Consider the following 55,675-nt stretch of genomic DNA (forward strand, 5'->3'; position numbering starts at 1 on the left):
TAAGATTATTTTATATTTGTTTCAGAATGGTTCATTCAGTTCTCTTAATTTTTTAGAAGGTTATGGGCTTTTGACAGTCCATGATCACAGCTTTTTTGTCATGTCCATAGAAAATCAATAGGGAACAAGATGCTAATTTCCGAGTATGAAAATGGCCATAACATTTTTATTACTTGAGATATGAATGAATTAGGTGTCAAATTAAACTTCTTTTTATGCTTTATCTGATGGGATAAATTGCAGACTTGATTTTTTAAATCTCAAAATTTTGTAACATTGCTAATGTAAGGCCCTGCTCCGGGTCCCAATGTTGGAGCCCCCGGCGGGCGCTAGCATGTCCGCGGCCATTTGAAGCCGCGCCGGGCGATGTAAGGCCCCGCTCCAGGTCACTTTCAACCCCGCAATTCGAGCAGGAGAAGTCGCCTCATAGCTCTCTTGGGGCCGTATGAATATTGACCTCTCTAACCTCAAGCAACCCCTTTGCCCTTGTTTCCATCAATGCAAGCAAAGAATGTTGCTGTGCCCAGTCATAGAAGCATAGAACATAGAAAATATGTGCAGGAGGAGGCCATTCCACCCTTCGAGCCAGCACCGCCATTCGTTGTGATCATGGCTGATCGTCTCCAATCAATAATCCGTGCCTGCCTTCTCCCCATATCCCAGTCACATGTGACAATAAAGTATTCTTATTCCTATTCCTTTCCCCCTCTCCCCATCCCGACCCTTCGGTAGCTGTCCGACTTGTCTTAGACGTAAAAATCTGGAGTAACTCAGCGGGACAGGCAGCATCTCTGGAGAGAAGGAATGGGTGATGTTTCAGGTCGAGATCCTTCAGACTGTCCTCGTTTACATTTGGCTTTGTTGTAACCATCTCCCAGCTAACAATGATCTATGCTACATTGTCCTTGATCCTCATCCCCTTTATCTCGTTTTCACGCCTTACACTTCCTTATCTCTGTATCTCCCTCTCCCCTGACAAAGGGTCTCGACCCGAAACGTCACCAATTCCTCTGTGCCGCTGAGTTACTCCAGCATTGTGTGTCTATCTACAATGTAGAACAGAGGTTCCCAACTTTTTTCGACCCGTTTACCCCTGGCAACTTTAATAGCATATAACAATGTTATTTCACTTACTTATGAACAACTAATGATGAACAGATACTGGTACACCAGAACCAAACACAGTCAGTCAATGTGAAAAAATATGTACAAATCCAGAATCAATAAATTTACCCCTTGGGTAGGTGAAATGTACCCTCGGGTAAATTTATCCCAGGTTGGGAACCCTTGATGTAGAAGAACCTGGTTAACAAAATAAGACACAAAATGCTGGAGTAACTCAAAATATAACTTACAAAATAAGACAAAGTGCTGGAATAATAGATGCTGGTTTACAAAATAAGACAAAAAGTGCAGGAGTAACTCAGATGCTGACTTACAAAACAAAACACAAAGTGCTGGAGTAACTCAGAAGAAGGATCACGCTCCGAAGCAAATGCTATCATGTCATGTTATTGAAAGCTTAAAAAAAATCAATTTAAATAGATCTACACTATGTATTATTCTCACTAACAGTGAATCTCAACCTAAATCTGAAGAAGGGTCCCAATGTTAAACGTCACCTATGGATGTTCTCCAGATATGCTGCCTGACCCCCTGAGTTGCTCCAGAATGTTATGTATTTTTTCGAGTCTTCACAACTCCTTTCATTATTCCCTTTTCATAAATATTTCCCGCCCAAGATGTTTCAACTGGTCACTCAAATGTTTGATAATGATTAAAATAAAAATACACCATTGAGACTGGTTCAAGGTACGGGCAGAGGTTAAAGTTGTGCACAAATCTTTCAAGAACCTGTAGATTATGAAATCTTAGGTTAAAAAAACCCACAAAGTGCTGCAGTAACTCAGTAGATCTGGCAGCATCTCTGGAAGACATGCATAGGTGACATTTCGGGTCTGAAGAAGGATTCTGACCGGAAACGTCACCTGTCCACATTCTCCAGAGATGTTGCCTGACCTATATTTAAGAGGGAGTTAGATGTGGCCCTTGTGGCTAAGGAGATCAGAGGGTATGGAGAGAAGGCAGGTTCGGGATACTGAGTTGGATGATCAGCCATGGTCATATTGAATGGCGGTGCAGGCTCGAAGGGCCGAATGGCCTACTCCTGCACCTAATTTCTATGTTTCTATGACCCGCAGAGTTACTCCAACACTTTGTATATCTTTTTTGTAATAATTTGATTCTTTAACATTTTTCCATGATCAAATGTAGCATTGACAAACTACTCTTGGGGCTTCGAGCTTTTGTTTGCACTGATGTTTTTTTTGTTTGCTACACTTTTTCTTGTTTGTTTGTATTATGCTATCTATTGAGAACTATGTTTATCGACATAGATATGTTATGCTGCTGCGATTACGAATTTCATTGATCCGTTTCCGGACATATGACAATTATACAATCTGGACCTTTTTCAAAACGTCAACTACAAAAACAGCAACCCCGCACAGCGATCACTGTTAGATTTCTGTGATTCTATTATCAGCTGTCCAGGTTAAATGCTACAAAATTCAGCTAAAGCTAAGGAGAGTCCAGGCTATGAGCTGACATCTATGAAGAATGATAGACGTCGGCGCAGAATTATTTAGGGCAGGGTAAGTTAGAATTATTTAGCACAGCTGGGTTAGGTAAATCCGCCTAAAGGGTTTATGTTTTAATTTCATGCAATTGAGAGATTCGTGTGAAATCTAATTATGCCATTTCAAGAACAAATTATTTGCATTTATGTCATTGATGAAATAAAAATTGCTGGGGGCACTCAGCTGCAACAACTGGTTTCCCGGTGTTTTTCTGCCCACTATGTTCCAAGTACGCGTTATCAAAACGGTTCTCAGAAATTGACACAAGTCCCTAACACAAATAGGCTTTCTCGCAATATCACAAGGTTATTATGCACGGCATGTACCCAGTTATACCGGCGGACTCATAACTTTCATAATGTTCCTACTCGGGTTTCTCCAGTTACGTGCGTTGAACATAAAGCAATTTGGGTTGCCAAAGCTGTTTATCCAAAATATTCTGTGAAGATCAAGCTACCGAATACATCGCGGCGTAGCAGGGTTAGGTAAATCCGCCTAAAGCGTTTATGTTTTAATTTCAAGCAATTGAGAGATTCGTGTGAAATCTAACGATTGTGTCTGCTTGATAAAGTGATTGGCGATAGACACAAAATGCTGGAGTAACTCAGTGGGACAGGCAGCATCTCTGGAGAGAAGGAATCTATCTGACCCTGCTGCGTTACTCCAGCATTTTGCGTCTATCTTCGGTGTAAACCAGTATCTGCAGTTCCTTCCTACACGAACAGGTGATGGGTTATGCTTGGCTCTGAGATGTAGTTGTGGTTTGACCAAGAAGGGTCTCGACCCCAAACGTCACTTGTTCATTTTCTCGAGAGATGTTGTCCGACCCGCCGAGTTACTCCAGCACTTTGTGTCTGTCTCTTGTGGTTTATTAAGTGGGTTAAGGTGGCTTCCCCTGTGAGCAGGGCTGAGTCGACCTGACAAAAAAATATGTAGGAAGGATCTGCAGATGCTGGTTTACATCGAAGATAGACACAAAATACTGGAGAAGCTCAGCGGGTCAGGCATCATCTCTGGAGAAAAGGAATGGGTGTACATTCCCTGCAGAGATGCTGCATGCCCGCTGAATTACGCCAGCGTTTTGTGTCTATCTTGAGCTGAACTAGCTTTGGTTGGGCTGGAGTGAGCTGAACTGATCTGGGATGAGTTGAGCTGGGCTGAGTTAAACTGGACTGGTCTGGGATGAGTTAAACTGGATGAGTTAAACTGGACTGGTCTGGGATGAGTTGAGCTGGGTTGAGTTAAACTGAACTGGTCTGGGGTGAGTTGAGCTGGGCTGAGTTAAACTGGACTGGTTGAGTTGAGCTGGGCTGAGTTAAACTGAACTGGTCTGGGATAAGTTAAACTGAACTAATCTGGATGAGTTGAGTTGAGCTGGGCTGAGTTAAACTGGTCTAGTCTGGGATGAGTTGAGCTGGGCTGAGTTAAACTGGTCTGGGATGTTGAGCTGGGCTGAGTTAAACTGAGCTGGTCTGGGATGAGTTGAGCTGGGTTGAGTTAAACTGAACTGATCTGGATGAGTTGAGCTGGGCTGAGTTAAACTGGTCTGGTCTGGGATGAGTTGAGCTGGGCTGAGTTAAACTGGACTGGTCTGGGATGAGTTGAGCTGAGGCTGGGCTGAGGGAGACGTGGCAGCCGCGCCAGGGGGGAAGTGTGAAGGGGTTGCACCGGGCGGAAGTGAAGCGGCCGCCATTGTGGTGTCGTGGCGGTGACGGCGAGTCCAGGCGGCGATTGTCGGATCAGGTGCCCGCGCCGAGCCGAGCCCCGGCCTCCCCCCCGCTCACGCTGTCCGGGTGAGTGCAGTCCGGGAGGCGGGGTGGTCTTGTGGGATCTTCACCCCCCCTCTCCCTCCCTCCGCCCGGCCCGGCCCGGCTTCTTTCCCCGGTCCCCTCCCTCCCTCACTCCCTCCACCCGCGGCCTATTCCCGGCGCCGGCCATCGGTCCATCCAGGTCCCGGCCCTTCCCCAGTCCCGCTTCCCGTCCGGTTTCACCTCCGTGGCCCCTGCTTTACCCTCCCGCCACCCTGACCCCCCACTCCCTGGCCTCTTCCCTCCTCCCTCCTTCGCCGGCATTTCCCTCTACATCCACCTCGCCCCCAACCCTGACTTCCCTCCCTCCCTCCCTCCCTCCCCCACCCCCCAATTCCCGGCCTCCCTCTCCACCCATCCCCTGGGCTCTCCCTCAGCCCCATTTCTTCTCTTTCCCCCAACCTTTACACTTTTACTCTGCCCGGCTTCAACCTCTCCACATCTGATCTCCCAGATCCGTGCCCCCCATCTGCAGGTTCCCTGCCCCCTTCCCTTCCTGGTTGTGCCGGTGCCACTACTCGAGTCCCGTGTCAAACCACCTCTGCTCTCGGTTTAATGGAAGGGTCTGACATTGAGATTGTTTTAACCCGGTTTATTCCATCCGCCTTTCACCGAATCTGCAGTCTCATCGCAGATTAACAATAACACGACCTAGGCCGTCCTTTCAAAGATAAACTATCCGTGTTCGCAGCAATTTAACAAATTTAACAGCTTTGTGTAATAAGTACAGTAAAATCCACAGGCAATTTGTCTTGACATTTTAATTTTGTATTTGTGTACAGTGTCGTCTTATCTGCCAATGTTTTTGATTATTCAAAGTAGTTCAATACCAAGGCAGGTTTTTCAGCTTTTAAATTCTCCTGCTGAGGTCGGAAAGGGTTTTCAGAGTAGGGTACAATTACAAGGAAATCATTACAATTAAGCCAGAACCTGTTCCATAAATGCAGTCTGACTTCCAGCATTTTATGTTTTGGTTATTGCAGGTGAAATTTTTTGGATGATAGTGATAAACACTGGAACTGAAACAGTGACCTACATGTTTTGCCTCCACAGATGCTGCTTGACCTAAGTTCATAGAGTGTTCTGTTTGTTCCATATTCCAGTGGGTGCTGTCTCTTTTGTCTTCAATTAATTCTAGTGGTTTACTCTGGGGGGCTGGTGGTGGTGCCAACAAGGGACGGATATAGAACACGGTCTCTTTAAAACTGTAGTGTGGTGTTGTTTGCTGGAAGGATGATGTGTACAGGTATTAAGATTTGGAGAGAATGCAAATGGATTGAAAATTAGTTATTCCAGTTCTTTTGTAACTGTCTTTGAAACCCAGTTTAATAAATAATCTGCATTGTTTTCTCCCAGGGATGCAGGGAAAAGCATCAGTTGACACAGGCAGTGAGTTAAACAAACTCAGGGAAAAAGGGTATTTGTATTTTTACAGAGTTAACAGTTTGCTGTCAATTGTCAGCTGGCTATTTGATTGTATGGTTTCAGCATGTTCTGAATGAAAAGATGCTGGTTTACACCAAAGAGAGGAAATGGTTTACTCTGGAGAGAAGGAATGGGTGACAGAAGAAGGGTCTTAACCCAAAACGTCACGCATTCGTCTCCAGTCATACTGCTTGTCCCACTTAGTTACTCCAGCATTTTGTGTCTTTCCTCAGATGAAAGGGGTAATTTTGTTCATGCCTTATCCCATCTTTTTCTAGTCTCTGATTTATTGCAGTTAGGGTGTTGAAATTAATTTCATCTTTTTGTTAATAGGAAAGGTCATTTAGTGTTCCTGTTAGAATTATTCAACTGTAGATTTAATTATAACTAGAGGAGCAGCACCTCGTATTCTTCTAGGGTAGCTTACAACTCACCAGTTTGAACATTGAATTCTCCAATTTTAGGTGACCTACAATCCCCCCACTTTGTCCCCCACACCCCCCTTCCTTTCCTCCCCTGTGCACCACCTAGCCACCCACCTATTTCATTCACCCTCCCCTGCTGCTACTTTCCTCCAGCTTCACAGTTTGTCTCACACATTCTGTTTTTATCTCTTCTCCGGTAATGCTGTCTGACTCGTTGAGTTACTCCAGTACCTTGCGTCCTTTTGTGTGTTAACCAGCATCTGCAGTTCTTGTTTCAACATAATTATTCAAGACTTTGTTGCAAGTCTGCTAGTTTGGATTCAGCTGTGATTCTTCTCGAGTTTGATTAACTCACCAAAAGGCTCATGTACATAGTTGCAGTCCTGAGTGTGGTTCTAGGCCTATGGTTTAGTTTTAGTTTCGAGATTATAGCAGTTCCTTAGGCCCACCAAGTCTGTGCCGATCAATGATCCCCTTACACTATCCTGCACACTAGGGAGAATTTAAAATTTTTGCCGAAACCAATTACCCTGAAAATCTTTGCCGTTTTGGAATGCGGGAGGAAACCAAAGTTCCCAGGAATAAACTACGTGGTCACGGGAAGATAGCACAAACTCCGTACAGACAACACCCATAGTCAGGATCGAACTCGGCTCTCTGTCGTTATAAGGCAGCAACTCTACCGCTGTGCCGCCCCTTAGTTCATCGGAATTTGTTTGTTTTCGTGACTATCTGCAGTTCCATCCCAGAGCAGTCATTTTACTATTTATTTTGTATATTTTTAAAAAGCAAACCTAAGAGTTTCTTCATGATCAGCGAGAGGTCGAGTATTAGACAAATCACGTGGAAGCAGATAAGGGATGGTGGATATACAAACTTAAATGTACATCTTCTGTGCAATTCTGTGCTCTAGCTTGGCATCTTGTCAAATTACACTCTGTTCTGGCATCAGAAGCCAGATTGTAGTCACCAAGTAATTGAAGCTCGCTGTGAGATCCATCCATCTTGGGTCACAGTTATCATCTTTTTCAGGACTAGCTGTTCCTTGAGTGTAGTTAAACCATACTCATTGCACATCACTGTGTAGCAATGTTAAAGTATATCAGATTAATTCGGGTTAATGTGCAGAGTCCAAGAATTTTTTTCAGAGGCATGTGTGATCTACCGGGTGTGCATACTGCTGACCTTATGGGTTTTCCCCGCATGCAATCAACATCTATTCTGAGTTGAGTAACTTTTTAAGTTTTACTACCCAATCATTTTATAAGGATTGGATTATTTTTTGTTAATGTAGTTTGGGTTCTGAGTCTTGAGCTTTTAGATTGATCAGCTTTGTTTCGGCAAGAAATTGGCATCCAAACCTCAATTCTACAATAGATTTATTTGTTATGCAGAGATTCTTTAGATCACAGGAGGCCATTCAGCCCATCAAGTCTGTGCCATCTGCTTGAAGCCTGATTAATTCACTCCCATTCTCCCCTCTTTCTCTGTAGCTCAAAAAATTAGCCCTCTTCTGGTCCCTATCCAAATGCACTTTTAATTTCTGTACCTTGCTCTTTGCATCAAACATTCTTGGGAATTTTATTTTTACTTTCTCTCCTTAAACCTGTAATCTTGTGGACACTTTTTGGTAAGAATCTACACTTCTCAGTGTATTTTGCTCAGAGAATTACCCCATCTCCTGTAAACCATGTAGCTAAACATCCATCACTTCTTCAACCTTTTCAGTAAATATCTTTGTAAAGTGTGGTAAACAGAATTGTCATTCGTCGAGGCTATTATTTTTTAAATGTTCAACGTGACTTTACTTTTGTTTTTGGTGATGTAAAATGTAACTTGGAATTCTATTTTTTTTAAAAAGCCAGGGCAGAGCGTTGCACATGAAGTAGATCTAAATAATAGCAGCTTGCATTTAATTTGTGTTGTTGACATAGGAAAAGCTCCCAAGGTGCCTCACAAGAGGGAAAAAAATAAAAGTAAGTGGTAAGTGGAAGTATTGGGAGTCGTGGCTGAAAAAAGGATTAAAGAGGAAGATGCTAAAGATAGACACAAAAAGCTGTAGTAACTCAGCGGGTCAAACAGCATCTCTGGAGTAAAGAGCCTATCCCACTTGGGCGTCATTTGCGCGTCATTTACGTAACATCCTAAAATTGTTTGGCGCATCGTGACGCGTGCGTGGTGAGACGTGGTGGTGTATGCAGCAACGTGCGGTGCTCCAGGATTTTGGAATGCTCAAAATCCTCGCGCGCCGCCTGCGGGACGTACTGATGGCGTACGCTGACATACTGACAGCGTACGTGTAACGCGTGGTTACGCACGGTGATGCACGAACCTTGCCTATGCTAATTTATCGTGCATCAACGTCCTTAACCATGCGGCGCCCGTACGTCGTCGGCGCGCCATTTGAGCACCGCCTCACGTGACCACCTGGGTATAAAGCGCCGTAGTTTTGAAAAATTGGGAAAAATCCTTGCCACGGAGTTCAGCGAACGACATCGCAAATGGCTCCCAAAAGAAGCAGGGCACTCAAGAGCACTTGACGCGCGACTGTTGTACTGCTGGACGATTTTCGCACGACTGTCACGTGTCAGTCATTACCGGCCTGTCGCGTGGGACAGGCCCTTAAACGTGACGTGTTGGGTTGAAACCCCTCTTCAGAAAAAGGCGTCGACCCAATACATCACCTATTCCTTTTCTCCAGAGATGGTGTCTGACCCGCTGAGTTACACCAGCTCTTTGTGTCTATCTTTAGTTTAAATCAGAATCTGCAGTTTCTTCCTACACAAGATTTTACAGAGGTTGATGGAAAGAGCTGCTGAGGTTTGGGATAGGAATTTGAATCCAGAGTGCACTTGAGGGAAGCCCGGAAATACGGCTGAGTTGTGTGCCTCATTATTTGAATCCTTATTTCTTTTCTGCCGTGGAATCTATTCGCTTATCTGTATGTGGCAATCATTGTGTTCAACTTTACAGTGATCGCATTTGAATATGAAAGCTGCTGGTGTTTTGCAGTAGAACTGAATGAAGTTGATGCCGACTGTTCTTGATTCAAGTGTTAATTCTAAGTTTGGAGCCCAGTGCTTGGTAGTTGGAGGTGATGAACTCTGGAGTATTAACATGAAAATCATAGGACAAGCGTTGTGGCTCCTTAACCAGCTGAGAACATTTACAAAAGAAGCGCTGCATATGTGTGGACGTGAGTGATTCAAATCAAGCACTTTCTGTTATCTGATTTCAATTCGTGCGTTGGTATATTGGCCTCAGCTCCTTGGTAGTGATGCCTCGCAATGTTCTGTGTGGGTTTTTAGTCTAACTAGATATTAAAGGTTGTTCTGTCAAGTCAGAAGTCCTAGCACATTCTGAATGGGAACTGGAGAAATTGGCATTGTGGCGCAATAGTCTCCAAATGTTAACTTCCAAGAGTGTTTTATTGTCATGTCCCAGATAGAACAATGACATTCTTACTTGCAGAAAGCAGCAAGTATAATAGAGTAAATAGTAAGTAAGTACATTTTATTTATATAGCACGTTTAAATCAACTCGCGTTGAAATCAAAGTGCTTTACATAAAATAAATTAATTAATTTTCCATACATCCATAGAAAAAATTTACAATAAGGAAAAAATGACACAACACATTATAGAATTCAACATGAACGTCCCCCCACAACAGAATCAAAATTTTCCACTGTGGGGAAAGGCATCAAAAAGTTAAGTCCTCTTCCTCTGTGAATCACCCGAGGTCGGGGCCTATTTGTGGCCTCCGCAGCCAGTCCGATGTTTTCAGGCCCTCTTGCCGGAAAGCTGGAACTCCGACGTCGGGTGAACATTCCTCGGCGGCTTGGAAATGTCTGGAGCGGCCGCTCTTGACCCATTCACAGGGCTCAAGGGACTGAGATATAGGGAGAAGTTGAGCAGGCGAGGGGTTTAATCTTTGGAATGTAGGAGGATTAGGAGTAATCTTATGGAGATGTATAAAATCAAGAGAGGAATAGATCGGGTAAACGCACAGTCTTTTGGCCAGAGCAGGAGAACCAGAGGACATTGGTTTAAGCCCTTGTCCTCACCTTCCACCTCATCAGCTGTCGCATACAACATATAATCCTCCAACATTTTCGCCACCTCCAAAGGGATCCCAGTACTGACAATATAACCGTATAACAATTACAGCACGGAAACAGGCCATCTTGGACCTTCTATCTTCCTATCTCCACCCTTTCCTGCTTTCCGCAGAGACCGTTCCCTCCGTAACTCCCTGGTCAACACGTTCCTTCCTACCCAAACCGCCCCCTCTCCAGGTACTTTCCCCTGCATCCGCAGGCGATGCAACACCTGTCACTTTACCTCCCCCCTCGACTCCATCCAAGGACCCAAACTGTTTTTCCAGGTGAGGCGGAGGTTCATTTGTATCTCCTCCAACCTCATCTACTGCATCCGCTATTCCAGGTGTCAACCTCCACATCGGTGAGACCAAGCGCAGGCCCGGCGATCGTTGTGCTAAACACCTCCGCCCAGTCCGTCTTAACCAAGTTGATCTCCCGGTGGCTCAGCACTTCAACTGCCCTCCTATTCCCAATCTGCCTTTCTGTCCTGGGCTTCCTCCATTGTCAGGGTGAGGCACAGTACAAATTGGAGGAACAGCACCTCATATTTCGCTTGGGTAGTTTACACCTCAGTGGTATGAATGTTGACTTCTCTAACTTCAGGTAGTTCTTGCTCTCTCTCTCGCTCTCTCTCTCCTTCCCCTCCCCCTCCCCCTTCCCAGTCCTCCCCACTAGTCCCACTGTTTCTGCCCATTTTCATTCTTTGTCCTACCCCCTCCCCTGACATCAGTCTGAAGAAGGGTCTCAACCCGAAACGTCGCCAATTCCTTCTCTTCATAAATGCTGCCTCACCCGCTGAGTTTCTCCAACATTTTGTGTCTACCTTCGATTTTACCAGCGTCTGCAGTTCTTTATTTCTTTCTTAAACACATTAGGAAGATCTGCAGGTGCTGGTTTACACCAAAAATAGGCACAAAAAGACAGAAGAAGGCATATATTTACTGCAAGTAGTGACTTGGTTACATTCGTAGCTGCCTATGTAACAGAGCATGGCATCTCATGCTCAGATATACTGTTGGCATTTAGAAGGCATACAACACGTGCTTTTTGCTCAATTAAATGAAGAAATGTAAAATCAATTGATTTACTAACGTAATGCAGGATTTAGTTTCTGAGGTCTTAGGGAGATTATCGTAATGGAAATATAACCAGTTTTGACTTGTCATATATGACCAGCTGAGTGATAATGAAAATATTAATGCAGTTTTGAAGCTTTCTTCAAAAGTGGAATTTGCAAGATTGAATATACCAATATATTATATTTGTTAGCATTTAAAATTGAAATTCTACAAAGCATGATTCTGAAATTCTACTTTTTGTTCGGGAATAATCTGTAATTGTGGACACAAGGACCTGTAAACACTGGAATCTTGAGCTAAACACAACGTGCTGGAGTAACTGGGTCGGGTAGCATCTCTGGAGAACATTGGTAGGTAATGTTTCAGGTTGGGAGCTATTTTTAGACTGATTGGAATTGGCTTTTGGTACATTGTGCTTCATCAGTCAGAGCATTGAGCATAGAAGTTGGGAGGTTATGTTGCAACTGTATAAGATGTTGGTGAGACTGCATTTAGGGTATTGTGTTCAGTTCTGATCACGATGTTATAGGAAAGATGGTCTCAGCTATAGGGAGTGGTTTAGGCTGGGACTCTATTTCTTGGAGCACAGGAGGATGAGGGGTGATCTTATAGAAGTGTATAAAATCATGATAGGAATAGATCCGGTAGATGCACAGAGTCTCTTGCCCAGAGTAGGGGAATTGGGGACATGGGTTTAAGCTGAAGGGGGGAGAAGATGTAATAGGAATCTGGTGGGGTAACATTTTCACACAATGGGTGGTGGGTGTATGGAACAAGCTGTCAGTGGAGGTAGTTGAGGCTGGGACTATCCCAATGTTTAAGTAACAGACAGATACATGGATAGGACAGGTTTAGAGAGATAAGGACCAAACGCAGGCAGTTGGGAGTAATGTAGTTGGGACATGTTGTCCGGCAATGGTTAGTTGGGCCGAAGGGCCTGTTTCCAGGCTGTATAACTCTAAAGGTCCCGATGCATATCATCATTAGCCCATTCTGTCAGCAGATCCAGCCATTCCCACTGAGTTTCTCCAGCAGTTTTTGCTCGAGGTTCCAACATCCATAGTCTCTTGCGTCTCTGTTTGCCTCGTATCTCCACACCCTTCCAGAAAAACCATGAGCAAGTATCGGAGGTGGAGACTAAACAGTTTCACACAGCCTTGGGGCACCTACTTCCATTGGGATTCTGAGGTGACCGATGAGGCCAATATGAGAATGCGGCACTCTTCTTTCAACAGTTGAGTCTGGGGGTTTATGATGGGAAGGGTAGCATGGTAGTTTATGATGTGTTGCAATCCTTCCACCATTCATGCTCTGCCTCTCACTGCACCCAGGACATGGGTGTGATGTTTCAAGCCAACCGTCTCCACTTAGAATAGTCATGGGGCAGAGATCCCAAGAGCCAGTAGTTATTGGACACCTTCAGCGAGGCTTTAATCTTTTCTTACAACTGGCAATCATTTCCCACTTCAGAGTTCAGGCCAGAGTGTAAAATATCCAGAGTTTGTGTCAACATACCTATTTTTAGATCGCTGAAGTATACAAAGCCATGCACATTGAGTACCAGATTCATCTACATTTTCCTATTGCCTAAGCACAAGGCCAGGTGGACTGTGAGGCCAGAAGGGGTTTGATGTGCAGTGGCATTGACCAAAAAGCAAACGAGCCTTGATCAGTAAAAAGAAACAGTGGTCAGAATGGATTCCTACATTTAGTAGACAATGCAGTAAGGAGGGAGACCCAGCATCGATCCTGACTATGGGCGCTGTCTATACAAATTTTGCACCTTCTCCCTGTCACCATGTGGGTTTTCTCTTGATGCTCTGATTTCCTCCCACATTCCAGAGATTTGTAGGTTAATTGGTCTCTGTAAATTCTTGCTAGCGTGTAGGACAGAACTCGTGTACAGGTGATCGTTGGTTGGCGTGGGCTGAAGGGCCTGTTTCCACATTATTTCTCTAACATAACCTAAACCATAAACCCATGATTCTGCCCTTACATAGAAACATAGAAAATAGGTGCAGTAGTAGGCCATTCGGCCCTTCGAGCCTGCACCGCATTCAATATGATCACGGCTGATCATCCAACTCGGTATCCTGTACCTGCTTTCTCAGATTCAATTTTAATTGTCATTGTCAGTGTACAGTACAGAGACAACGAAATGCATTAGACAACGAAATGCATTCTTTCCATACACCCTGATCCCTTTAGCCACAAGGGCCACATCTAACTCCCTCTTAAATATAGCCAATGAACTGGCCTCAACTACATTCTGTGCTAGAGAATTTCAGAGATTCACCACTCTCTGTGTAAAAAATGTTTTTCTCATCTCAGTCCTAAAAGATTTCCCCTTTATCCTTAAACCGTGACCCTTGTTCTGGACTTCCCCAACATCGGGAACAATATTCCTGCATCTAGCCTGTCCAACCCCTTAAGAATTTTGTAAGTTTCGAAAAGATCCCCCCTCAATCTTCTAAATTCTAGCGAGTACAAGCCGAGTCTATCCAGTCTTTCTTCATATGAAAGTCCTGACATCCCAGGAATCAGTCTGGTGAACCTTCTCTGTACTCCCTCTACAGCAAGAATGTCTTTCCTCAGATTAGGCTCTTGCCTAATTTCAACTAAATTTTTTTTTATTACACCACCCCACATTTGCTGATCTCTTTCCATGATTTTGAATGTGCCTCATTTTCATATTTTCTGGTCTGAGGTAAATTACCCTTTGTTTTACATATTTATGATGTTAAATAATGTAGGGAGATAAAGTGCTGAAGTAATTCAGCAGGTCAGGCAGCATCACTGGAGGTCATGAACAGGTGATGTTTTGGGTTCCTAAACGTTAACTATTCATGTCCTCCAGAGATGCTGCCTTACTCGAGCACAATGTGTTTTGTGCAAGATTGTCGCATCTGCAGTTCCTTGTGCCTAAATAATGAAAGATTTTGTTCTATGTGCAATAATATTGCTTTGGAAAGGATGCAGAGGAGGTTTAGTAGAATGATGCCTGGATTAAGGGGTATTAGTTATAAGGAGAGGTTGGTAAGACTAGGATTGTTTTCTCTGGAATTCTGGAGGTTGTGGGAAAACCTGAGAGCTGTATTGAATTGTGAGGGTCATAGATATGGTTGACAGTCAAAACCTTTATTCCCAGTATAGAAAAATCTAATACTCGTGTGCATAGCTTTAAGGTGAGAGGAGCAAAGTTTAAGGGAGATGTGTGGGGAAAGTTTTTCTTTACACAGAGGGTGACGAGTGCCTGGAACCCACTGCTGGGATTGGTGGTTGAGGCAGATACAACAGGCGTTTAAGAGACTTTCAGATAGGTATATGGATATGCAGGGAATGGAAGTTGAAGAGTTGGGTCTTGTCATCATTTTAGGCATAGACATTGTAGACCTGTTCTTGTGCTTGACTTTTCTGTGTTAGTCATCGAGTGATACAGTGTGGGAACAGGCCCTTCGGCCCAACTTGTCCACAATGGGCATCATGTCCCAGCTACACTAGTCCCAGTTGCCTCCGTTTGGTCCATTTCCCTCCAAACCTGTCATCATCATTATCATCATTGAAGGGAGACAAAAATGCTGGAGAAACTCAGCGGGTGAGGCAGCATCTATGGAGTGAAGGAATAGGTGACGTTTCGGGTCGAGACCTTTCTTCAGACTGATGGGGGGGGGGGGGGGGGGGGGGACAAGAAGAAGAAACGTAGAGGCGGAGACAGTAGGCTGGGGAGAGCTGTGAAGGGGAGGGGAAGGAGGGAGAAAGCAAGGACTACCTGAAATTGGAGAATGTTCATACTGCTGGGGTGTAACTGCTCAAGCAAAATATAAGGTGCTGCTCCTCCAATTTGCGGTGGGACTCACTCTGGCCATGGAGGAGGCCTGGGATAGAAAGGTGGGATTCGGAATGGGATCCGCCGAGCTGCCTACTGCCGCCGATCCCTGCAAAGCCACCGGGAGATCAGGTTGGTTATTGCGGACTGAGCGGAGGTGTTAATCATCATCGTTGAAGACATCAATGGGAACGGTGCCTTGCAATGCTGTGTACAACAGTGATCGCATTGTAAAATATTGTAACAAATATTTGTTGCACACAGAGGTCATCTGTATTTAATCCAGTATTACAGGTGACTCCTGTATAACAGCTGTTTAGATAATCAAAATTCACCCATACAGGATTCGCAAATCACTACCCAAAAATTTGCAATGCAGAATAAAATTGTGGAAAGCATGTTGAAAAAGAAGTAAATAAACATTTTTTTTTCTCCCCACTTGAGGTACATGAGTTCACATTACAGAAAATTGTTATTTGTTTTCTAGGAAGACCCCCCTCCACTCCCATTTGTCTTGTCTTCTGTAATGATAAATGATGCAAGCATTCAATAGATCTGGCTGTTTCGATGCAGAGAGGAACGGAGCAAATCTTTATGTCTGACTTGCAGCTTAAAATGTATTTGATTTCTAATTTTTCCTATTGCTGATCACCAACCTGAAACACTGACCGTGTGTTTCTGCCTCCATAGAAGCTGCCTGACCCAGTGAACACTTGGAGCATTTTCGGTTTATATTTCTCCTTCTCAGCATCAGCAGTCTGTTTTCCAGCTGTGGTTTTGTAACTTTAGTTACCTCCAGTTCTGTTGTGTAATGTATGTGAAAGCATTAATGCCTAATATTGTGGTTGAGGTACCAAATGGTGAAATGAATGGTTATTTAGGGCTGATGTCAGAATTAGGACGTACCTAATCTAATTTAGAAAGGAGATGAGGAATTTCTTTAGCCAGACGGTGGTGAATTTGTGAAATTCATTACCACAGGCGGCTGAGGAGGCCGTCTTTGAATATTTTTAAAGCTGTGATTGACAGGTTCTTGATTAGTAATGCCCCTGTCCCACTTAGAAAACCTGAGCGGAAACCTCTGGAGACTTTGCGCCCCACCCAAGGTTTCCGTGAGGTTCCCGGAGGTTTTTGTCAGTCTCCCTATCTGCTTCCACTACCTGCAACCTCCGGCAACCACCTGCAACCGGGAACCGCACGGAAACCTTGGGTGGGGCGCAAAGTCTCCAGAGGTTTCCGTTCAGGTTTCCTAATTGGGACAGGGGCATAAGGGTGTTAAATGTTATGGGGAGAAGCCAGGAGAATGGGGAAAGATAGATCAGCCAGGATTGAATGGCGGAGTAGACTCGATGGGCCGAATGGCCTAATTCTGCTCATGACTTATGAACATATGAGTTTTCACTCATTTCTAATGGGACACAGAAAAAACTCCTTTATTTTTAAGACATAGCTTGATACATTTGGATCCTCTGGGCTACTTAAACGTGATTCAGAGCGTAAATGGCAATCTGCGTGTTGGAAGAGATGAGTTTGATTGGCCAAGTGTCTTCCCACGTACTTCTAATGAACTAAGCGAGGTTTCAAAAGCATTAGAGTATACTATTTGATTTTTTTTACCACGGCGGAATACTTGTGGTTTAATATATTAAAGACTGATGACAATCTGTGGTGCTACACTGTCAATTTGGAGCTTAGCAGTAGGGAAATGATAACAGTGAGGAAATGTGTAGGAAGGAACTGCAGATGCTGGTTTAAACTGAAGGTGGACACAAAATGCTGGAGTAACTCAGCGGGACAGGCAGCAGCATCCCTGGAGAGAAGGAATTGGTGACGTTTCAGGTCGAGACCCTGCTTCAGACTGATGTCAGGGGAGAGGGAGATGGAAATGTTTTACAAAATAGAAAATGTGTCTAGGTATTCAGCACATGCAGTCAGGTTGCACTTAATTAGAAATGGGAATGATTCCACGGTATATAACCGAGAGGGCTGAAAACAAAAGGAAATAAAAAAGATTTCTCTTCGTTTTAGGACCAGTCTCCATACAAAACCATTTAAAATACTCTAGTTCACTATTGGAAATCGGGAATAATGTTTGATTCCCCGGCGAAGGTTCAATATGTTGCATCCCACACTGCTTTCTGAAACAATTTTTGTATTTCTTTGTTTTTCAGATTTTTTTTAAGACCCGGATATGACCTCCTTTTTTGAATGGATTTATAGTGGTTTCACTAATAGTTTTTCTAGTGCGCTTCAGTTTCTAGGTAAGTTTTACTCTTTTTATCTCGGCTTTGATACGGACAAATTGACAAGTTAAATATTATATTCATTGTGTATGATTTTTAATTTTATTTGTTAATTGGCCAATTATCCCCATTGATGTATTTTGTTTTCCTCTGACCTTATCATTTCAGAAAAAAACATTCTCCATGTTGCCAAGTTCTCGGTGTTCCATTGGCCTTTAATGTTTTGTTTATATTTGAATATTATCAAAAATTGGCCCCAAAAATGCAGGTGGAACTGAAACATTAACACTGTCTACATTCGGAAGAGGCATAAGAAACTGCAGACGCTGTAATTTTGAGCAAAACAAAGTGCTGGAGGAACTCAGAGGGTTAGGCAGCGTCTGTGGAGGAAATGGACAGGCAACGTTTCTGCGAGACGCGTGGGAGGGGGGATTAAGCTAGAAAAGAGGGGTTGGACGTGGGACAAAGCCAATTGATGGGTGAATACAGGTGAAAAGGGGTTGATCGGCAGATGGGTGGAGGAGGAGAGAAGGGGGTGAAATCTAAACTGGAGGGATATAGGTGGAAGGGGATGGGGAAAGGAGGATAAAAAGGAAAGTTAAAGAATCGGAAATCAATGTACAAAGAAGGGGATGAGCAGGAGAAGGTTCATAGAGATGGTTGGAGAAATGGGAACACATGGGTGGGGAGCATGGGGAAGAGGCTGGGTGCTACTTGAAATCTGCTGGGCTTTGGTCAAAATCAAAGTACGAAAGTTACCAAAGCCCAAAAGATGCTGCCAGACCTGAGTGTATTTCCAGCATTTTCATTTCAGATTTCCAGCATGTTTCACTTTTGGATCTGTTCTATATAATTGTCTGTAATATTGTTCTTAATATGGGATGAATGTCTTTATTTTTCCAATCGCCTTGCATATAGGAAGCTGGATATTTTGTGTTCTGGGATTTCTCTAGATTCTCGGAATAAACTGCCTTATAGGGACAGTGAGAACTTACTGAAAAGTAATATGAAAACAGCAAAGTTATTTGCCACTTTTGCTGCCTCTGTTGTTTGCAATTTTTATTTCTTCTGTGAGCTGAGTATTTTTGCTAGACGTCTTTAGACTTTAGAGATACAGTGCAGAAACAGGCCCTGCAGCCCACCGAGTCTACGCTGACTGGTGATTTCCCCTACACTAGCACTATCCCACACACTTGGGACAATTTGCAATTTTACTAAAGCCAATTAGCCTACAGACTTGTACGTCATTGGAGTGTGGGAGGAAACCGGAGCACCCAGACAAAATTCATGCGATCACAAGGAGAACGTACAGACAGCACCTGTAGTCGAGATCGAACCCGGGTATCTGGCGCTGTAAGGCAGCAACTCTACCACTGCGCCACCGTGTGCGTTGATGCCCATTATCAGAGAGCATCTAAAGGAACTAGATTTGGGGATATCCACTTGCACATACAAAATATTGTATATTTACACCAAGCAAGCATCAAGGTTCCTTTAATAGCACTCTACTGAATCAAAGAACAGTCCAAATATAGAACTGTACAGCATAGAAGCAGGCCCATCAGCCCACAATTTCTGTGCCGAATGTGATGCCAATACCGACACTTATCTCCCTGAACGTAAGCCATATCCTTCCATTCCCAGCTTATCCACATGCCAATGCAAAAACTTCTTAAACGCCACTATCCTATCTGCCTTCACTCCACCCTTGGCAGCGCATTCCACGAACCCACTGCCCTCTATGTAAACAAAACTTGCACTGTGCATCACTTTTAAACTTTGCCCTTATTACCTTAAAGCTAAGGAAGATAGAGGTGAGATCGCCAATTTCCTGTAACTGGAGAAAAGATTATCCTTTTTATTACAGGGTATATATTCAGAGATATGGAAGTGTGATTTGTGTAGGGAAGAACTGCAAATCGAAGGTTCGATACAAAATGCTGGAGTAACTGAGCGGGATGGGAAGCATCTCTGGAGTGAAGGAATGGGTGACGTTTCATCTCACTCTCAGTCAGAAGAAGGGTCTCGACCCGAAACGTCACCCATTCCTTCGCTCCAGAGATGCTGCCTGTCCCGCTGAGTTACTCCAGCGTTTTGTGACGACCTTGGAAGTATGATTTGTTTACCAATTATTCCTAATTGTGTTTTATTATGCTTAAATGATTTATAGAGTTGCTCGCCTAAAGGAGTTCGTACGGATGCTGATATAACACCATGGGAAGAGCAGCTATTTATAAATCATTCATACCACATTACTATAACGAGTAGCAGTGCAGAGTTTATTAATAAACATGTTTTATAATATATGGAAGTGTATTCTACAAAGGGGTAGAATTGCAAGAACTCGGGAGATGGTGTATTTTCCCTCAGCAGATAAGAAGCTTCCATTTTCTGTCCTTTCAGCATTTATTGTAATTTTTTCTATTAATACAATTAGTTGCATTAAGATTTATTAAATAGTTTTTCCCAACATTGGTGCTATGACCCTGTTAGGTTTCTTTGACAGAATGTTTCCTGGAAGTTTGATATTTTGAAATCTGCTTCCAGCATCTGCAGTCTTTTGTGTTTTCACTTGAAACCCAATTCACTTCAGATTCACATTAGTTTATTGTCACATACTCCAGAGTGTCATAAAATTTCTTGTTTGCATAAAGCATAGAGTAAACTATGCATCCATAATGATAATTACAACGACAAATACCAGTCAGCAGATGGTGCATAGATTGCATCCAAAAGCAATGCGGAACTATCTGAAGCATGGCCATCAAATGGAAGATTTTGTCAGAAATTTTCGAATAATAATTCACGGAGTGTCCGGAGATAATTAATTGAGTGTGCGGGTTTTATTTTTTTCGTGGAGTGGCTATCACTGATAATGCCAGCATTTTTTGTACACTGCTATTTGCTGTGAAATGAAGAAACAGTAAAGCACTGGGTTTAGACTCGCATTGTAGACCAAACTGCGACAGGATGGCAAACTTCCTTCTTTGAAGTGCATTAGTGATCTAGATGAGCTTCAGACTTGAGAGAAACAGCGGGGAAACGGGCCCTTCGCCCATCGAGCCTGTGCCGACCTGAGATCCCGTACACTAGCACTATTCAAAACACTAAGTACAATTCTCAATTTTACCAAAGCCAATTAACTGCCTCTGTAACTTGTCCCTAGTGTGTAGGGCAGGGGTCAGCAACCTACGGCCCCCGGGCCGAATCCGGCCCGTAACCCAAAATCATCCGGCCCGCAGGCATATATATATATTTTTTTTTCCTCAATCATCCGGCCTGCAGACTTCCGTGATCTCCGCTACCTGGAACGTTTAGGAAAGAACTGCAGATGCTGGAAAAATCGATGGTAGAAAAAAATGCTGGAGCTAGTTTCTCCAGCATTTTGTTTCTACCTCCGGTGCCTGGAAGGTGATTTGGCTGTACCGCATCCTGCGCACGGCCCCGCACCTTCTGTGTTTGGGCCTCACTGTCGGGATCGGGATTGTCAGTATGGCAGGGACGAGTGAGTATGATATTTGCGCTCAGTGCTCTGGGTGCCGTGCTGGAAGGGGCGGGGTCTATGTAATCACGTGATTAGATGCCTGCCATCCAGGGCGGGATCCATGTGTACACATGATAGATGTGGCCCGCCATCCGCTCACAGATATATGTCCTGGCCCCTTGGCAGAAAATGTTGCCAGCCCCTGGTGCAGGGCATGGATGTGAAAGTGGCATAACATAGTCATGCAAACGGCGGATCGATGGTCAGCATGGACTCAATGGTTGGCATGGACTCGACGGGGCAATGGGCCTGTTGCCATGCTCTGTCTTTCAATCAATAAATTTCAAAGCACTATGAATTGATACTTGGAACACCATGAAATGCTGTTCAAATATTCCTGACAAAATCTTTCATTTGATCTCAACACTTGAGGTCCTTTAGAGCATGATTCCCAACCTGGGGCCATAGGTCATGGCAAATTTCAGGGGGGGTGCACAGAAAAAATTTCTGGGGATTTAGGGGGCCACAGGTTCAATGAAGGGGGCCACATTTTTTCCGCTAATAATGTCAGGGGAGGCCACAGAAAAATTAAAAATCCCAAGGGGGCCATGAACTAAAAATGGCTGTGAACCACTGCTTTAGAGAATCTATTTATCTGATGTCAGGAATACTAACATTGTAATTTCAAGATGCCACTTCATATCGGCACCCTTATTGTGGGCTATTATTTCTTCCAAATAAGAAATAAGATCTCCAAATGTCTCCAGTTTGAAGCTCAAATTTGGAAGATTGGCACATATCACCAGAGCAAACAAAAATGTTTGCAGAGCTATCATTGCACAATTTTCCATTGCAGTGGGCTGTTTTGTGAAAAGTATCTTTGGCACATCCCGGAATAAAATCATTTGTTTGCAAACATTCGAGTGGTTCAGTGACCTGTGCAAAAGGGTGCTGTCATGCTGACTCATCTTGTTCTAGTACATATACATTCAAGGTTTTGTTTGGCGTTGTTTTGAAATCAGTCAGTGTGTATGTGGGAGAATGAGAGGCGTGCGTTACTGCGTTTCTCACTCCCAGCATGTGTGTGCGTTCTTTTAATATGCTGAGATACTTGTTTTTCTTGTTCCAGGACTATACAAGAAATCAGGAAAGTTAGTATTTCTAGGACTGGACAATGCTGGAAAGACTACGTTGTTGCACATGCTCAAAGATGATAGACTGGCACAGCATGTGCCAACACTACATCCAAGTAAGATGACTGACTTTTGTGGTGTTATCATTGCAAGAAATCGTTGATTTTTTTGTAATCTTTTGAAGCGTTTTATCCTATCTAAACGTCATATAGAAGATGATAAGATGAAGACCTCAATGAAAGGGGAAGATGTAAAGATCATAAACGGAAAAGAGTTGCTAGAAAACATGTCTACGCTTAAGTAAACTCCTCTAATTCGCAGTGGCACGCATTCTAGTTTCTTTGGGACGTGAAATGGAAGCTATAGAAGGAAGGAGTTCCTATAACCCTTTAATTCCCAGATAAGGGAGAGCTGCCAGAGGTCGGGAAAATAATAACCCCCTTCTTCCTCCCCCTCCTTCATGAGAAAGATGCGTAAAATGACGTGAAGTTTTGTTTATTTTTTAGTTTAGAGATACAGCGCGGAGACAGACACTTCAGCCCACTGAGACCAGCGATCCCCGCACACAAGCACCATCCTACACACACTAGGGACAATTTTACATTCATACCAAGCCAATTGACCTACAAACTTGTGCGTCTAGAGTGTGGGAGGAAACCGAAGATCTCGGAGAAAACCCTTGTGATCACAGGGAGAACGTACAAACTGTGTACTGATGGCACCCATAGTTGGGATCAAACCGGGTCTCCAGCGCTCTAAGGCAGCAACTCTACCGCTGCACCACTGTGCTGCCCTCAATGGTAAAGGATGCTGTTGTAGATTTGATAAAGGCTGGTTCTGGCTGACCAGATTGAATTTTTGAATTAATAGCGATAATTGATGAAGGAATTGACTTAGATTTTATTGCTTGGTTAGCAAGATTGTGGACTATAGAACTCGTGAACCTCCAATGGCAGGAAATTGGTGAGTGGTTATTTCTCAGATTGGAGGATGGGCAGAGATCATCCATGAATAAATGTGAGGAGCAAGTTTGTTTTGGCTGCTGATGATTTGGGCATGGGTGCGCAGGGTGATGTTTCCTAATTTGTAGATGACGCAGTGCATAAATATGGTAAACAAAGTGGAGAATGGTAATAGTCGACTGGATGACAGTCCAACTGAATTTGCTGACAAGTTGGGGATGAAATTTAATATAGAAACCTAGAAAATAGGTGCAGGAGAAGGCCAGCACCGCCATTCATTGTGATCATGGTTGATCATCCACAATCAGTAACCCGTGCCTGCCTTCACCCCATATCCCTTGATTCTGCTAGCCCCTAGAGCTCTAATTAACTCTCTCCTAAATTCATCCAGTGAATCGGCCTCCACTACCCTCTGTGGCAGGGAATTCCACAATTTCACAGCTCTTTGGGTGAAATTATTATTATTTTTTTTCTCATCTCGGTTTTAAAGCTTTATTCTTATACCGTGGCCCCTTGTTCTGGACTCCCCCAACATTGGGGTCATTTTTCCTGCATCTAGCTTGTCCAGTCCTTTTATAATTTTATATATTCCTATAAAATCCCCTCTCAACCTTCAAAAAAAAAAGTGGGAAATCAAGTACTTTGGCATGTGAGTAAGAAGGGGCAATGTAGATTAAAGGACTCCTCTTAAAGGTATAAGGATTGTATATGTGTGCATGAATTCTTGAAAGTAAAAGTGCTTAATAATGAATCCTGAGAACCTGGAATTCAAAAACTGAAGACTCAAAAAAAAAAAAAAAAATTGACCTTATTCCAAACAGCAATTTGGTCATCCAGTGCCAGGTCGGATACATTAGAGAGAATTTAATATCCAAGAGAGAATGCAGAAAAGTTGTACAAAATTGATTCTGAGGAAATGGGATTTCAACTGCAAAAGTTCTAAGGAGAAATTAGAGTGGCTCTTCTTGGACCAAAGAAAGTTTAGCCATGAATAAAATGAAATATGTTAGTGTATTATTTTTATAGCATTTCAGCGCCCAATATGATGGTCACAAGGAGTACTCGGTGATTTGAAATCATAACTTACTATTTTGTGTATCTTAATGTACAGGTGGTATCCTGTGTTTTAAATGGATAATGCAGTTACATAATTTTTCACTAAGTGCGAGAAAATAATCAGTGTTTTGTTTGTACCGTAGCCTCGGAAGAGCTGACGATTGCTGGGATGACTTTTACTACTTTTGATCTGGGTGGCCATGCACAAGGTATGGGTCTGTTTATAATGCCATTTGGCATCAGCAAAATTCCAGTGCACCTTTTATAGACACAAGATGCTGGAGTAACTCGGCGGGTCAGGCAGCATCCTTAATTTAGTTTGGAGATACATAGTGGAAACAGGCTCTTCGGCCCACAGAGTCCCTGCCGACCAGCGATCCCTGCATACTAACGCTGTCAAGTCAAGTCAAGTTTATTTGTCACATACACATACGAGATGTGCAGTGAAATGAAAGTGGCAATGCTCGCGGACTTTTGTGCAAAAGACAAACAACAAAACAACCAAACAAATTATAAACACAATCATAACACACACATTCTTTTACATAATAAATAATGGAAGGAAAAACGTTCTGTAGAGTTAGTCCCTGGTGAGATAGGCGTTTACAGTCCGAATTGCCTCTGGGAAGAAACTCCTTCTCAACCTCTCCGTTCTCACCGCATGGCAACGGAGGCGTTTGCCTGACCGTAGCAGCTGGAACAGTCCGTTGCAGGGTTGGAAGGGGTCTCCCATGATTTTATTTGCTCTGGAGTTGCACCTCCTGATGTATAGTTCCTGCAGGGGGGCAAGTGAAGTTCCCATAGTGCGTTCGGCCGAACGCACTACTCTGCAGAGCCTTCTTGTCCTTGTCAGAGCAATTCCCAAACCAGATGGTAATGTTCCCGGACAAGATGCTTTCCACCGCCGCTGCGTAGAAGCACTGGAGGATCCTCAGAGACACTCTGAATTTCCTCAATTGCCTGAGGTGGTAAAGGCGCTGCCTTGCCTTACTCACGAGTGCTGAGGCGTGTGATGCCCATGTCATATCCTCAGAGATGTGGACTCCCAGATATTTAAAACAGTTCACAGGTATCCACAGGATCCCCATTTATCCTCAATGGAGTGTACGTCCTCGGATGATGTGCCCTCCTAAAGTCCATGATCAGCTCCTTCGTTATTTTGATGTTCAAGAGGAGGCTGTTATCCTGGCACCAGAGTGCTAGATCAGCCACCTCCTCCCGGTAGGCCTTCTCATCGTTGTCTGAGATCAGGCCCATCACCACAGTGTCATCAGCAAACTTAATTATTGAATTGGAGCTGAACCTAGCCACACAGTCGTGTGTGTACAGGGAGTACAATAGGGGGCTGAGGATGCAACCCTGGGGCGATCCTGTGCTCAGGGTGTGGGATCCTATCCCACACATATTTACAATTTTACCAAGCCAACTAGCCTACAAACCAGTATGTCTTTGGAGCGGGGGAGGAAACCGGAGATCATGGGGGAAACCTACGCAGGTCACGGGGAGAACGTACAAACTCCGTACAGACAGCACCTGCAGTCGGGATCGAACCCGGGTCTCTGGTGCTGTAAGGTAACAATTCTACCGCTGCGCCACCGTGCCGTCCGAATTTCCATTCCCCTGGAGAAAATGGACAGGTGACGTTTCGGGTCACGTGACGTTTCGGGTCAGGACAGGTGACCCTTCTTCAGACTCCTAGACTTTATGACTTCCCGACCAGAGATGCTGCCTGACCCGCTGAGTTACTCTGGCATTTTGTGTCTATCTTTGGTATAAAGCAGCATCTGCAGTTCCTTTTTACTGCATCTTTTATGGTGTTCTCATTTTCTTTCTTCTTTCTACTTTGTTAAAGCTCGCAGAGTCTGGAAAAACTACCTCCCTGCCATCAATGCCATTGTCTTCCTGGTTGACTGTGCAGATTGCGAGCGTCTGGCAGAATCTAAAGCGGAGCTTGATGTAAGCAAAGTCAAAAGAGTGTTTTATTGCCCTATACCCTGAAGCAGAACAATGAAATTCTTACTTGCAGCAGCACCACAGCACGTTCAGTTGGAATACCTGACTATATAAGATGATGTTAAAGTAACATGAGTAAAATATGCCAATGCATTTCACAGAAGTATTTTTAAACAATATGTCTGTGTGCTGTATGGGAAGATAGAAGAGCCATGATCACAATGAATGGCTCGAAGGGCCGAATGGCCTCCTCCTGCACCTATTTTCTATGTTTCTAGCAGTTGACCAAATATTTTAAGGAGAATCTGATGAGAGGAAATAAAAGTTGGAATGGAATGGGCGGCACAGTGGTGTAACTGGTAGAGCTGGTACCTCATAGTGTCATAGACCTGGGGTCGATAGTGATCTTGAGTGCTGCCTATGTAGAGTTTGCGCGTTCTCCCTGTGACCACGTGGGTTCTCTCTGGGTGCTCCAGTTTCCTCCCACATGCTAAAGACATTCGGATTTTCAAGTTAATTGGCCTCGGTAAATTGATCCTACTGTGTCAGGAGTGGATGAGAAAGTGGAATGCCTGGGCCAGTTTGAATAGTGATCGAAGGTTGGTGTGGACTTGGTGGGCCTGTTTCCATGCTATATTGGAAGACATTTCTGGTCATTGAGTACTGAACATGCAATATGTTAGTGGAGTTCAAAAGAGGTGGTGGTATTACATGACGAAATGTATCTAAATGCAGAGTTTTGGTGCTGGTCCATAACTTGACCTGATCCAATCCTCACCCAGATAATCAAGCCATGTGCATCTGTTAATAGGAAGTGATTGGGAATGGGAAACTAGTGACTTCTGCCTTCCCAATAACAGTGGTCTTCCTTGCCTTTTCCCAAACCAGGGATAGATTAAAGAGGGCTAGGAAAACTGAAGTGACAATACGTTGAGGATATTATTGTTAAAGGCAGCATAGAGCTGCATGCACATCGCATTTCACATGTGGGTTGTATTCTTGCAAAGCAGTGCATAATTAAAAACGTGTCAATTATACTTGCGACTAGCCTGCCAAATGTCAATTTGAGCACGTTATTCCAAAAATAAGAGTGGATTTAAATCAGGATTTGGTATTAAAGGAACGAGGGCATTATTCAGAAAATGCATACAAGGTGAGGTGCCTTTATTGTGGCCGTTGCACCTGTGCATTGCGAGCACTTTGACCAATGTCCCATTCAGTTTGTTATACCCCCATGCTTTATAGTTTGAGGCAAACTAAAAGTGTGTGTGTGTGTGTGTGCGCGCGCGTGAGTGGGGGTGTGTGTGTGTGTGTGTGTCACAAGGTTGAATCGTGTTAACAAATTGTCATTCTATTCTACAGGCACTAATGACAGATGAAACTGTTGGAAATGTGCCTATTCTCATCCTTGGAAACAAAATTGACCGACCTGAGGCAATTAGTGAAGAAAAGTTCAGAGAGCTGTTTGGACTGTATGGGCAGACAACGGGAAAGGTAAGATTCATTCTCCCTTCATTCCTCCCATCCATTGACTCCATTTATACCTCGCGCTGCCTCGCAAGGCCAGCAGCATAATCAAGGACGAGTCGCAACCTGGCCACTCCCTCTTCTCCCCTCTGTCATCAGGCGAAAGGTGTAGAAGTGTGACAACGCACACCTCCAGATTCAGGGAAGGTTTCTTCCCAGCTGTTATGTCTGAACAAGGGTCTCGACCCGAAACATCATCCATTCCGTCTCTCCAGTGATGCTGCCTGTCCCAGCTGAGTTACTCCAGCTTTTTGCGTCCATCATCAGTCAACTGAATCATCCTCCCACAACCAGAGAGCACTCCTGAACTAATTTACCCTCAGACTACCCTTGATTGGACTTTGCTGGCTTTACCTTGCTCTAAACGTTATTCCATATAACCATATAACAATTACAGCACGGAAACAGGCCATCTCGGCCCTACAAGTCCGTGCCGATCAACTTTTTTCCTTTAGTCCCACCTGCCTGCCCTCATACCATAACCCTCCATTCCCTTCTCATCCATATGCCTATCCAATTTATTTTTAAATTATTCCCTTATGCATCCATACACCATAAACAGCTTGATTGGAATCATGTGTTGTCTTTCTGCTGACTTGTTAGCATGCAACATATAAAGCTTTTCACTGTACCTCGGTACCCGTGACAATAAACTAAACTGAAATTTAACAGTACAAGTGTTTAAATCGGCATTTGAACTGATACCTTTATGGGTTTTAGTCCAAAATACACTCTAGCACCAATAATTATGAAAATAACTGTGTATCCAACGCGAATGCACCTAATTAGTGTTTGCATTGAACCAATAAATACGAAGATACTCTTTGAACATCTTAAAAAGGCCAAAGAAACAATAGATGCTGTGCAAAATGAGTGAGTTGGTTTTAAGGAGCATTTGCGGAGGGAAAGTAAAGTGAAATGTGGCCAGCTAAGAAAAATAAATTTAAATCGTGGAGCGAGCAACAATGTAACAGAAGTTGGCGAGGCTGAACAATAAGTTTCAACTTTGTATTTTAGCTGAACAATAAGTTTCAAGTTTGTGTTTTATAAAGGTTTATCTGTTAATTGTTGACGCACTCAGACGGTCAGGCGGCATCTGTGGAGGGAATGGATAGATGCCATTTCGGGTCAGGACCCTCCTTCAGTTGACTTTAGCCTGAAATTTCCATTTATACATTCCCTCTGCAGATGCTGCCTGACCTGCTGAGTTACGCCAGCACTTTGTGCTTCACTGAAACACAACAACTTTTTATTGTGCTCATTGTAATTCAATGAGAATTATTGAAAGTCAATAAATAAGCATAAAATAAATGGTATTGAATATGATTAACCTTATTTTTCTCTCCCCCTCCCCCTCCCCCTCCCCCCTCTCCTCCCTCTCCTCCCTCCCCCTCCCCCTCCCCCCTCCCTCCCCCTCCCCCCCTCCCCCCCCCTCCCCCCCCTCCCCCTCCCCCTCCCCCCTCCCCCTCCCCCTCCTCCTCCCTCCCTCCTCCCCTCTCCCTCCTCCTCCCTCCTCCCTCCTCCCTCCTCCCTCCTCCCTCCTCCCTCCTCCCTCCTCCCTCCTCCCTCCTCCCTCCTCCCTCCTCCCTCCTCCCTCCTCCCTCCTCCCACCTACCTGATCTCACAGGGAAATATTTCCATGAAGGAGCTTAATGCACGACCACTAGAAGTCTTCATGTGCAGTGTCCTAAAGAGACAAGGTTATGGAGAAGGTTTCCGTTGGCTAGCCCAGTACATAGACTGAAGCTGAATTATGAGAATGCAATCTGTCAAGGACTGAAGACTCATCTACCAACGTACTACAACTTGAACCTAATAGACATTTTCTGGGCATATGTTTGGTTATAAAAGTTTGATGTTTTTCTAGAAGAATAACAATAACATTGGCTGTGCTTAAAAGAAAAAAAATCATCTGTATGTATGAAGCCTCAAAAAAAAAAGTTCTTAAACGATTTGTATGTTTGACGTTACAATATGGTAACATTCTAATTTCCGTGGATAAAATACTTGTTTCTTTATTTGATTTATTACATTAACCAAACTATCAATCTGTACAGTTTTGAACAGAGTGTGTACTTAGACAAAAATAGCCTCTGAATGCACTTTTTAACATGAAAGCAACGTACGTGAGTGGTATTTAATGATCATGTCAAATTTTTTATGTACTATTTTTGAAATTGTTCGGTTCAATAAATTTAGAACATGTAACCACCTATCCTTTTAGTATCTGAAGAAGACAAATATTTTTAGAAAAATCTCAATTTAGTGAGACTTTCTGCATGATGCCTTAACATTCAAGTGGCCCTCGGCATGTTAATCTGTAACCTATTTATTCCTCCCTTGAAAAATAGATACACCAAATGCTCATTCCATATCTATTTCTGTTGTTCTGCTGCAAACTGTAAGCACAGCTCAATTTTATTTAAAGCTTTAAATTATATCCTCTTCATAGAATGGAAAGCACGAATAAATTATACATGCATGAAATCTTCCCACTAGCATTTTCCTTCAAACATGTTAGGATCTGTTTAAAGACAATTAATTTATGTGAAGTTAATCCTTTGGCGAGAATTCTTCCAGTCTTCTGTTCTTAATCCTTAGTTTTCTGTGTATATGCTCAGGCAGATACAGCTGGAAATGCAAGCTAGGATGAGTGTCATTCTGCTAAAGAATAGTTGAGGAGTAACTGTCCTATTGTTCCATAGTAAGGATTATTCAGCAGGACAGCAACTGAAGACTGCTAGGACAGAAGTGCTTGATGGTAATGTGAACCAAAAAAAAAAGAACAATCCTTGTCTACAATGTAATTAAACTTGTTTCACATGCACTTTATAATGCCTCTTCGTGGCTGAATAGCTTGCTAAAACCAACCAAATAGCAGTTGAATTGTCCCTAGTTTGAGTTTTAGATTTTAGTTTGGTTTATTATATGCCTGGAAATATGCCCTTCGGCCCACAGAGTCCACACTGAAAAAGAATCGCCTGTTCACACTAGTTCCATGTTATCCCACTCTCTCACCCACTACCTATACACATTTGGGGCAATTAACCCGCAGGTTTTTGAGATGTGTCATACAGTGGAAACAGACCCTTTGATCCAACTTGCCCATGCCGATCAACATGTACCATCTACACCAGCCCCACTTGTCTGCATTTGGCCCATATCCCTCTAAACCTATCCTGTCCATGTACCTGTCCAAATGTTTCTTAAAACCTGCCTCAAAGACCTCCTCTGGCAGCTCGTTCCATAAAGCTATCACCCTGTGTATAATAAAAATGTTGGCCCTCGGGTTCTTAATATATCTTTCCTAGATGGCCTGAAACCTCTGTCCCCTGGTTCTTGACTCCCCTACACTGGGTAAAACACTTTGCATTTATCCTATCTATTCCTCTCATAATCTTATACAGCTCTGAAGATTGCCCCTCATCCCCCTGCTCTCCAAGGAATAAAATCCCAGCCTGCTCAACCTCTCACCTTTAGCTCAGGCCCTCGGGCCCTGGCAACGCCCTCGTAAATCATCTGCATCCTTTCCAGGTTAACAACAGTTTTGCTATAGCAGAGTGACTGAAACTGAAGGCAATATTCTTGAATGTGGTCTTGCCAAGGACTTGTACAACTGTAACATGACCTCCCAACAATAATCAATATTCTGACTGATGAATGCGAATGTGCAGAAAGCCGCCATGACCGCCCTATCTTTGTCGCCACTTTCAAGGAACTATGTACCTGCACTCCTAAATCCCTCTGCTCTACAGCACTCCCCAGAGCCATGCCATTCACTTTGTAGGTCCCGCCCTAGCTTGACTTGCCAAAATGCAACACCTCGCACCTCTCTGCATTAAACTCCAATAACTATTCCTCTGCCCACCTGCCCAACCCTTCAAGATCCTGTTGCAATTTTTGATAACCATCTTCACTATCTACTATACCACCCACTTTCATGTCATCAGCAAATTTGCTAATCATACCTTGTACGTTCTCATCTAATGTTGATATAGATGACTAAATGGTAATGGGCCCAGCACCGAGCCCTGATGCACCACTAGTCACAGGCCTCCAGTTTGTAAAACAACCTTCCACCTTCACCTTCTGCTTCCTTCCATGAAGCCAATTTTCTATCCAGTCGGCTGGCTCTCCCTGGATCCCATGTGGGAGGAAAAACACGAGTCACAGGGAGAACATGCAAACTCTGCACAGGCAGCACCCGAAATTAGGATCAAACCCAGGTCTCTGGTGCTGTGAGACAGCAGCTCTACCAGCTGCGCCACTGTGCCGCCCTTGCCTTCTGGAGCGGAGGAGGGGGTAGACCTAAAAACTAGAATGACTAAACAACATGGTTTGCATGTGGTTTAATCATTTCCATTACCAAATGATGCAATTTTTGTTTAAGGAGCTAGACGCCAACTTGAAACAAGTTTATAAGTTTAATTCTACTTAAGTGGCATGAAGAAATTAGTACATTGTCTCTGAATGAAAACTTGAGATTTAAAAATATTTGCACATACAGAAACTCAACTTAATATTGTATTTGTTTCCCATTGATTTGCCCATTTATAAAATGTGAATTTTGATGGTATCTTTTATGAAATTGTTCTATCGTAGAGACCACATTGTAGCTTTTGATGCTCTTTTGCCTGACTTCCGCACACATCCATCTTCCACTGGTGATTGCCAGGTCGTCACCAGAAGTGGGGAGCAGGACTCTTTTATTCACCTTGAGAGGGTGGCGCAATGGTAGAGTTGCTGCCTTACAGCGCCAGAGACCTGGGTTCAATCTTGACTATGGGTGCTGTCTGTACGGAGTTCGTACATTCTCCCTGTGACCACGTGGGTTTTCTCTGGGTGCTCCAGTTTCCTCCCACATTTCAAAGATGTGCAGGTTGATTGGCTTCTGTAACAATGTGAAATTGGCCCTAGTGTGTAGGATAGTGCTAGTGTACAGGGTGATCATCGCTGGACAGCGCGGACTCGGTGGGCGGATGGTCCTGTTTCCACGCTGTATCTAAAGTAAAGTCTAAAGTTGTATTTCTGACTAATTCGTAGGTATAACATTTTTGAAGATAGACACAAAATACTGGAGTAACCCAGCGGGTCGGGCAGCATCTTTGAGAAAAGGAACAGGTGGCGTTTCGGGTCAAGACCCTTTTTCAGATGCTGCCTGATCCTCTGAATTACTCCAGCGTCTTGTGCCTATCTTCGATTGTAAACCAGCATCTGCAGTTCTTTCCTACACATTAAATTTTTGACTTACTTGGTCTTTACACTCTGTTGCGTGTGGAGAAGCATTGCAATGTGTCCAGTAATTTCTCCCCCAAACTGGCTGATTAAAAAATATCTGCTACTGGAGGACGAGTGAGTTCAGAGAGGTAGGTGGTGACTAACCTTTGTTTAGTTTAGAGATACAGCAAAGAAACAAGCCCTTTCGCTCACCGAGTCCGCAATCACCAGCGATCCCTGCAACCTTACATGCACTGGGGACAATTGTTACATATATACCAAACTAATTAACCTACAACCCTCTGGATACTTTCAAGAGAGAGATAGATAGGGCTCTTAAAGATAGCGAAGTCAGGGTATATTTGAGGAGAAGACAGGAACAGGGTACTGATTGGGGATGATCAGCCATGATCATATTGAATGGCGGTGCTGGCTTGAAGGTCCAAATGGCCTACTCCTGCACCTATTGTCCATAACCTGTTCGGCTTTGGAGTGTGGGAGGAAGCCAAAGATCTCGGAGAAAACTCACGGGGAGAACGTACAAACTCTGTACAGACAAGCACCTGTAGTCAGGATTGAACCTGGGTCTCTGGCTTTGTAAGGCAGTAGCTCTACCGCTGCGCCACCGTGCTGCCCCGAACTATCAACACCTTTGATCTACATATTTTTCAGGATTTGGTTTTATTGAAAACTGTTCCATTAACAATCTGACTTCTGAAAAGCCATCAGAGTTTGATGCAGATTTCGGATACGATTCAATTAGAAGGAAATAGTTCCATTGCTATTCAGATTGTGAATCAGATAGTCTAGTGTGTAGAGAAACTGAAAATGAAATTCAATCTAATTTGATGTGGTTAAAAATAAGCAGGCCTATTATTGTATGGACAGTAAATTGATTTTGGGAGAGGAAAGAGATTTGTGGATGTAGATCTCTAAATCAGTAAAAAAAAGTAACCATGAAGATTGATAGTGTTAAATTATGAATAATTTCTTGTGGAATGGAATCCAAAGATTGTGGTTTAAAACACGTTTGATGAACTCCATCTTTCTCATCGCAGTACCGCAGAAAACTGAAGTGCAGGAAAATATATAGAAATGGTGTAAGAATGGCGGCACTGTGGCGGAATGGTAGAGTTGCTGCCTTACGGCGCCAGAGCCTTGGGCTCGATCCTGACTACGGGTGCTGTCTGTACGGAGTTTGAACATTTTCCCTGTGACTGCGCGCGTTTCCTCCAACACTTCAAAGACGTGCAGGTTAATCTTTGGTGATAATTGTGAATGATCCCTAGTGTGTAGGAAAGTGCTAGTGTACGGGGATCACTGGTCGGCGCAGACTCGATGGGCAGATGGACACCTAATGTATCTCTAAACTAAAACTAAAAGCATCTGAATGGAGCAGGCTACAGTTCTTGTGAAAATATAACAAATACACTGAGGTTTGATAGGGGACAGTTGGAGATATTTACACTGGGTACATCCAGGGCAGGTAGGCATAAACAGAAGACAACTCTGGCAAATAGGAATTTGAGATTATTTATGCTGCAGGAATAATTTATGACAGATCATTTTTATGAAGTTTACATGTGTTTTCAAGCTATCTACCCTCTATTGCAATCAGCCTAAAAAGGATCGCGACCTGAATCTGTGGTAGTGAATCTGTGGATCTCATTGCCGCAGAGGGCTGTGGAGGTCAAGTCAATGTATATGTTTAATGCAGAGATGGATAGATTCTTGATTAGTATAGGTGTCAAGGGTTATGGGGAGAAAGCTGGAGAATGGGATTAGGAGGGAGAGATAGATCAGCCATGATTGAATGACAGAGCAGACCTGATGGGCCGAATGGCCTAATTCTACTCCTATCAGTTATGAATTTGTGAATTTATTATTTGACATTGTGGCCGCTCGTGTCTACACATTTGCAATGTTCAAAGATATACCAACTCGAGATTTACCATTTATCTCGGAAATGAACCACTGTGTTGCAGGCTTAAATAATTGATCAATCTTTTAATGCGTTCTAAACTGTAACAATAAAGACAACTGCAGCAGTATTCAGCTCGACTACGGCTAAAAAAAAGATTGCTTTTATTATTACTCGAGGAAGGATTGATCTGGATAGAAAGCTGCTCTGCCCGGTGTGAATGTTAGCTTCTCGGCCTGTAAGGTTTGTCGGCCATCGCAGTTCTGGCAGCAGTCGAGAAACACGCCTTCAAGAACGAGGAGGGATGTGGAACATCGAGGTTCTTGGTTTCTTGGTCCTCCAAAATATTCCAAATGGAATTTAAACTGGGGGTGGTGAAGGGAGGACTTAAGCTAGAAAGGGTTATTGGGAAAAAAGAGCTACTTTAAATTTAGTTGCATCTGGTTGGGTAACTATAGTAGGGTGGAGAGTATTCCATGCTTTAATTGTGCGTGGGAAGAACGAATTGCTGTACACATCTGTCTTTGTAGTTGGGATCACAAATTGGATCGAATGCCCTTGTCTGCTCCTAATTGGTTTGGGTTTGGTGTAAGTCTCTGTAGGTGGGAGTCTCTGGGGGTCCGAGGTGGACGGGCAGCGCCGCGGAGAACAGAGGGGACCTGTGTAGTGGGGGGGCCGTGAACAAAGGGGGAACCATTGTGGGGGGGGGCGGGGGGAATCGAAGATGGAACCAACAATATTCAAGGGTACACAAAATTGCTGGAGAAACTCAACAGCAATTGGTTCAATTTTCAACTCGATATTCAAGGGTACTATGTAACTTTGTTGGCCCCTAGTGGCGACTTTTGTGTACTGTGTATAGAACACACAAATAATTTCACTGTACCTTCACAGTACGTGTGTCAATAACTAATCTGTCTGGATCCTCAGCTTCAAACACCACTGTTGCTTGAAGCCTAGGATCTAGATTGGTTCTTTATCCAGGTTGGTTAAAAGAAGGCTGGTGTTATTGTAGGTTGTAAGGCAGGGAAGAAAGAAAGCGACTTGCCTTTGCATCCAGCAAACCCTACTCTCCTGGCCAGAGAGCAAGAGGCCAGGGTTTGCAGTAAAATCACAATAATGTTATAGTAGCCGAGTCTTTTTTACTGAAATATACACAAAGTGCTGGTCTAATAATTTAATAAGGGACAGGACTTTTTACCAACAATGCTAGCACCAGACATAATGCCAAGACCAGCAGGTGCAGGAGTAGGCCATTCGGCTCTTTGAGCCAACACCGTCATTCACTGTGATCTTGGCTGGTCATCCACAATCAGTTCCAGCCTTCTCCCCATATCCTCTGACTCCGCTAATTTCAAGAGTTCTATTTAACTCTCTTGAAAGCATCCAGAGAATTGGCCTCCACTGTCGTCTAAGGCAGAGAATTCCGCAGATTCACAACCCTCTGTGTGAAAAGCCTTTTCCTCATCTCCGTTCTAAATGGCTTACCCCTTATTCTTAAACTGTGGCCCCTGGTTCTGGACTCCCCCAACATCGGGAACATGTTTCCTGCCTCTAGCGTGTCCAAACCCTTAATAATCTTATATGTTTCAATAAGATATCCTCTCATCCTTCCAAATCCAGAGTGTACAAGCCCAGCCGCTCCATTCTATCAACATATGATAGTCCCGCCATAGCGGGAATTAACCTCGTAAACCAACCTCGTCAACCTATGCTGCACTCCCTCAATAGCAAGAATGTCCTTCCTCAAATTTGGAGACCAAAACTGCACACAATACTCCAGGTGTGGTCTCGTTAGGGCCCTTATTTGACCAAACACCATCCATAATCCTGCCATTCTCTTGATATCCATGTGCCTACCTTAAAGCCTCTTAAATGCCATGAACATACCTGCCTTCACCATCACCACCCCTGGTTGTGTGTTCCAGGCACCCACCACCCCCTGTATGGGAAACAAACCTTGCACCGCGCATCTCTTTTAAACGTTGCCCTTCTCACCTTAAAGCTATGCCCTCTTGTCCTTGACATTTCCACCTTCGGTGGGAAAAAGGTTCTGTGTGTCTATCCTATCTATAGCTCGTAATTTTATATACATCTATCAATGGCTCCTCTTGACCTTTAGCATTGTGGAGAAAAACATTTGTGTGTTTAAACCGCCTGCCAGGAATGGTGTATGAGAGGGGTCCCTGATTTTCCACTGCATTTAGAAATGCTGCTATACCTTACGTTTGAGTAACGCTGCAAAAAATGAATAGTAAAAGAGATGTTTTGCAACAAGATATAAAATGTAACATTTAAGAAGCATTTAGATAGTTACATGGACAGGACAGGTTTAGAAGAATATGGGCCAAACAAATGAAGGTGGGATTAGTGTCGGCATGGGTAAGTTGGGCCGAAGGACCTGTTTCCACGCTGTATGACTCTCTGACTATGACTCTATGTAATTATGTCTGTGGGTTATGTTTTGTACATACAATGATAATGCACCACAATTTAAATGTACAATTATTATAAATAAGAACATACAAATTTGAACAAGGGTCTCGACCCGAAGCGTCACCCATTCCTTCTATCCAAATATGTCGTCTGTCCCGCTGAATTACTCCGGCATTTTGTGTCTATCTTCGGTGTAAACCAGCATTTGCAGTTCCTTCCTACACATACAAATTTACTCTATATGAAGAATTCCTAGCGTGCTGGATATTAATATAAAAATGAAATTTGGGCTAAAAATAACCATAATTACGTTTATGGCGACTTTATATCTAGCTTGTATGGCATTCTAAGATTTTATTGGTGGAATAGATGTGTTTTCTGGGTATTTTCAGAATCAGAATCAGACTTTATTTGCCAAGTATATTTTGCAACATACGAGGAATTTCATTGGCCAGGTCAGTCATACAATTAAAAGTAACAGACTCAAAAACACATTTTAACATGAACATCCACCACAGTGACTCCTACACATTCCTCACTGTGATGGAAGGCAAAATAAAGTTCATGTCCTTCCTTTTGTTTTTTCTCGGTCGTGGGCCTCGAGCCCTCCGTTGAGGGGATGGCCTTGACTCCCCGTAGCCGGCGGCATTCGGGCCATCCGCGTCGAGGCGATCATCTCCAGCATCGGGGTAATGTCAGCTCCCCTCGTCGGGGCTGGTCGAACCTTCTGCGGTGTATTAGCTCCTGACTAGCCTCTCCCGAGACTGCGAGCCCTTGTTGGTAAGTCCACAGTGGTCGCGGTGGGAGCGATCCCAGGCAAGGGATCCATTCCGATGTTAAGTCCACACCCCGCGGTGGGGCTCGCGACAGTCCGAGGAGGCCTCCAGCTCCATCGATGGTAGGCTGCAGAGCCCGGAGAATGTGATCCGAAAATTGATCACATCTCCGGGAGAATGTGATCCGAAAATTTTAACAAACTAAAAATAACAAAAAGAAAGAAAAAACAAACAGACTGCCGGCAGGGCTGCCATCTCCCCGGCGCCCCTGGTGGTGTAGCTGCCCCTAGCAGCTTTCCAACATTGGCCTTAAGTATTAATTCAATAAACTATGTGGTCCCCTACATTGAAGTTCAGTTGAAAGTTAGCACAGTTGAACGTTGAGTGGTAAATTTGTACCTGTTAAACGTTGTGATAGTACCTGCTTCAACTACATCCTCCTGCAGTTCGTTCCATACACCAACCACCCTGTGTGCAAGAAAAGTTGCCCCTCATGCTCCTATTAAATCTTTCCCCCTCACCTTAAACCCTACTCCAATTCCCTACTCTGGGTAAGAGACTGTGCTTTTTTACCCTATCTATTAATCTCATCATTTTATACACTTGTGAAAGATCACCCCTCATCCTCCAGCATTCTAAGGAATAAAGTCCTAGCCTGCTCAACCTCTTGGTTCTTGGTTCTTGGTCCTCCAAAATATTCCAAATGGAATTTAAACTGGAGGCGGTGGCTTAAACCAGAAAGGGTTATTGGGAAGAAAGAGCTACTTTAAATTTAGTTGCATCTGGTTGGGTAACTATAGTTGGGTGGAGATTATTCCATGCTTTAATTGTGTGGGGGAAGAACGAATTGCTGTACACATCTGTCTTTGTAGCTGGGATCACAAATTGGATCGAATGCCCTTCGTCTGCTCCTAATTGGTTTTGGGTTTGGTGTAGGTCTTGTAGTCTATGTCGAGCTGACCATTTAACATTTTGTAAAAACAGGTCAAATGGTGAGCTTCACGTTTGTCTTGGAGAGGGTTCCACCCCGGAGAATTCAGAAGTTTGGTGACACTTGTTTCTCTCTCATAGGTGTTAGTAACAAATCGAGCTGTACTCCCGATACTGTAGCTCAGATCCTCGAATGCTGGCAATATCTTCATGAATCCCTGCACCCTTTCCAGCTTAATAACATTTTTCCTATTACGGTGAACAAAGCGGAACATAATACCTCACCAATGCAGATACATCGCGGAAACAGGCCTTTCGGCCCAAATGAGTCCGTGCCGACCAGTGATCTCCACACACTCACACTCACTCACACTCACACACACACACACGAACACTCACGCTCTCACACTCACACACATACCCTCACTCACTCACACTCACACACACTCATATACTCACATACTCAGACTCACACACACACACACACTCACACATACTCACACATCCACACACACACACCCACACACACACATACACACACTCACACACACACCAATTTACAATTACTGTATACCGCGGCAATTAACCTCCAAACCTGTACGTCCTTGGAATGTGGGAGGAAACTGGAGCACCCGGAGTAAACCCACGCAGTCACGGGGAGAACGTACAAACTCTGTACAGACAGCACCCGCAGTGAAGATCGAACCCGGGTCTCTGGCGCTGTGAGGCAACAACTCAACAGCTGCGCCATCGTGCTTCCCTGTGCCACTGTGCTGTGCTATCTTGTCTTGTACAACTGTAACATGACATCCACACAAAGGGTGACACACTGGTGCAGCGGTAGAGTTGCTGCCTTACAGCGCTTGCAGAGCCGATGACCTGGCTTTGATCCCAACTACGGTTGCTGTCTGTACGGAGTTCGTATGTTCTCCCCGCGACCGTGTTTGTTTTCTCCGAGATCTTCCGTTTCCTCCCACACTCCAAAGACGTGCAGGTTTGGCGTTTAACTGGCTTGGTATAAATGTAAAATTATCCCTCGTGCGTGTATGATAGTGTTAGTGTGCATGGATCGCTGGTCGGCGTGGACTCGGTGGGCCGAAAGGCCTGTTTCTGCGCTGTGTCTCTAACACTAAAAATGAAACCTAATAAAACTTCTATACTCTTTACTGTTAACTCGGGGATAGATCGCAAGCTCTGGAAGCTCAAAAGTTGCTGTAAGGAGCCCAGCAACCCTGGGGTCCACATGTAATGCAAAGTGCCTTGATATTGAGCAGTTCTGAGGGGCAGTGGTTGGCATACACAACAGCACGTCAGCTTGGACCTGGTTCTGCCAAACCTGTGGCAACAAGTCTCAGTCATAAGCCAAGCCTTGAACTGGCGACAACGAGCCAGGGCAAGGGAAAAGATCTGTCCCTGTCCCACACAAGAAAAGATCTTTGCACAGCATCCTTCCTATCCTCCAATTCACTTAACAGCTGTGGAGCATTGTAGTTTTGTTTATTGTCACGTGTACCAAGGCACGGTAAAAAGCTTTTTTGTAGCGTGCTATCCAGTCAGCAGAAACCCCAGTCTGTTAGGTTAGACAAACACACCTCTTCAACCCTCACCCTGAACACCGGCGTTCCACAGGGCAGTGTGCTGAGCCCGCTCCTCTACTCCCTCTTCACCTACGACTGCACACCTGTACATGGTACTAACACCATCATCAAGTATGCAGATGATACAACGGTGATTGGCCTCATCAGCGACAACGATGAGTCGGCCTATAGGGAGGAGGTCCAGTTCCTAGCAGCATGGTGCGCTGACAACAATCTGGCCCTTAACTCCAAGAAGACCAAGGAGCTCATTGTAGACTTCAGGAATTCTAGGGGCGGCACGCACACCCCCATCCACATTAACGGGACGGAGGTGGAACGTGTTTCCAGCTTCAGGTTCCTGGGAGTCAACACCTCTGATGCCCTCTCTTGGACCCACAATACCTCTACTCTGGTCAAGAAGGCTCACCAGCGTCTCTTCTTCCTGAGGAGACTGAAGAAGGTCCATCTGTCTCCTCAGATTCTGGTGAACTTCTACCGCTGCACCATCGAGAGCATCCTTACCAACTGTATCACAGTATGGTATGGCAACTGCTCTGTCTCCGACCGGAAAGCCTTGCAGAGGGTGGTGAAAATTGCCCAACGCATCACCGGTTCCTCGCTCCCCTCCATTGAGTCTGTCCAAAGCAAGCGATGTCTGCGGAGGGCGCTCAGCATCGCCAAGGACTGCTCTCACCCCAACCATGGACTGTTTACCCTCCTACCATCCGGGAGGTGCTACAGGTCTCTCCGTTGCCGGACCAGCAGGTCCAGGAACAGCTTCTTCCCTGCGGCTGTTACACTACTCAACTCTGCACCTTGATGTTTGCCAATCACCCCCCCACCAGACACTCCTTCCCCCTGAAAAATTGCACTACTGCCACTGTATGTACATATCCATTATTCTATGTTCGCTCTTCTGGGTGAGATGCTAACTGCATTTCGCTGTCTCTGTACTGTACACTGCACAATGACAATAAAGATTGAATCTGATATATTGATTATAATCAAGCCGTCCACAGTGTACAGATACAGGATAAAGGGAATAGCATTTAGTGCAAGAGAAAGTCCAGTAAAGTCTGATTATATTGCAAAGAATGATACTACAAACTGCATAAGCCTAGTTACAGTACTCACTGCAAACTGCATGAGTTTAGTTTGGCATTCAGTCTGAAGAAGGATCTCGGCCCGAAAGGTCACCCTTTCCTTCTATCGAGAGATGCTGCCTGTCCTGCTGAGTTACTCCAGCATGACGTGTCTGTCTTGGCTTTAGTTTAGTTTAGTTTATTGTCACGTGTACCGAGCTTTATTGAAAAGCTTTTTATTGCGTACGATCCAGTCAGCAGAAAGTCTATACATCATTGTAATCAAGCTGTGTACAGTGTACAGATATAGGATGAAGGGAATAACATTTAGTGCAAGATAAAGTCCAGCAACATCCGATTATATTGTAAAGAAACAATGCGACAAACTGCTTAAGCCAAATTACTTACTACAAACTGCATGAGTTTAGTTTAGTTTCGGAAAGAACTGCAGATGCTGGTTTAAATCGAAGGCACATACAAAATGCTGGAGTAACTCAGCGGGACAGGCAGCATCACTGGAGAGAAGGAATGGGTGACTTTGCGGGTCGAGACCCTTAAGCCACTGTCCAACTTTCCCGAGTTACTCACAAATTCTCCCGAGTTTTCCCCTTGATTCGAACTCGGGCAATGTTGGGGAATGTCCGTAGCGAGTCCGCAGGAGCACGTAGATGTTTCGTAGCGGCTCGTAATGCCAGCCATAGGAACTCGGGGCATCAGGCAAGCCGGGACGTTTTTTCAACATGTTGAAAAATGTCCACGAGTTTAAAAAGAATAGCCCCGAGTACCCACGAACGGCTATTACCGTAATTCTCCGAGTTCGAATCAAGGATAAAACTCGTAACTCGGTTAAGTGGGACAGGGCCTTTATTCAATGTGAAGAAGCTCCTTTATCTCTCCAGAGATGCTGCCTGTCCCGCTGAGTTATTTCAGCATTTTTGTGTCTACTTTTGAGTTTAGTTTAGTTTAATTTTGTATTGTCTCATTTTGTTTAGTTTAGTTTAGTTTATTGTCACGTGTGCAGAGGTACCGTGAAAAGCTTTTTGTTGTGTGCTATCCAGCCAGCGGAAAGTCTATACGTGATTACAATCGTTCGACCAAATTAATTTGCACATTCATAACCTCAGGGAGTTAACCTTAGATTTCAAGCATTTTAAAACCAATAAAATATTTCTGAACTGGTCATTTTTGTAAAATAGAAAATTTGACAGCCAACTGCAAACTTTCACAAATAGCAATAATGAGCACAGGTTTGTTGGTTGTTTGAGGTGAGCTACTTATATGGTACAGCCATTGGAAGATTTACATGTTCAAATCATGATTGGAGTTTATTTGCTTAACATTCCTGTCAGTATTGCAGTCACCAATCTTGATTTGTATGCTAAAACTACAGTCATTATAGGTGGCGCAGGTGGTAGAGCTGCTGCCTCATAGTGCCAGAGACCCCAGGTTCGATCCTGGCCTCGGTTGCTGCCTGCGCGGAGTTTGCACGTTCTCCCTGTGACCGCGTGGGTTTCCTCTGGCTTCATTCACAAACTCCTAAGAAACGTGGGGTTTTTGGTTAATTGGCCGCCGCCGTAAATTGTCTGATTCCGATGTGTTGCCAAAGCCGCAACTGCATCCGTCAGTAGTGCATCTGCTGAACCTGCTGCCCCCACAGTGCCAGAGACCCAGGTTCAATCCTGACCTCGCCTGCTGTCTGTGTGGAGCTTGCACGCTCGTAGGTTTTCCCCAAGTGCTCCGTTTTCCCCCATATGTCCCATAATAATTCTGGCTTTGTCACCTAATGTACACACCCTAGTGTGTTGAGGGCAGGTGAGAAATTGGCATGGGACTTGTATGAACGGGTGATCAATGGTCAGCATGGACTCGGTGGGCCGAAGGGCCTAGATCTCTAAACCAAACTAAACTATACTTAGAATGTTGATGAGCCATTTGTGACCTTCAACTATTTGCAATCAAAGTGTTATTTTGTAGCAATTACTTCCTTTGTACATATTACTCTCCTGGCATTTTGATCCCCAATGCTGTGTTAGAGCAAACAGTTAGTTGAGTTTTATTGTTATTATCGACAGGTTGATGGTGCATCTCAGACATATATTACAGACCCATAAAGAGGCACAGTAAAATGCACTAGGTGGCACTCTTTCTCTTTAAGAGTTGCTATAAATCCAGACGCCTGTCAGGGTTTGACTCCACCTGTTAGTGAATCGTAACAGGAGCGTCTATCACGGTATCATGGCTCAGTCTTTTCCACTTAAATTTAGTAGGAACTTGGGGGGGGCAACATTGTTATGCAGAGGGTGGTGAGTGTGTGGAACGAGCTGCCAGAAGAGGTAGTTGAGGGAGGTACTATAACAGCATTTAAGTCAGTGGATATTTTTAAGGCAGAGTTAGATAGGTTCTTGATTAATACATTTGTCAGTGGTTACGGGGAGAAGGCAGGAGAATGGGGCTAAGAGGGAACTATAGATCAGCCATGATTGAATGGCGGAGTAGACTTGATGGGCCGAATGGCCTAATTCTGCTCCTTTCACTTATGAACTTATGAACACTACGAGAGGTACATAGGTTCAAGTCGTGTAGGAAAGGTTCAGAGGAATACCGAGGTCGGGGATTGAACACGGGCCCCTGGTGCTGCCTGGGAGGCAGCAGCTCCACCAGTTAATATTTGATTTGCCAATGTACATTACTTCACACTTGGCCGGATTAAACTGCGTCTGCCACCTCTCCGCCCACCTTCTCAAACGATCTACCTCCCACTACATCCTTTCACCACCCTCCTCGCTATCTACCGTCCCAACATTGTTTGTGCCATCGACTCTGTTGTCCCCATCTTGCCAGATTGAAAGCCAGTTAAGTCTAAATTTGGTGGAAGTGTTGATTGCGGCATCGCTCTCGGACGAGTCCCACCCCGGTCACTCCCTCCGCTCCCCTTCCCATCGGGGAAAAGGAAGAAGAGACTGAAAACGCACACCTCCAGATCCAGGAACAGTTTCTTCCCGCTGTTATCAGGCAACTGAATCATCCTATCACCAACGTGAAGCAGCCCTGAACTACTTTAGAACTCATTGGAGACCCTTGGACCATCTTTGATCAGACTTTATCTTGCACTAAACATTATTGACCTTATTCCTTTTACACTGTACACTGTGTACGGCTCGATTGTCTTTCCACTGACTGGTTTGCACGCAACAACTGCTTTTCACTGTACATCGATACACGTGACAATAAACTAAACTCTCGAACTCTCTATCTCGGAACTCGATTGAATCTGTTAATGTCTGAAGAAGTGTCTCGACCCAGAAACGTCACCCATTCCTTCTCTCCAGAGATGCTGCCTGTCCCGCTGTGTTACTCCGGCATTTTGTATCTACCTTCGATTTAAACTAACATCTGCAGTTCTTTCCTACACATTGAGCCTATTTCCAAATTTGAGGTCTCCAAATTTGAGGAAGGATTTTCTTGCTATTAAGGGAGTGCAGCGTAGGTTTACAAGGTTAATTCCCGGGATGGCGAGAGTGTCATATGCTGAGAGAATGGAGCGGCTGGGCTTATATACACTGAATTTAGAAGGATGAGAGGATATCTTATTGAAACATATAAGATTATTAAGGGTTTGGACACGCTAGAAGCAAGAAACATGTTCCCAATGTCGGGGGAGTCCAGAACCAGGGGCCACAATTTAAGAATAAGGGATAAGCCATTTAGAACGGAGATGAGGAAACACTTTCACACAGAGAGTAGTGAGTCTGTGGAATTCTCTGCCTCAGAGGGCGGTGGAGGCCGGTTTTCTGGAAACATTCAAGAGATTGCTAGCCAGGGCTCGAAGATAGCGGAGTTAAGGGATATGGGGAGAAGGCAGGAATGGGGTACTGATTGGGGATGATCAGCCATGATCACATTGAATGGTGGTGCTGGCTTGGACGGCCGTATGGCCTACTGCTGCACCTTTTGTCTATTGTTTATGTTGTACAAGGCTCCTGTGCCATGCAAGTCCTTGCAGAGCTAGTCCTGGCTCCTTTTTCCCCACAAGCTCAGCCCTTTTTCAATACTTCCCTGCTGATTGGTACAGGTGGCACGGTGGTGCAGCGGTAGAGTTGCTGCCTTCCAGTGCAACTGTCTGTACGGAGTTTGCACGTCCTCTCCGCGATCTGCATGGATTTTCTTTGTGATCTTCGGTTTCCTCCCACACTCCAATTGGTTTGGTATAAATGTAAGATTGCCCCTAGTGTGCGTAGGATAGTGTTAAGGTGCGGGGGTCGCTGGCCAGTGCGGACTCGGTGGGCCGAAGGGCCTGTTTCTCGCAGTATCTCTAAATGAAAAAAAACTAAAATTTTGCTCCACAAATTGCTGGAGTAACCCAGTCGGTGAGGCAGCATCTCTGGAGAGAAGGGATACGTGACGTTTCGGGTCGAGACCCTTCTTCTAAAATTGTAGTTCTCTGGCAATGCAAAGCTTTCAAGTGCCTTACATCTGTTTAAGTCCCTTTATTTCAGTCACAAAAGCAATGCATATCTCATGAAGCTCTAAATAATATTCCAGTGTATCACAGAGCCAGTGACTGACCAGAGTCTCACAAGCCTTTTCCAGCACTCCGTCTAAGTGGCTACTGTTGAAACATTCCAGCCATCAACATGACAAATGCGTAGGCAATGTTGTACATTTTATCGGGAATTACCAGTGGTAATTCAATTTAAAAGATCAATTAACAATGCCTTTGGTCTGAATTCATCCGTGCTTACTGCTAAATTAATTTACTGCCTGGAATCTCTTCAACTAAACGAAACCTATAAACGTCAATGAGGAAAATATAGGAACTTAAGAACATGATAAATAGAAGCAGAACATTCTTCCCCTGCTGCCCGCTCTCCCAGTCAGTAAGCACATGCTGAATATTTTCTACACTAACCCCATGTCCTGTGACTCCCTACGAACATCATTTGTTTGACTATGCAGAACAAATGAGACATAGAAATTAGGTGCAGGAGTAGGCCATTCGGCCCTTCGAGCCTGCACTGCCATTCAATATAATCATGGCTGATCATCCAACTCAGTATCCCATCCCTGCCTTCTCTCCATACCCCCTGATCCCTCTAGCTACAAAGGCCACATCTAACTCCCTCTTAAATATAGCCAATGAACTGTGGCCTCAACTACCTTCTGTGGCAGAGAATTCCACAGATTCACCACTCTCTGTGTGAAAAATGTTTTTCTCATCTCGGTCCTAAAAGATTTCCCCCTTATCCTTAAACTGTGACCACTTGTTCTGGACTTCCCCCAACATCGGGAACAATCTTCCTGCATCTAGCCTGTCCAACCCCTGAAGTATTTTGTAGGTTTCTATAAGATCTACACTAACCCATGTCCTGTGACTCCCCACAATCATCATTTGTTTGAATATGCGGAACAAATGAGACATTAAAGCATTGGAAATTCCAAGAATTCACTGCCTTCTGACTGAAGAATTTTCTTCTTGTTCCTCCCCAAAAGCTCCAGCCTTTATTTTCCAAAATAGAACATATTGTAGAACAGTGCAGACACAAAAAGCTGGAGTAACTCAACGGGACAGGCAGCATGGGTGACGTTTCAGACTGGTTAGGGATAAGGGAAGCGATAGATGTCACTGTCTATATCTCTCGTTTCCCTTGTACCTAACTGAAGAAGGGTCTCGACCTGCAACATCACCCATTCCTTCTCTCCAGAGATGCTGCCTGTCCTGCTGAGTGACTCCAGCTTTTTTTGTGTCTATCTTCGGTTTAAACCAGCATCTGCAGTTCCTTCTTACATATAACAGTACTGCACAGGAACGGGCTCTTCGGCCCACAAAGTCCGTGCCGCACATGATGCCAAGTTAAACTGGTCTCGTCTGCCCACACATGATCTTTATCTCCTTATTCCTTGCAAATCTATGTGCATCCATCTTTCCAAAAGCCTCTTGATTTGTATCAGAGCGATGATTCCTAGCGCTGTAAGGCAGCAACTCTACCGCTGTGCCGCTGTGCCGCTCGTGATTTGTACAGATATTACCATGAAACAAACTGAGTATAGAAGTTGGGAGGTCATGATGTATTTATTTAAGACGTCAGTGAGGCCGCATTCAGAGTATTGTTTTCAGTTCTGGGCACCACATTATAGGAATGATGTTGTCAAGCTGGAGAGGGTACAGAGATGATTTATGAGGATATTGCCAGGACTAATGGGTGTGAGCTGTAGGGAGAGGTTGAGTAGGCTGGGACTATTCCTTGGAGTGCAAGTGGATGAAGGATGGTCTTACAAAGGTGTATAAAAAAACATGAGAGGAATAGATCTGGTAGTTGCACAGTCTTTTGCCCAGAGTAGGGGAATTGAGGACCAGAGGACATAGGTTTAAGGTGAAGGGGAAAAGATTTAATATGAATCTGAAGGGGTAACTATTTCACACAAAGGGTGGTGGGTGCATGGAACAAGCTGCCGGAGGAGGTAGTTGAGGCTGGGACTATCCCAACGTTTTAGAAACAGGTAGACAGGTACATGGATGGGACAGGTTTAAAGGGATACGGGCCAAATGGAGACAGGTGGGACTGGTGTAGCTGGGACATGTTGGCCAGTGTGGGCAAAGTGGGCCGAAGGGCCTATTTCCATACTGTATCACTCTATGACTTTTGCTGGATCTCTAACTTCATGAAACAAAAGATGAGATGAACTTGACGAAGTTGTTCCACATTTACTCTCCATTGGAATTCAGGGGGAATTTGTTCTCGGTTCTCAGGAACGTTAGTCCAGGCGACTGGGGGGGGGGGGGGTTGTTTAGTAAAATAATCACAGCTTCACCACTCTTGTGACAATAAACCATTTTATTTACATATCTACACATTAACAAGAATGTATATGATTTGATTATGAATTAAAACGCTCTGTACCATCACGTGTATTTAAGTGAAAACACACAGTGTCTGTGATAGAAATAGATCATAGGACATAGGACAGACAGTAGTACAGCACGGGAACAGGCCCTTCAGCCCACCATGTCTGTGTCTTGCATCATGTTAAGATACTCTTCCATATCTCTGTGCCTCCCTCTCCCCTGCATCTCAGTCTGGAGAAGTGGTCTCGACCCGAAACGTCACCCATGCCTTCTCTCCAGAGATGCTGCCTGTCCTGCTGAGTTACTGCAGCGTTTTGTATCTGAACTACCTCACTTGCTTGCACACGTACCTACCCCCCCCCCCCCCCCCCCCCCCCCCCCCCCCCCCCCCCAACCCAGAGGCCTCCAGTCTCTGCAGAGTCCTGGACTCGAATCCCACCATCTCCAATTTCGGGGCGGCACGGTGGCGCAGCGGTAGAGTTGCTGCCTTACAGCGCCAGAGACCCGGGTTCGGTCTTGACTCCAGGTGCTGTCTGTGTGGAGTTTGTACGTTCTCCCTGTGGCATCGTGGATTTTATCCGGGTGCTCCGGTTTCCTCCACAGACGTACAGGTTTGTAGGTTAATTGGTTTTGGTGAAAATTGTAATAGGATACTGTTAGTGTACGGGGATCGCTGGTCACCACGGGCTTGGTGAGGCGAAGGACTTGTTTCCACGCTTCATCTTTAAACCCTGAACTCTAATCTGTCGTGGAGCTGGAGCACTTGGTTTCCGAGGACAATATTTCTCAGTTAAGATTGAAGGGGGAGAAAAGACTTGCCGATCTTTGGGATTCTCCAAGCCAGGTTGCAGGGGGGGGAGTGAATGGTGAAATATACTGCAGGATACATAGGACAGGAGTCCTTACATTCACATAGCCGACTGTACATTTCATACTAACAACACCCAAACTATCTGGAAATAGATAGAAATAGATCATAGAACACAGAAGCGTACAGCACTGGAACAGGTTCTTCAGCCCGCAGAGTCTGTACCAAACATGATGGATAGATAAGCTAATCTCACTTGCTTGCACATGATCTATGTCTCCCCATTGCCTGCATACCTATGTGACTCACATCCATATCCAGCGCAAACACCTCCGCTCGGTCCGCATTAACCAACCTGATCTCCCAGTGGCTCAGCACTTCAACTCCCCCTCCCATTCCGAATCCGACCTTTCTGTCCTGGGCCTCCTCCATGGCCAGAGTGAGGACCACCGTAAATTGGAGGAGCAGCTCCTCATATTTTGCTTGGGCAGTTTGCACCCCAGTGGTATGACCATTTACTTCTCTAATTTCAGGCAGTCCTTACTTTCTCCTCCCCCTCTCAGCTCTCCCTCAGCCCTCTGGCTGCACCTCTTCCTTACTTCTTCCACCCCCCCCCCCCCCCCCCCCCCCCCCCCCCCCCTCCCTCAAACCCACCCCCCCCCCCCCACCCTCCCATCAGTCTGAAGAAGGTTCGGCCCCGAACGTTGCCTATTTCCTTCACTCCATATAATGCTGCCTCCCCCGCTGAGTTTCTCCAGCATTTTTGTCTACCTATAAATAAAGGGTCTTGTCTCTGCAGAGGCGGTGGATTCGAATCCCACGACTGCCTTTGTGCGTGGACTTGTCGAGCCAAAGGGCACGTTTCCACACTGTATATCTAAGCCCTGAACTCTAATCTCACGCGGACCTGGTCAACAAGACTTGCCGACCTTTGGGATTCTCCGAGGAGTGAATGGTGAAGTATATTGCAGCTTATGTGGGACAACACTCCTTACATTTATACAGCCAACGGCACCCTTCATACAAACAATACCCAATCATCACCAAAGGTGAAAAGACCACCAGCGCCAAGGAGAGGAGGGCATAGCCGAAATCCCAGCAGCAGATTCGACAACTACTAGAGCAGTTGGTGTTCTCAGTGCCAGCCCCATCTTCTCTCTCCTGGCTCTGCGCTGAACTTTTACACTGGGTGCTGATCACCTTTTCAAGCCCTCTCCCCGTGACAACTTCAGTGACGGGGCAAGACCCATTCCCTGCCTCACCGTTTGTCTCGTGGACCTTAATGGACCACCCATCATGAGCCTGGCGGCGGATAGATGCATCCTCAATGCGCTCCGAAAAAGAGTCATCCCCAGCATGGATCCTACCAGTATCCCCCACTTGCACTTCCAGGGTCTGGTGGGAGGGAACCCAGTCTTTCTTTAGATCTTTTGCACTGTCCTTGGGATCAGGAGCGCAAGGCGTAACCTCGTCTGAAAGTGATTTGCCTTGTAAGTTGCAAGGCGGTGTTTCACAGCCCTCTTCATCTAAGGAAGAATCAACAATGTAAAAAGGTTTCTGGTCCTCCAATTTCAGGCTCATTTCTGATACCACTTTCACGGGATTGCAGGATGAGATGTTAGCACAATCTTTCATGGTCAGGCATTTTCTGTCCATAGTGTGTCTGCAGAGATAAGAATATTTATTTGAGCAAAAAAATAGTCAAATCCCCAAATTCTGCATTAAATCTATATTTGAGTCTGCATTGAACCGAGACATAGATCCGTTAAGTTTATTTTAGCTTTGTGATACAGAGGGGGAACGGGCCCTTTGGCCCACAGAGTCCGCTCGCCAACCAGTAATTCCCGCACACTAACACTATCCTACACATATTAGGGACATAGAAACATAGAAAATAGGTGCAGGAGTAGGCCATTCGGCCCTTCAAGCCTGCACCGCCATTCAATATGATCATGGCTGATCATCCAACTCGGTATCCTGTACCTGTCTTCTCTCCATACCCCCTGATCCCTTTAGCCACAAGGGCCACATCTAACTCCCTCTTAAATATAGCCAATTGACTGGCCTCAATTACTTTCTGTGGCAGAGAATTCCAGAGATTCACCACTCTCTGTGTGAAAAATATTTTTCTCATCTCGGTCCTAAAAGATTTCCCCCTTATCCTTAAACTGTGACCCCTTGTTCTGGACTTCCCCAACATCGGGAACAATCTTCCTGCATCTAGCCTGTCCAACCCCCTTAAGAATTTTGTAAGTTTCTATAAGATCCCCCCTCAATCTTCTAAATTCTAGCCAAGTACAAGCCGAGTCTATCCAGTCTTTCTTCATATGAAAATCCTGACATCCCAGGAATCAGTCTGGTGAACCTTCTCTGTACTCCCTCTATGGCAAGAATGGCTTTCCTCAGATTAGGACAATTTACAATTTTACCAAGCCAATCAGCCTACAAACCAGTACGTCTTTGGAGTGTGGGAGGAAAGCAGAGGTCCCGGGAAAAACCCACGCAGGTCACGGGGAGAACGTTCGAACTCAGTACAGGCATCTCCCGCAGTCGGGATCGAACCCGGGTCTCTGGCGCTGTTAGACAGCAACTCTACCGCTGCGCCACCGTGCCGCCCTGTAATGGAAGTGTGGGAAACACTGAAACAAAAAATGAAAATGCTGGAAATATTCAGCAGGTCAGGATTCATTTGCGAAGAGAAAAACAATGTTAAGAAGGGCTCAAACCGGAAATGTCACCCATTCATGTTCTCCAGAGATGTTGCCTGACCTGCCGAGTTACTCCAGCACTTTGTGTCTTTTTTTTGTTGTGTTTCAGTTTATTTTTTGCAGAAACATATATACCCAACGCATGCACAGTGGTGCAGCTGGCAATGCTGCTGCCTCACAGCACCGGAGACCCATGATTGACCCTGGCCTCGGATGCTGTCTGTGTGGAGTTTACACGTTCTCCCTGAGACTGCGTGGGTTGCTTCCGGGTGCACCGGTTTCTTCCCACATCCCAAAGATGTGTGGGTTTGTAGGTTTACTGGACTCTGTAAAAGAAAATCGCCCCAAACGAGTTGGATGATCAGCCATGATCATATTGAATGGCGGTGGAGGCTTGAAGGGCCGAATGGCCTACTCCTGCACCTAATTTCTATGTCTATGTCTATGTCTATGGCTAAATGTGTAGGTACCTCAGCACGACAGGCAGCATTTTGTGACGCTGCTGCCTGTCCTGCTGAGTTTAGTTTAGAGATACAGTGCGGAAACAGGCCCTTCGGCCCACCGAGTCTGTGCCGACCAGCGATCCCCACACACGAACACTATCCTACACACACTAGGGACAATTTACACATACACCAAACCAATTAACCTACATACCTGTACGTCTTTGGAGTGTGGGAGGAAACCAATGATCTTGGGGAAAAAAAACAAATTGCACTCAGTCACGGGGAGAACATACAAACTCCGGAGTCAGGATCGAACCCGGGTCTCTGGCGCTGCGAGCACTCCAAGGCAGCAACTCTACCGCTGCGCCATCGGTTACCGCTGGAGTTACTTCCTACACCTAACGTGCGGATGAGAAAGTGGGAAAACAAAGAACTGGTGTTAACAGGGGCTTGATGGTCGGCATGGACTCCGTGGGCCGAAGGGTCAGATTCCGTGCTATATCTCTGAAACTAAAACTAAAAACTAGGCAATGACTTGAAAGCTGAAGATCACACCTCAAGTCAGGAGAACTCAGTTTGCAAATCACTGCCGAGCTGTACAGAGAGGGAAATCAGGCTATTTGACCCTGCAGGCTTTACCATTGGGGCTCACCCTATACTTACATAGAAATGATTCAGCCAGAGTTATAAGGGAAAGAAAGCCTAAAATAGGAATTCTGTTTTATAGCACGAGGCAAGATAGAACTAATTCTTATAGATAGACGTAAAATGCCTGAGTAACTCAACGGGTCAGGCAGCATCTCTGGAGCAAAAGAATAGGTGACGTTTCAGGTCGAGACCCTTCTTTAGGCTGAGAGTCAGGGGAGAGGGAAACTAGAGGTATGAAAAGATACAGAGCAGATCGGAGCCGGCACCAATGGCCAAAGAGCCCACAATGGTCCATTGTCATTCACATTTAAAAATGAACCTGTAGAGTTTAAAAATAATAAGTAGAGTCGTGGAATCATAATGCTGTGCGGCGTGGCAGCTGGCCCTCCAGCCCGACTTTCCCACGCCGGTTCCTCTGGGCAAGAGACTCTGTGCGTCTACCCGATCTATTCCTCTCATGATTTTGTACACAGAGTGATGTTCCTGTCCAGAATCCAATCGGGGATCTTTAGTGCACGAGGCAAACGTGATAACTGCCACACCACAGAAGCAACTATTGCAGAAAATATTTAGAAAATGTTTCAGGTCGAGACTCTGAAGGTCAGACTGACTCAGTCTGAAGAAGGGTCTCGACCTGAAACGTCACCCATTCCTTCTCTCTGGAGATGCTGCCCGTCCCGCTGAGTTGCTCCAGCATTTTGTGTCTATCTTCAAAGAAAATATTGAAACTGAATGCTGCTCTTCTTACCTGAGTAGTATCTGCCGTTTGTGGATATCTTCAGTAAGTCGACCACTCTGATGCATTACACAGCTCCGTTTTTACAGGGCTGTGCTGGGAGACATGAGGGAGCAGCAATGATTGCGGTTATGAACTGTCTGCCGTTTGGCAAACACTATTTGATGACGTCTTTTTGAGAAGAATTCACACAAAGCCCCACCCTGTTTGTGGTTTCAGAATCATTCAGGTGGAATTGTGTTTCTTCCTGCAGTTCTTATTTGATCTTTACCATTTTTGACTTGTTTTCTTTGCCCTGAAGACATTGGCTCACTTTGAAAACTAGATCCCTGGTTGTGTGCAGCATTTCAGATGCCCACGTGCCCGTAGAAATAGACTTTGATGTAGGGTGGAAAATAGTGTCCTTGCTGAAATCCATTCCTCCATATCCCACAGCAACACTGGCGAACACAAGGGATTGACAAGGGGCACTCACTCACCTTACACTTCCATATCGATGTATCTCCATCTCCCCTGACATCAGTCTGAAGAAGGGTCTCGACCTGAAATGTCACCCATTCCTTCTCTCCAGAGATGCTGCCAGCCCCGCTGAGTTACTCCAGCTTTTTGTGTCTAACTTTGGCTTAAACCAGCATCAGCAGATCCTTCCTGCAGAAGGGATTAGACCGCAACTTAATGCCCCTGTCCCACTTAGGAAACCTGAACGGAAACCTCTGGAGACTTTGCGCCCCACCCGAGGTTTCCGTGCGGTTCCCGGAGGTTCCCGGAGGTTTTTGTCAGTCTCCCTAATGGTCGAAAGTAGTTTCCACTTCTTCTATTATTTAAAAAAATTCCAAACCAGCCACAACTAAAAATAAGTTGCCGTTTTAAAAATCGGTAATTTTTTCGTCGAAGCCGGTTGCGATGCTAGTTGAAGGTGGTTGCCGGAGGTTGCAGGTGGTTGCCGGAGGTTGCAGGTGGTTGCCGGAGGTTGCAGGTGGTTGCCGGAGGTTGCAGGTGGTTGCCGGAGGTTGCAGGTGGTTGCCGGAGGTTGAAGGTGTTGCCGGAGGTTACAGGTAGTGGAAGGTCTAGGAAGGTAAGACCAATGTTCTATAGACTCAGGATCAGTTCCTTTGGATTGGAGGGTAGCTAATGTTATCCCACTTTTTAAGAAAGGCAGGAGAGAGAAAACAGGGAATTATAGACCAGTTAGCCTGACATCGGTGGTGGGGGAAGATGCTGGAGTCAATTATAAATGATGAAATAGCCGCACATTTGGATAGCAGTAACAGGATTGGTCAGAGTCAGCATGGATTTACGAAGGGGAAATCATGCTTGACCAATCTTCTGGAGTTTTTTGAGGATGTAACTAGGAAAATGGACAAGGGAGAGCCAGTGGATGTAATGTACCTGGACTTTCAGAAAGCATTTGATAATGTCCCACATAGGAGATTAGTGGGCAAAATTAGGGCACATGGTATTGGGGGTAGAGTGCTGACATGGATAGAAAATTGGTTGGCAGACGGGAAACAAAGAGTAGGGATTAACAGGTCCCTTTCAGAATGGCAGGCAGTGACTAGTGGGGTACCGCAAGGCTCGGTGCTTGGACCACAGCTCTTTACAATATATATTAATGATTTAGATGAAGGGATTCAAAGTAACATTAGCAAATTTGCAGATGGCACAAAGCTGGGTTGAAGTGTGAACTGTGAGGAGGATGCAACGGGAATGCACGGTGACTTGTACAGGTTGGGTGAGTGGGCTGATGCATGGCAGATGCAGTTTAATGCGGATAAGTGAGAGGTTATCCACTTTGGTAGCAAAAACAGGAAGGCAGATTATTATCTAAATGGTGTCAAGTTGGGAAAAGGGGAAGTACAACAGGATCTGGGGGTCCTTGTTCAT

At 44.7% G+C, this 55,675-nt stretch overlaps 2 protein-coding genes across 2 annotated transcripts; one reads left to right on the plus strand and one right to left on the minus strand.

Moving 5' to 3' along the window:
* The first annotated feature begins 4,278 nt into the window (after positions 1 to 4,278).
* Positions 4,279 to 29,875, plus strand: sar1b (secretion associated, Ras related GTPase 1B). Its single transcript, XM_055643232.1, has 7 exons — positions 4,279 to 4,432; positions 17,476 to 17,565; positions 22,161 to 22,280; positions 24,326 to 24,391; positions 26,035 to 26,138; positions 27,498 to 27,629; positions 29,290 to 29,875. The coding sequence occupies exons 2-7, from the start codon at positions 17,496 to 17,498 to the stop codon at positions 29,404 to 29,406; spliced, it is 609 nt and encodes a 202-aa protein (XP_055499207.1). The 5' UTR covers positions 4,279 to 4,432; positions 17,476 to 17,495; the 3' UTR covers positions 29,407 to 29,875.
* A 20,113-nt stretch (positions 29,876 to 49,988) lies between these two features.
* On the minus strand, positions 49,989 to 54,086 carry LOC129701360 (uncharacterized). The gene is made up of 2 exons (XM_055642494.1): positions 53,804 to 54,086; positions 49,989 to 50,916 (listed from the first exon to the last, which is right to left on the minus strand). Exons 1-2 carry the CDS (start codon positions 53,857 to 53,859, stop codon positions 50,226 to 50,228), a joined length of 747 nt encoding a protein of 248 aa, XP_055498469.1. The 5' UTR covers positions 53,860 to 54,086; the 3' UTR covers positions 49,989 to 50,225.
* Positions 54,087 to 55,675: the final 1,589 nt, after the last annotated feature.

This window comes from Leucoraja erinacea, chromosome 11 (assembly GCF_028641065.1).
Source record: "Leucoraja erinacea ecotype New England chromosome 11, Leri_hhj_1, whole genome shotgun sequence".
NCBI classification, from domain to species: domain Eukaryota; kingdom Metazoa; phylum Chordata; class Chondrichthyes; order Rajiformes; family Rajidae; genus Leucoraja; species Leucoraja erinaceus.

Bases quoted from the DNA above. Each gene is read 5' to 3' on its own strand.
- sar1b (XM_055643232.1), top strand. From the start codon at position 17,496: ATGACCTCCTTTTTTGAATGGATTTATAGTGGTTTCACTAATAGTTTT. The intron at 22,281-24,325 runs GTAAGATGACTG...TTTGTACCGTAG, and splicing joins TGTGCCAACACTACATCCAA to CCTCGGAAGAGCTGACGATT. The intron at 27,630-29,289 runs GTAAGATTCATT...CTGATCTCACAG, and splicing joins ATGGGCAGACAACGGGAAAG to GGAAATATTTCCATGAAGGA.
- LOC129701360 (XM_055642494.1), bottom strand. From the start codon at position 53,859: ATGCATCAGAGTGGTCGACTTACTGAAGATATCCACAAACGGCAGATA. The intron at 50,917-53,803 runs GTAAGAAGAGCA...TTATCTCTGCAG, and splicing joins AAACGGCAGATACTACTCAG to ACACACTATGGACAGAAAAT.